The sequence below is a fragment of the Juglans microcarpa x Juglans regia genome, chromosome 6D (genome assembly GCF_004785595.1).
Source record: "Juglans microcarpa x Juglans regia isolate MS1-56 chromosome 6D, Jm3101_v1.0, whole genome shotgun sequence".
NCBI classification, from domain to species: domain Eukaryota; kingdom Viridiplantae; phylum Streptophyta; class Magnoliopsida; order Fagales; family Juglandaceae; genus Juglans; species Juglans microcarpa x Juglans regia.
The window spans coordinates 28,214,684-28,280,075 of record NC_054604.1 but is presented as its reverse complement, the minus strand read 5'-3'; the positions used below and the strand labels follow the sequence as shown (position 1 = coordinate 28,280,075).

At 33.0% G+C, this 65,392-nt stretch overlaps 2 protein-coding genes across 3 annotated transcripts; one reads left to right on the top strand and one right to left on the bottom strand.

Moving 5' to 3' along the window:
* The first annotated feature begins 5,140 nt into the window (after positions 1 to 5,140).
* LOC121235733 (mediator of RNA polymerase II transcription subunit 10b-like) lies at positions 5,141 to 8,912 on the top strand. Its single transcript, XM_041132114.1, has 6 exons — positions 5,141 to 5,276; positions 7,143 to 7,415; positions 7,504 to 7,584; positions 7,724 to 7,826; positions 7,950 to 8,039; positions 8,643 to 8,912. The coding sequence occupies exons 2-6, from the start codon at positions 7,189 to 7,191 to the stop codon at positions 8,712 to 8,714; spliced, it is 573 nt and encodes a 190-aa protein (XP_040988048.1). The 5' UTR covers positions 5,141 to 5,276; positions 7,143 to 7,188; the 3' UTR covers positions 8,715 to 8,912.
* Positions 8,913 to 9,812: 900 nt separating this feature from the next.
* LOC121235732 (homeobox-leucine zipper protein ATHB-7-like) lies at positions 9,813 to 10,824 on the bottom strand. Of its 2 annotated transcripts, none has more exons than XM_041132113.1 (2): positions 10,290 to 10,824; positions 9,813 to 10,186 (listed from the first exon to the last, which is right to left on the bottom strand). In XM_041132113.1, exons 1-2 carry the CDS (start codon positions 10,569 to 10,571, stop codon positions 9,890 to 9,892), a joined length of 579 nt encoding a protein of 192 aa, XP_040988047.1. In that variant the 5' UTR covers positions 10,572 to 10,824; the 3' UTR covers positions 9,813 to 9,889. The 2 variants fall into 2 exon arrangements, with proteins under 2 accessions (XP_040988047.1, XP_040988046.1); XM_041132112.1 differs by having other exon boundaries at positions 9,813 to 10,192; positions 10,290 to 10,803.
* Between the last annotated feature and the right edge of the window lie 54,568 nt (positions 10,825 to 65,392).

Below are 65,392 nucleotides of genomic sequence, written 5' to 3'. Positions count from 1 at the left end.
CCAACCCGCGTGTGCATGAAATCATGTTAACGTGCTACTCTATCTCCACTCCCATTAATCTCATTTTCTTCATATATAATTCAATATATTAAATTGTTGATGATGACGAAACGACTACTTGCAGCTAATGGCATACACACACATATTGGCCTGATTAATGCAAATCACTCAATTCATGTTGGACCACTAGATCAAATTTAAGGCTACGTTTGGATAGTAAGAATATTTGAGAAATATTGAGAATATTTGTGAATAGTAGTAAAAAAGTAATGTAAAAGTAATAATAAAATATTAAAAAGTAGGTGAAAAGTAATGAATAGTAGAAAAGTAGGTAAAAAATAATAATAAAGTAAAGAATAGTAGTGAGAGTACCTCAAGTACTCTCACTTGCCAAACACACCCTAACTCAAAAGAAGAATAAAAAAAAAAAAAATTCATGGAAGTGATAATTAACCAGGTTGATTTTTTTTACTGTTACCGAATCAAGTTTATTACCACTTTGAGTTAAGGATAAGCTGCTTTGTTCATGTGAATTAGCTAGGTCTTTAATTAATCTTTGACAATGCATAATGGCCGCATATAGTGGACTCTAAAATAAACATAAATATTCTTATTTGTCTACCAATGCTATATTTTCAGAGGATATGATCGTCTGCTTAAGAGCACTGCCAATGAATTCTTTATCTTATATTTTAAAATACATTAACAAAATTCATTTTTTCTATTTTACATATTGATTTTTACAATATATCATACATCAGCTTATCTATTTTTTCTTCATATCATTTAAATATTATACTTTTTAATATTTTTTTATTCATTTCAAATATTTTCTCTAACTATCAATGATATCATTAAATCTTTTGATATATGCAATATCTGATCTCTATATACAATGTCATATAATTATATTCTATTTTAAATTAATCTAAATTTATAAACTAAACCAAAATATAAATTAATTCAAAAAATAAAAAGAAGAGATTATATAATGAAAAGAAGAGATTAATTCAACTTCGGATTTTGTCTTTGGCATCTAGCAAAAAAAAAAGTGTGTGAATGAGAGAGAGGATTTGAAATAAAAATAAATGACTTTTGAAGAAATGGGAAAAATCAAACAACAGGAGAGAGAAACTAATTTAGAGCACTCCCAATGGCTTTTGTATTATACAAAACATATAAATAATTTGAAGAATTGTTTTAAAAAGAAGCTCCATCCGATTATGTAAAATGAATTGTAAAATACAATTAGCTACAGTACCCCGCTACATTTAGTGGGTACTGTTCATCCTGTAAAATTTTTTTTATTGTTGATATTTCATTTACTCCCTCATTTTTATTTACTTTGATTTTTATCATGTAAGCAAATTGTTTTTATTGTTCATCGTTTAAAACACATATATTTCATTTTCTTCTAAAAAGTATCTTGGAATTATTTTTAAACCAATTTTTCATATTTGATTTTATTTTTAATTTTTATTGGCTTATATATTTTTGTTTTACGTGTATAGGACTGAATTATTTTACATTGTATATAAAAATAAATTACAAATATAAAAAAATATATGGATATTGTAAATTTATTGGTAGAAATGAAATATTTAAAAAGAATATTTAAATGATATAGAAGAAAAATAGATAAGCTGATAGATGACATATTGTAAAAATCAGTATGTGAAATAGAAAAAGTGAGTTTTAGTGATGTATTTTAAAGGATAAGATAAAGAATTCATTGTGAGTGCTCTTAAAATGTTTACAATGATAAATAGTTCCCTCCACATCTAGCATGTTACTGTTGTAGAATGTAAAATGAAAGATGGAATACAAGATCCATTAGAAGACACTTTTAAAAGAATTTCTTTATATTTTAAAGAAAAATGTATTATAGGGCATTCATTGTTGTTCTTCATTTTATTTTTATTTTTATTTTTTTTATTATCTACAATCATACGTGTTAATACGATACATTTTAAGTGACTGTCTACTTAAATGCATGGTAGCTATATAAAATTCCTTAAAATATTATATACTAATAAATATAACTTGAAATTATAAAAAAATCATGTAAGACATGAGAGAGAATAAGAATATTGTTCTTAATTAATTACCAGCTTGGTAAAAGTTTTTATTCCACGCAACAACAAAGGTACTACTACTGTATATCATTAATTACTAGATAGGCCTTAAGATCAGTGGTGGCGCCACGCAAATTCATTTCATGCTTATAGTTTATTATCTTAATATATATATATATATATATATATATATATATATATATATCTTTCAAAATCGGTAATCATTATTGGCTCAATGTTGAATGGCTGCAAAAAGTTTCCTTATTAGTGGTGAAAACAGGCATCGATCTAGAAAAATGGCCGGCGACTGGTCAACAACTAGATCTTTTTAGTCGACCATGCTTACAAGGTCTTCCTCTACTACTAGTTATAACTATTATTTATGTTTAATGGTACTCTTGCTTTTAAAAATGACCTCAAATTTTTTTTATCAGAGCTCTATATTCCCATAGTCTTCCACCAATATTCACTCACTAAATTGTTCGCATATATGCCAATTATATATATATATATATATATATATATATATATCTTTGCTTTTGGGGATCATTAAATAACACTAGTACTCATGTTGCCGAACTTTGACCATCTTGATGACGATTCTGATACGGGGTTGAAACTTGAAATGCATCAGATCTTAACAGTACTAATCGGGAAAGTAGCTGTTTTTTATAGTTGTACTGCTATATCTACGTAGAATAATGATATCTGTACAGTATATTTTATAATATATTTTATAATACATGTTATAAAATAAAAATATTTTTATAAAATGATATTAATTTTATAAAATATTTTACAAAAATACTTCTTATTTTAAAATATTGTTATATAAAATATTATGTATTTATCATTTTTCATCCCGATATATATTCTTTTCTATCGAGAATCTGTTAGAAAAGAAGATGCTTTTTTTCACATCTTGGGATTGTTCAGCTAGGACTTCAATTTTTCTTTAGAAAATGGCCAATCCATCTTCTATATATTCTCCAATAATATAACAAATTAAATATATATTAATTTATATATCTAACATCTCAAGTTGCATATATATGGACCAAATTAATGTTTGACATTGTACCTCATGGTGTATTAATATTGTCAAATATTCTTCGAAAATATATATTCATGCTTCATGATTTTCATCATGTTGACAATTAATGGTGAAAAAAGAGAGATCAGCTTGGTCATGAAAAAGGAAAGTCAAAATTCTAGACCGGCCAGTCAAGCTGGAGGGATTAATTAGAACAGCTAGCTAGCTCAACGTACTACTGTAAGAATCAGGGTTTTATTTCCTTTTATATTTTATTTTCCTTTGGATTCCAGTAATTAGACTAAAGGAAAGAAGTTCGTATAAGGAGAACAAAGACCAGAAATGGAGACGCGCGTACGATTTGAATTGATTGAGAAATCTCAATTCAAAAGGCAAATTAATTAAAGCAGATCATGATCATCAAAGAATATGCAGAATCAATTTTTTTTGAGGGGTTAGCAATTTTTCCTGCCGTAATACGCGTTTATGCAAAATAAAAAGAGATAAAATCTTAAAAATATAACTTAATATATGTTTTATATTTCTGACAATGTTTCATACAATAATATTCATTCTGAAATGAAATGAAATATTTAGAACATCATGTTTGCTTCATAAAAACTATAAAATGATATTTTAGGAAGTCCATTTTTTATTGTAATATGTAAGCTAGTTTATCAAGTTTCTTGTAAAACATATATATTTTTCTTGTCACATTAAGCATATAATGACATTATAATTGAGATCTTAAATAAATTTTTTCTTGCTTAATGAAGTTTAGAGTATAAAATCTCTCAATAATTTTTCATATAGATCATCATTCTTAAATGATTTTTCTTGTATTTTCACTTTAGATTTCATATTAAGAAGCATAATATTGTATAATAAAAAATTTTGTGATCCATATTAATAAGTTTATTGTTTCTCCCAAACTTAGCTTTAATTTAATTTTAGTGGGGCCTCATCCTTCAAAATAGATAATATATTGAAAAATTTTATTCATAATCAATTTTCTCATTATCCTCTCATTATTTCATGATATATTATTAAATAATAGATTCACAAGTAAAATATAATAAATAATCTTCAATCATTCAATAATATATGATCATGAAATGATGAGAAGATGATGAGTAACATTACTCAAAAGATATTAGCCTGAGTTGCTACTATTACTAAACATATAAAAAGATATAAAAATATTATAATAGTCCATACAGTTTGTTTAAAGGATAGATTGGTCATTGAATTGTAATATTTTTGCTATGTTTGATTTTTTCTTTTATTGGCATCCTTGTTGGGACGTGTCGACTACTCACAAGGGTAGGGTGCAAAAGTCCTCAAACAATAAGGTAATTGAAGAAAAAATTCTTTCAATTTGGTAGCCCCGAGGCCACTATGCACTCTTGAGGTTTTCAAACCTAGCAACTTGGGTAATTCAATGATTGATTCAATTGCTCACTTTGACAACCTCCATTGGTAAACTGTTCCAAACCTAAAATGGTTTAAGCATTAGAAGTAGTTACCTTAGTCCTTTTACCTCCACATTTTCCACAACTAATCTCAAATTGAATGAAAGATGTTTGGCCACATCTTATAAAAGATAGTTTATAAATTGACGTGAATTGATATGACATGTGATAATGCATATCACTTTTTGTTATAAAGTAGATTTTACGTATTATATAAAATTACGTCACGCCAATTTATAAATTTTTTATAAGATTTCTTTATAAATTTAGTACTTCTCAAACAAAATATGACATTAATGGCTTAGCCACGACCAAAGTTGGCTAGAGTGCCTGCCGGCTGCCACCACCCTTTGCTTACTCCTTTAGATAATGCATGGTTTCTTAACTTTTATCAGTCACTTTGATTAACTTTTCCCATCTGAGTGATAACAATTTTCTTTGGGCTCTAGTCAGTGTCCAATTCCGTGGACCAAATACCAAACCAAAACTGTGGGCCTCTGAGGTTCTGTAGATTTAACATTGTTTTGGGCCTGATACTATAAATATAAGGCCCACAAATAAATAATTGCAGTAATAATTTGTGAAACCAGTCCCCAATTCCTTTTGATCGTGTAGGTTGTATCTCTCTCTCGAAAACTCCGTCTCTGCCGTTCACAAGAAGACTCCGGCGAGCAAGTTTGGGCCCGATTCGAATATGTAAGTTCAATTTGATTCTCTGTTGGGGATTGCTGGCATTCAAGGTTTATAGCACATGGTGTTAGATTTTTTCCTTTTTTTTTTTTTGTTCAGAGCTATTTCTAATCTGGGTCTTGCTGAATTTTATTTATTTGTGATCAATGCGAGGAATTTTCATTATGTATGATTTATTAAGTTCCCGAGATTCTGGGATTTTATGCTTTATTACTGCTTTATGATTATATGGGTTTCTTCAACCCGTTTCTTGGATTTACTTCAAAGTGCAATTTAGTTCTGGAGGTTGATATTGTGGTGTAAATGTTGCGGTTGATGAGTTAAGACTGCTGGCTATATCTCAAACGAAATTTCTTTATCATACGGATGATACTACATTTTTAGAGTGGTTGAATTTGTTGTGCAGTGATAAAAGATCTATCTGGTTGCATGTCTAATGAACTTCCATGTTTTTAATGTAAGAAACCGATGGCTGGCTGTGGAAATATTATTCATATACTTTCTCCTTTTACTTGAGGATATTCTACAAATCTATTGAAAAGCCTAGAGTCAGTTTTGGTCTTCTTGTTGTTGTTGTTGTCTAGAATTGAAGTGATGCTTGATGATGGCGAATTAAAATATTATTCAGTACTTTCTCCTTTCAATTACTTATTTTCTACAACTACTACTAAGGTGGCGTTCTTCAATTGGGTGGTTGCTGGAAAGTATTGACCACGGATAACCTTAGAAAACGTGGTTTGTATATAGCTGATTGGTGTGTCATGTACAAGAAGGATGGTGAATCTGTAAATCATCTCTTTCTACATTGTGAGGTGACAAAGTCTTTGTGGAATGAGGTTTTTGGTCGGACATGTTTATATTGGGTGATGCCTAAGGAAGTTGTGGATCTTCTTGCATGTTGGCATGGTTTTGAGGAAAGGAAATGTGTAGCTGCCAAATGGAGAATGATTCCTTTGTGTTTAATGCGGTGTCTTTGGTTGAAAAGGAATGGGAGGTGTTTTGAAGACAGAGCATTCTTTTGAAGATCTTTGGAATTTTTTCTTTTCTACTTTGTGTTTGTGGGCTAAGATCCTTTGCAAGGAATGATGATAATGTACTGAATCTGTTTTAGTTTCCCTGCTTTCTAGAGTGTAGTAGGTATTTCCTTTGTATGCTTCTTGTGTACTTGGGTTTTGCCTATTCTTGGTAATAAAATTTCTTGTTAATTATATATATAAAAAAATTCTACAAATATATGGAAAAGTCGAGAGTCAGTTAGATTCTTGTTGTTTTCTAGAGTTAAAAGTGATGCTTGATAATGCCCAATTGGCCCACAATTTTCAGTGTTGATGCCAACAGATTTTGCTTTGAGGACCGACGGTATTTTAGAAGAAAAGTACACTTCACACTCTCAAACTATAAGAATTATGTAATTTTTGCCCAAACTACTAAAAAATAACACATTGTATCCTTCAACAATCAAAAACTACACATTGCACTCTCTTTTAATTCTGGTTGTTAATAAAGATAAAAAATAGGCGAAATGCCACAATCTTAATGCTCGGGTCTTAATTGCAAAGTGTAGCTATTCCTGATTTCAAAATAACTCTGCATTGCCAAGAACTTGAGGCTACTAAGTTTCTTAAATTTCTTCTGCTTCTCTTGGTAGATTGAAAAGAGGACTAGATAAGAGAAATCCATTTGAACATAATTTAAAGCAGCTTGGTATTCCGTTTTCCACATTTTTTGAATTACCCATAATTGTTTTGGTTGTATTATCTTTATGGTGAAGTTGATAATTTTGACATCCGAGGGAAAATAAACATTTTATGATAAATCTTCTGTTATTTAATTCATATTCATATTTTAAGTTCTTTATCTTTTATGTGACAGATACATATTCTAGAGATTTGGGGAGGTCTTTGAAGTAAAACGCATCATGGATTCATCACAGGGTGCTGCAACAGCAGTGACTGGTGGTGGTGGTGGCAATGGGCTGATCTCTCAGGCCAATGATACAGCAGCAGTAAATGCCTTGGACGATCCAAAGCAAAACTTGAACCAGGTCATCAACTCTATCCAGAAAACTTTGGGCCTCCTTCACCAGCTCTACCTTACTGTCTCTTCCTTCAATGCTGCCTCTCAGCTTCCTCTTCTCCAACGCCTGTACCACTCTGCAGTCCTTTCTGTGATCCGTTCTTTTAGTTGTTACTTGGTTTATCAAGAAATTGATTGCTGCGGGTTTATTCTGCAGCAATTCTCTTGTTATGGAGCTCGACAACATGGTTAAAATAACTGAGAAGTGCAACATCCAGGTTCCTATGGAAGTTCTTAAGTGAGTCTATTCCCATGATTGCCTCTTCTCCATCTGAAATTGTTCTTTATGATGGAATTTAGGCTTTTCCTTATTTTCTGATCCCCGATACTGTACTTCTGCTGTTACTTATCGAAAGACATTATACTTCTGCTGTTAGTTTGATAGATGATGGAAAGAATCCAGACGAATTCACAAGGGATGTCATAAACAGCTGTATTTCCAAAAATCAGATCACGAAAGGCAAAACTGATGCGTTTAAGGTCGCCTTGATATCCTCTGATATGACAGATTTGCATAGTTACTTATTTCCATTTCAATGTTTCAAGTAAGGTTGAGGTTGAGGTGTTGGTTTTTGTGCCTGTGTGTGGTTTTATTTTTTTCAGGGTTTACGCAGACATCTTTTGGAAGAACTTGAACAAGCATTTCCTGATAAAGTTGAATCATACAGAGAAATACGTGCTGCCTCTGCTGCTGTAAGTTATATTGCATTGGCCCACTAATTTCTCAGAATGCTTGTCTCTACGGATTTTCCTCGATTGGACATACCCGTTCTTCAATTGTTTTTTTCTTCCAATCCTCCTCCCCCTAATTTTCTTTCCGCCATGCTTGTAGATCAGGCCACTCTATTTGGGAAGGGTACCTCTTTAGTTATCAATCTTTTGTTGGTATTATCTTCTGTTGTCACATTGAATGTGAAGCACTGGCACACCTTCCTTAAAAAATAATGGACTGGCTTCTTATTTCCTTCACTCATGAGGGGTGGTTAGTTATTGGTGGTAATGACTTCAAGGAGTTCATGAATGAAATAAGACACTAAGGCAACTCAACAAATTATCGAAAAAGAAAAATGAAATGATAGGAGCATCTATGTGCATAATCTCGGATGGAGATTGGTAACCGAATGCTTGGCATGAGAAATTTTAACACCCTATTTTTGACTTAATTATTTATTCACGTTATTAGTCGGTGGTTAAAAGGCATATTCCTTAAGGTATATTCTGAAACTGTTTTTATTTATCTTGTAGTGTTGTGTATTCTTACCATCTAATGCTAAGAGTTCTTTACATTTCATGCAGGAATTGAAGAAGCTTGCACAAGCACAAAGCATGTTACCAAATGGAGATATGAAGGTCAAATCCGAGCTTTAGGTGCCCATGTCAGTATTATCTTTTGTTATTATTAGTGTCCATCTCATGGCAAGTCTTTGATCTTGTGATTGTTGAAAAAAGCCAAATGGATGCATGGATACTGCAACAGTTTTTTTTTTTTTTTTTTTTTTTAACTTTCTTGTCAGTACTTGCTGATCTTAAATTTGGGAATGCGATAACTTCAATTTTTTTTACTCACATAACATGTACTTGGGTTTTATAGATTTATTTGTTTGGTTTGGAAATCAACACTTCTCTACCCACGTAACTTGAACACATATGCACGCTTGCGTCATGTTATCTTATGATTCTTTTCTGGTGAAAAGATGCAATCGAAGAGTTGAGACTGAAGTAAAACCAAACTCATTGGATAAATTATACTTTTGGAAATAGCTTGATCAGTGGAACAAAAATGGAAAAAGGGTTACAGGATATGCATGCAATACATGATATCTGAGCTTTTTAGTCGGTGTTTGGTGATTTTGTTAGGAGAAAAAAAAAAATCAATGGCGAAAAACATGGCCATAAGTAGTAAATTTTTGGTGCATTGTGAGGGAATCCTAATTTGGTGGATAGATGTATGATCTTCCCTGAATCCATGCAAATGGCTACATCTATTTGAAATAAAACCATCTAGAGTTTAGAGGAGAGATCTGACTTTGTTATAGCCCTACTAAATATTATGAAGTTCTTGAAGGCTTTGAACTTCTTCGTTGTCGATTAGATGAGTCCTCCCATAGATTATTATATGATTTGGGAGTTCATACCTATGCATTCACAACACGTGCATGGAAGCACACCTGCCGATGGAAGTTTCTTCCTACTGCTACAATTCCTTTCATCTTACCTTTCAATCATGGGTTGACTTTCTCTTCTTGTTTTCAAAACCTTTCCTATTCGCTTTGGACTTTATTTTCCTCAGAGATTCTACCTGGACGGAAGGTAGAGAAGCTACACTTATAGGACTGAAAACTTCAAACTTCTAAGATCCTGGATTTAGTCATTCTTACCATTATCAAATTTTAGTGCTGGACACTTTTTGTCTGGAGTGTTAAATTCTTATATTTGAATAGACGTGTTTCATTTTGATGCAATGGCTGACCAAAGGATTCCATTACACTCTAGGAATATACTTTCATACATATGTTTGGAAATTGAAGTGGTAGGGCAATTCATTAAGACCATAACTCCCACCACTGTGAATTCCCACCTGACTCATCCGGTAAACAACTGCACTCTAAACTGTGCCGATCTCCTGGTGATGCTTGGGAACCATCTATGGGTTGTGCGATGTTCTGAATGCCAGTTTCTTCCACAGTGCACTCAGCATGTCTGCAGTTAACATCGCCCAGAAGCATGTTGGTTTTCTGGTCGGCAGTTTCTGATAGAATTCTGGGAGTTTCTTTTGATTCAAACATAGGATCTCTTCCTATCTCGTTCCCATGCCCCTTACCCAGCTGTTTTTTCAGTTTCTGCAACTTTTGTAAACCTCAAAACAAACTTAATCAGCGACTTCTTTAGTTAACTAGTTATTTTCTGAAGACTCGTTTAGTCAACTAGGGATATAAATGATACCTGGAGTAGGAGTTCCCGGTTCTCTCTTTGTAGTGACTCGAAGTTGGAAGCTAGACTATCATAACTGGCTTTTAATATGCAGCAGTTTCGCTCGACCTGCTTAGTCTTCAATCTAGCCCTCCGGTTCTGGAACCATATACCAACCTGGCGAGGTCGCAGTCCAAGCTCGTTAGCTAGCTGGTGTTTTATCTGAGCCTCTGGTCTTGACTCTGCCTCGAACATAACTTCCAGCGACTTGATTTGTTGTTCATTAAATCTTCTCATGTTCTTGTTCGTCCTCATGCTTGTCAGTGTGTTTCCAGATTCAAGTTTTGTTGCTGTTTCGGAAAGATTTCAGACTTTGGAAGAGAGAGAGAGAGAGAGAGAGAGAGAGGTGAAGAAGTGTCAGTGTGGGCCTGATGCTGGTCTTTGCTAGGAGAATTATCTCCAAGCACTCGAGTAATATCCTAGTGAGGTAGAAAGTGATGTAGCAATGATCAGTGCGTATTTTATGACTCTTTATCAATGATTTTATTGTTCGGGCGATGTGGTACACCTTAAATTATCTTATAAATCTATTAAAATATGATTAAATTTAGGATGAAGAACATCATATCTCTTCAGAGCAAGGACACCTTGCTTCACATGCCTCCTAGTAATTATTATACTCAAACTGGAAAATTAACCTGAAATGCTATTTTTTTACGTGGGAATATTACAACAAGAGCTCTCACTTGGGGTCTTAATTCTGAAGATATCAGACAGACAGACAGACATACAAATCTAAACTGGACGCAACGCAACGGCAAATACATTATACATTGCATTTGACAGGCATCATCAGCAAGTGTCAGTGCATAAAATAAACCATCCTTGTCCTCTTCGGCTCCTGCAACGTTTCATTGCCTCCCACGTTGCTCTAAAGTAACTTTCGAAAATCAGGACAAAGTCATCCACAGGCTGCTGTCCCTACCTAACCAATGTCATTGCACCACCAGGCTCTTATGTCCGCCCATGGGTCCACCGGCCCACGTGGTTTTATCTCCAAATTGTAACAAATGTTTAACTTTCTCTGTCATAACGTGGCACGTTAGCTTCAAAAGATGCTCTCTTGAGAGAAAGTATTACAGTTATAATTTTTTTTTTTTATAAAAATAAATTTATATATTAACGTGATTTTATGTAATTTATTAGACTAATTTTATAATAAAAATAATATTATAATTTAACGTATTATATCTAACTATTTTAATTTATAAAATATTTTTATAATTAAACATTTATCTTTCACAGAATATTACTTTGCTTTGGATCCTTTTCTGATAAGAAATATAGTCTGCTCAACAAAAACTTAAAGAAGATTGGTTTAATATTTACAATAAACCAATTTTTTGGATTATAAATTAATGCAAGTTTAATCAAGTGTCTATACATTTTTTATTATTTTTATTATAAGATGCTTGATTCGTAACAATTTATTTTTTCTACTTATATTATGACAAATCACTAGCAACAACAGTTAAGAGATGATGACCCGTACTGATTTCTTCTAACCTGTATATCACGAAAGGTACTGATGATATGAACACCTTCCGGCCTTCCAAACTACAGCCCACTTCCAATTACACTTTGGGCCTTAGGAACAGCCCTACTAAGGATCTCTATAATAGCTATGGCAGATCATAGGCAGCATCCTTTGGGCCTTAATTATAAGCCCATAGGCTCTGGTCCAAACTTATACCCGAGTGCATGTGTTAGCGTAATTTGTTGGTACTCTGGTTTATATATATATATATATATATATATTTTAATTCTATATTGGGCTAAGCTTAATTAATATATATATATATATATATATATATATATATATATATATTGCTGGATTCCAAATAGGTTCAAATTTCTGGTACAAACAAATTTAAAGCTGACCGGTTGTTAGCTTTAATTAAAATAATGGTAATTTAAGCTTTTTAAAATATTCGTCACATTGGCAGTAAAAACAGTTTCCAACACCTGCCCGCTCACGGTGTTCCATTATATTTTAAATTTGGAAACGAAGTTCAATGTGTCGTGGTATGTATATATGTTTTGAGTTTTTGTATTATTTTCCCAACATCAAGAAAAACACCCACCAAAGCTTTTGGTTCTATTTTCTACGATGTCTAGTTTGCAAAGAATCTTCTTAATTTTCTCAATCAAGGCCTACTTTTGTTTTGTTTTGTTTTTTTTGGTTTTTTGGGTTTGGTGGCCAACATGCTGTACACAAAAGGTCCGTTGCCTGTTTCACTTTTCAACAACTCTTGCACATACATTTCTTAATGGTTATTTGCATGAGAAATTTGGGCGGGATTTATTGATGACGATTTGCACTCTTTTCAAGGAAGTAGACTTGGGCATTTTAGTTTCACATTTCGCTGTGACAAACAAAGATTCACAAGTTACCTTATCGTGGTTTGATCCAAATATGGCCAAAGGTCAATGAAGGTCATATACATGGGACCCATGAATTGATTGGCCGATCAACGGTGTAAATGGGGGCTGTGACAGAAATTAGACAAAGTTAATTTATAGGTATTTTGAAAAAGGTGATATAAATGAGTGTTCAAGAATTCATAAATTTAGCGGAAAGCGGAGACAATGCCGTTAAATTTATGGTGGGAATTGGGCAAGAACAAAAATCTAGGTAAAGTTTGGTGTATGAATATATGGGGTTAGGAACTTAGGTCAATCACCATGAAATTAGGGCGCTTTGTTAAAGAGAAATCAAATCATAAATGCTTTCATATTTTTCATAACTTTTGGGTCAAAGAGGTGACTTGAGGTCAATGGGGGCACATATATATGCGTGCGGGTACTTTAAACCTCGATCGTGGCTTGCATATATGCCTAGCTAGTTAGTTCCATTGCTTTACTGGTTAATTATATATATTATTTATAGGTCTGGTTACATGAAAGTTCAAACATTCATGAAGATCAACAGTCTTCGACTCTATAAGTTTGGCAGCTTCTAATCACATGGAGGTCATGATATCATGTTTCATCAGTTATGTATGTTGGTACTTCTCACATGTAATCACTAGTACTTATAATCAGAAATCAATACTAAGGTCGATGATGCTATTAGTAGTATTAGGATATTCTGTGCTCGATCAAGCACTGCCCAATTTTAAAAGAACTAGCTAGCTCTGCATTCACACAAGATCACTAATTAGATCTAAGTTTGAGCACGCCACGATCGATTTAGTGATGATAATATTCTTAATTGGTTGGAGCAGAGAGTTTTTTCACCCGTCTTTTACTCCAAGTAATAAAAAAGTGATCAGTTTGATATTATGTATATATACCAATATGTTTTTTTTTTTTATGCACTAGAAAAAATAATTATTTATGACGAGAATTGACTCATTTCGATAAGAAACACTTGTTTTCATTATAAATAACTGGTTATATATAAGCATTTTTCTTGTATGCTCATTGCTAATATTACCACAAAAACTAGGTTAATTTTTGTTATGCTTTTCTCTTTTATGGTAAAAAGTTTCATGGACAAAAAGGAATATGGCCGTTTAACCAAATTACTCATATATATATATATATATATATATATATATGCCAGAAAGTGTGCTAGAATATATGTTTCCATATTAATTAATAGAAGATCAACTTTTATTTCTTGGAGTAAAGTAGAAGGAAGATAGAATAGGCCTAGGCCGTCAACTCGTTCATTGTTTTTGATAAAAGCTTTTCTTAACAAAGTAGTAAGGTTTAAGCAAATTAATTACTGATCTAAACAATATCGTATATATCATCAAAATATTCCCCAGCCCGTAAGCAAGCTATAAAATTTAAAGCTTTCATTCCAAGTTCCAACACCTTATTGACATGTCATATTTATAAGTTTGAACCTGCATTGAACATGCAAGTGCGCGGCCGGTAAGTAGTGCAATGTCTTTATATAAATATATAATATATATATATCTTTTAATTTTCATATATGTAACGTTTAATTTTCAGCTTTTGTTAGGAATATGGCATACATGATATGGGTAATAGATTCAGTACTGCCTTAATTAGAGTACTCTAGTGCTCGAAGATTGGTTCGAATTATATATATTAATTAATATGATCTCCTAGCAAGCAAGAGAGCATGCATCCTACATATATATATATATATATATAATTTCATTCCTGCAGAGTACAGTCTCTTTTTCTGTAAATAACGTTATAGCAGTGTAAACAAGTCATTAGAGCTTGTGTTAGCTACTTAGTTATGGTGTTCGTGAAGTTCTTTGAATCAAAATGATGCGAGACTGAGAGCACGTTACGAGCAGTAGACCTGAGAGCATCTGAACATAGATCAGTACGCAGAGAGTCGCTGACTCCTCTACTGATCTTTTATGTCTGTCATGTGTCTGTCGTTATCTCGAATCCCCCGCGACCGTAGTAAAAGAAGTGAATTGCACTGAACGAGGAGGGGTTCCTTTTTTCACGTAAATTATTTCTAGTGTTGCCCAAGTTTACAGTACCCATAAAAACGTAAAAAGTCTGTACCATCCTTTTATCCTTCGCTTTTATAATACAGAGAAAAGAAGTAAACCGAGAGAGAGAGAGAGAGAGAGAGGGAACCATATTTCCAATACTATTCGGTGAATTAGCTCAACTAATTTCTTTGACTGATCTTTTTACTCGTTTCTTGTCTCATCAACATCATCATACGGCACAAATTAGTGCCTTTAAATTTTAGGGTTATGTCAATATGTCGTGATCATCATCATGGCCATAGCACATATATGGGAAAACAAAAATCCTAGTGATGGCCGGGTTAAGGGTTTTTGAATTCATGTTAGTTAGTAATTGAGAGACATATGGGTTAGTTAAGAGGCAGATACTGCTTATTGTGCTCAATATATATTATAGCTGATTGTGTGATTAGGTCATGATGATCTCGCGGTAGACGTGGGATTTGAAATCGTGTGAAGAAAAAGTACGCGTGAGAGAAAGAGCAATAGAGAGAGAAAGAGGAGCTGAATTCTATATATACTGCATGGTAGAGACGACGAGATTGGTGAGTGATAGAAGCGAGAGAGAGAGAGAGAGAGACGTCGTAGTCATTTCTGGAACCCAAGACCCAGCTGGTAGGGTCGGGGGGGTCTGCTACTTTTATTACTTTCTTTGTCCTCTTCACCTACTATCTCTCCTTCCCCTGGCCTTTATCTCTATCTCTTCCCTCTCAGTTCTCACTCCCATTTCATTCCACCGTGATCACACATACCCCATGCCTCTCTCTCTCTCTCTCTCTCTCTCTCTCTATCTCTCTCTCTCTAGTGCTTGCCTGAGAGGCTCTAGCTAGGGATAGCTGGGTATGTGAAATAGAGGAGAAGGAAGGTGAAAGATGAAGAAGAAGCTTTTTGTTTTGAGGGGAATGTTGTCTGGCTCGAGGCCACCAACTAGATCTATGATGTTATTTCAATTTACCAAATTTTCAAAGTTAGATCTTTGAGATACTCTGTTGAGAGCGATCATATCATTGATCATGAGTTAATGACGTCGGACCAGGCTTCATTCCCCCCAATTTTTGCTTCCATTCAGTTAGATCAAAATCTCCTTTGATTTGTTGTTATTGTTTTGCCTTGATCTACTGGTGAGCATTCTTGCCCTTTTAAGTACTTTTCTCCCATATATTTGTGTGTTCTTATCAGCTTTTTGGACTTCTTTTTATACACCTTGGGTTTTTTGTAATTAGAGGAATTATGGTTGTTGGGCATGAGCAGATTGGTGCAATGATGGTGAATCTTGACTGCTTTTATCACCCTTTTCTGACTGAAGAGGGAAAGGATCATCATTACTTTTTATTTTTATCTCAAAATTTCATGGATCGGGCAGGGTTGTGTTTTTCTCTGCCAGTCTTTTAACTCTAAGGTTCATCATTGGGCTGGATTTTCTCATGATGGCTTCAAAGGAATCTTCTCTGTCCGTTTCTGCTCTTTCCCAGATTTACTTCGTAATTGGCTTCTTCTTCAACTTCCATTCCTAGCCTCAACACCAAAACAGCACTTTTACTTAGGGTTTTCCTTGTGGATTCGTTGTGCTCATTCTCAGAAATAGTACTTCATATTAAATATACTTGTTTCATGTAATACTGGATATTGTACTATACATCATTGTTTCTCGGATACCATTCTGTGCTATCTGGTTTCATCTCTGTCATATATGTTGCAAGCTGAGATGGTCGTTGGACTGTTGGAGCTGTGTTATCCGTCTTTTTTGGGGATGTCTGATTCACTACATAGTTAGTTTCTTGTTAATGATTGGACTTCCGAGTCTGGGCAGCAGATGTGTTATCCGTCTTTTTTGGAGGTATGTTTAGGTTACCGTCTGATCTTGTGGGTAAGGTTCTAGCATGGAGATCATCAGGTTTCCATTATGCAGTAGGAACTCTCTTTGATTTGTGTTTTTTTGCTGTAATCATTTGACCTCAATTATGATTGCAAGATCTGATCCAAAGATGTTACTACCTTAATTTTGCAATGCGTATGTACACAGGAGTACTACCACCATTACTTCAAGAAAGGTGAAAGAATATTAATGCCTCGAGGCTGACAGAAGTTCGACGACTAGGCTGTATTTGAGAAGCAACCCACTTAAAAGAGAAACAGCACCCTAGCTACTGCTGATTACTATATCTATTCCTTTTTCTGAGCTCACCCAATCTATTATTTGCAGCATTTATATAATCTTACGGTTTTTTTTTTTTTTTCAGTGCTAGCAATGTGGAGAAGGATTGTGATCATGTATGCGAGTATTGACACGGTAAAGAAAAACATGATGTGATAGATTAGATCTCTGATTTTACTTAGACCTTGTGGTGTTGTCAGCAACCTACGTTTTAGATATGTGAACTAATAAATATCTTTCAATTTTTTGAAGAGTAATGATATAGAAAAGTCACTGTAATAGTATACACTTACTGTATGATTATTTTTAATTCTTTATTTTTTTATTTTAGATTTGGGAGATGTGTGGTTTATATGATGCTACATCATGTGTATAAAATAGTTATTCTTAATAGTAACTTCTATCTATATTTATTTTTTTTTAAATAACAAAACCCTACATTCTGCAATATGTGTGGGGAGCAGGATAATCAACATTGAAAATATGTGCTAGTTTTCTGTGAAACCAACGTGATCGGATAGCTTTTTATGTTCTTCTACCTACTGGCTACGACACAAATTAGTTAAGGTTCCTGGATTCCCTGTGATCTGTAAACCCTTTTGAGTTAGAATTACGTATCGCTCTAACAAATCCGTTAGTAGTATACGATGGAGTTAATTTTTTTAAGTTGGAATTAAGTATGTTTCAGGCCTAAGAATATTTATAGTTTTTATAAAGAATTCGAGCAGTGAGGATTGGACAGGAAAAGGTGGTATGTAATGTCAGACTCATAGGGAACATGACATCTTTAATTGACTTCTCTTCTGAACAACATCTTGACAAAATTGAGGTTCTCAATAGAAAGAGTTAGGGCGAGGGGTTACATGATCACCAAGTATTTTTTGTTCAGTTCATGCGTCCATGGAAAACTTGACTCTATACAGACAGAAATATATATAAATCTATATCTATATATATATATATTTATATATAGAAATAAAGGAACAGAATAGGTGATTGGAAAGACGAATCAGATCAGAACCGTCATGGAAGCGGACGTACAATCGTGATCGATCGGTCTCTAGCTAAGTGCATTGTGGCTTTGTGTGTTGAGTGTTGTGCCTCGATCATTCTGTCATCAATTTCAGAAGCTAGCTGAGGCATGCATGCCCGCCTTTAATGGTGGCCACTGAGGGATAAAACACTACTCATGAATGCCTTTAATGGTCTGACTGATCTTTCCCTCTCCCTGATTCATTTACCATAATGCAGTTGAGTCAACATCAGCAGTTACGACATGGATTCCCTTTACCCAGGACTGTATTTAATACGCACCACATATATATGATATATGTATATGGCATATATATATGTGCCATTAAAACCCAACATTTCTGTTTAGTGTTACAAAACATTACAGTTCAATTACTAGTTGGGAATCTTGTGCAAAAGTTGTCAGCTTAGTCTGACAGCTGATCCCAACAAGCTCAAATGACCCTACTTTCCCGAACTCATATCAAAGGCGTCTTAACAAATGGAAAATTTAATCTTGCACCACTAAATTAACACTTTTCAAATTGTATTCTCAACTATCAAAAGTATTAAATTTCTCAACAAATTAATAAGAAAAATTATTTTTATTAGTCACTATTTACTACCACACACCACACAAAAACACCACAATATCCTATGAAAACAAAATGTTATAGATGTGGGGTGTGAAAGTGAATAGTGACTGATGCATATATTTCCTCAATTAATAATCATCTGGTTGTTACTAGGTTTACAATAAGACCTTACGCATGAAAATAAATTTATAAATTAATACTATTAATTTAATGTAATACGTCAAGTTTAATTTATAATAAAAAAAAATGCATTACAATCTAGTGCCCCATATCACGTTATTTTGTCAACTTATTTTTTAATAAAATCTGATCTTAATCGGCCAACACTTCTCATATAATAAAAATAAGAATGAATAAAATATAAAGAATAATATTACATACAGTTGTAGAGTGTGTAAATATCGTGCAATCGTTTTGAAAAAGAATGATGTCTATTATTAAAAAATTAATTTTTTATATAAATATCATATTTATTCACTATTTTTTAAAATAATTATACGATAATACTCATGATTACCACTATCCTTACTCAAATACAAAAATATATGACAGTTGGGCAACACAGGCACCCCGTGGTGGCCACTAAGCTGGGATGGCCCACGACGCCCAATCCGTGACAACACCGATCAGATGACACAATGGAGTGACTCACGCGCGCCACAGGTGACCCACGTGAGCCAGATGGCAAGCTATTTTTTGTTTTCATTTCGTATTTATTTTTATTTTTATTTTAACTTCAAGATTATTACGTAATATTCTTAATATTTGTAATGAGAGATATTTACAAATATTCACTAGAAATATATATAAGATTAATTCATATCTAAAAGTGCATGAATTAATGGATGTGATTGGGTGGGTGCAAACTGAGGAAATGATTTTTTAATTCGGATGGAAATTTTCGGAAAAAAAAGGAAAGTATTTCTGTACGTTGTAGTGTGTAAATTAGTACGTCTGAGCCATGAGGTGCATTTCGAAAAGGAAAAAACGTTTTGGCCACTTGGGGTGCAAAAGTCATTTCTCTGGCCCTAAAAATGAATAAATGCAAAGATAATTATAGATAATTATAAGTTAAGAGTCAAAATATCACTCTCTCTCTCTCTCTCTCTCTCTCTCTCTATATATATATATATATATTAACCAAGTTGTACGTTCATGATCATCTAGCTGAATGCATTCGATCTGAATATGTTTCTTCATATTATATACTTGATTTTCTCACCTTGAGGTACCGTCCATTTGTGCGCAGGCAAGCCCTGAGGATGAAATCATGTGTACTGTCATAAAGGGATGGAAAGGGGAGTGGGCCGGGGAGATAGAGGGAAGAAGATCGATCGTATACTTCCCCGCAACTTTTCTTGAATTATTGAATACCTACTTTCAGATCAAGTCATGGACGACAAAGCTTTTATTATGGACCGAAAGTGTCTCCAAAGTTAGACAAGGAATCAGCTACTCTATCCTTTTCATGCAGCTCAATACTAATCCCTCTCTCTCTCTCTCTCTCTCTCTCTCTCTATATATATATATATATCTATATCTATATATACATACTAGGTCATAATGTCTAGTTCGGTGAAATAATTATTTTTAAAAAATAGTATATATTTTAACAAAAAGTTAATTTCAATCAATAAATTAAGACATACGTAAAAAAATGTGAAATCTAGCAAATATTTATGAATAATGATAGTTAAATAGACTATAATAATTACATGCTTACATAGATTAGAAGATAAAAATATTAGTTTAAAATATAACATAGTCTAACACATATTAATAACATCGATAGTTTTAGCAAAGTTGCTTGCAATAAGTTTAATACAAGCCCAACAAAAATATTAGTTCAAAATATAACATAGTCCAACACATATTTATAACATTGATAGTTTTAGCAACAAACCCAACAAAAATACACTACAATAAAATTACTTATTTGCGGTCAGTTAATTCCAGTAAAATGACTATTTACAATTAAAATGAGTCTATTTTAGTCATAAATAATCTTTTTGTTGCAAACAAATGGTCACAAATATTCATTTTTCTTGTAGTGACATCAGTTCAAAATATGAATCATTTGATGTTTTTACTATGATCTATCATTTAATGTCATCTTGTACTGCATTAATAGAGATGACATTAAAATTCTTGTGCTGTTGTTGGTTGGGTCGATTGGGGTCTACTAAAAGTTCAATCATCCACTCTTTCTGTGAAACTTGTGCTACAAGATTTTCTATATATGGTAAATGTTTCTGTAAAGGAAATTTATAATAGCCTTGCATGATTAATAAAAATTTAAAGAACAATATATGCTGAAAATTGATGTCTTGTAAATTAACACAAATCTTTGAATGCAATGTTCTTAATTAAATTGCTATGCATGTTATAAATAAAAATAAAATTGGCATAACAGACAAGTATATAAAAATCAATTTAAATGATTTTTGTTATAATTTGCTTTCAATATATTTTTTTACTATAAACCTCAATGGACTTGTAAATAATATAGTAAATATGTCAAAAATTCTTAAACAGACTTTTTTACTCACAACAATAAAAGTAATTGAAAATAAAAAGACATACATCGTCAGTATGATTCATAAGTTCAACTGTCGAACAACCGAATGCTTCCTCTACAACTTCACCAAACATAACAGCAGATAGTCTTTTTATACCATCGTCGAGTTGAACATATACTCGACAACTATAAAATTGATGGAAATATTATTTTAAGTTAAAATCAATAAAAGCTATACATTAAATCTATCACATAAATTATCAAACAGAACAAGAAATTTGAAAGATACATATCGTAGTTGGAAAATGTTTTGGTGTTTGCAATCGTAACAAAGGAAGCTATCATTGTAATCATACCCAGTTCATTTATTACAGCCAATACATGACATGTAAAAAAAAAATCTGGCACAAGTCATGAACCACAATTATCTTCGCCTTTATCCAAAATTTTACTTTCTACATTGCATTAGAAACAATTTTTTAGACGAATTTATTGTATAAATATTTGAATTTGTTATGAAGAATAAGATTTTACTGCCATGGGTTGTAAACTTTTGATCAACTCAACAATATCACAATTCTTGATTATTTCCTGAATACCAACAGAAGACAGAGATGTAGACGAGTATGTCAAGCATCTTGCAGTAATACTCTCAAGTAATAAATCATTAATCATCGCCCTTAAAATTCATAAAAACAAATGCAACATAAGAAATAAAAATATGAAGATTTCAATATTCAAGCGGCATGAAACAAATAATGACTTATTTGTAACGATTACCACTCTTGCAATGAAGTTGCCTCAAGAAGAACATGATTGATCATAAATTTACTTTTTGGACGTGATGAAAAAGACAATCATTCATTGGAAATAGAGATCATGATTAATGCAAGCATATACAATATAAAAGAAAATATAAGATTGTTAATTATTAAATATACCATTATAAGAACCAACTCTTATCCTTGTTCCAAGTATAACTAGCTTTGTCCCAATTATTATTTTTTTCCATTCATCTTGCACAAATTGACCCCATATAGTTAAACATATGGGGTTTAAGCAAAAAAATTGAAATAAAAAAAGAATTAACAAAATATGCAAGAAATAAAGACTGAAACATAATTCTAAAAGAGTGAACTATCCAAAAAATATTTTTAAATTGAAATAAAAAAAAGAATTAACAAAATATGCAAGAAATAAAGACTGAAACATAATTCTAAAAGAATGAACTATCCAAAAAATATTTTTACCTTTGATCAATTATATATATTTCCTGAATAGTTGTTGGTCCATGCGCTGAAGTTATCTCTCTAAATGGTTTGATATGGATTGCAACAACTAAAACATCTGACAAATAAGATTTAAATGTTTAATATATTGACAATTAAATATTCTAAAATAAATAATGAATTACTTATTTCTATAATTGAGTCTTTGTAAGCATCTAATTCATTGAACGGAATGGGTTGGTACTTTGGTTGCTCCAATTGTTCTTCATCCCTTGGAATTTGCTCAATTATAATTTTAGAATTTAATATCCATTGATATTCATGTGTTTCAATTTTATACTTTGGATCCAGTGGCCTCACATATGCATTACTGATGTAATATGATTAGAAAATATGTAAACTATCATCTCGTGAGTCAATATCTTTATTAAACATTGTCGCTTGCACTCGATTTTTCTGTATATTATAAGAAATTGAAATGAATAATTTACAAAAAAAAAATATTGTAATGAATAATTGAGTATAATAATTTTGTTTATTTTAAATTTTTTTTGGGTTTTAAAAAAAATAATATTTTAAAGATATTTACAAATCAGTAGTAAAAAAATTGAAAAAACAAAACAAAACTTAATAGATAGGATGCAAAAATAACAAAATTATTTACCAATTTTTAGTACAAAAAAAAATATAGAAATAAATACTATACCTCTAGATCAATCAATGTTAGTCTTTGATACTTTACTGGTGAGCGTTGGCCAGTTCGTTTGGGTGACTTGTCTGCCACGATCATTTTGATTTTCTAATTCCTTGGAGTGATATATTTTATTGATGTATAAATCATCCGCATCTTTAAAACTATTCACATACAAAGATATTAAATGTGTAAGTATAGTAAATCCAATACTAAATTTAAAAAAAAAAAATTGAAAAAAGAATTAAAGAACACAAAAATAAACATACAGAAAAAATAATTCTATTAAATGCATAGTTTTGTTTAAGTAGTTAAACTCAAATTATACAATTAAATTATTACCCATATAACATTAATCTGAGCATGTTAATTTTAATAGTTTCGTATACACAATATTTTTTGTGCAATTCTTTTCTGATCATTCAGTCAACACTGGCCGTATTAAAACCCTTATTGTAGATGCAGTCTTAGCCCTTGATAAAGCCACATATAGTTGACCGTGTGAGAAAACAGATTGAGGTAAATATATCCCAACAAAATCCAATATTTGCCCATGTGACTTATTTATAGTCATTGCAAAGCTTAATCTGATAGGGAACTGGGTTTGTTAAAATGAGAAACCACTATTTTTATCAAGATTTGGCCATAATGAGATCCTTAGAATAAAGACTCTTTTTCCGTTATGGTGCCCAACTGCGATTTCTGCATCAATAACCTTTCGATCAAAAGCCCAACAAATTAGACGTGTTCCGTTGCATAGTCCTTTTGAATGATTAATGTTTCTAAGCAACATAATGGAATAATTTATCTTCAGTAACAATTCATGAGGAGGACGTCCATTTGGGGTTAGAGTATTTAAAAAATCCTCCATAATTGATTGTTCAGATACATCTATTGCTTCATCAAAGCTATAATATCACCCAAGTTCATCAGAAAACCTATGAATTAGTAATGCATTTATTTCATCAACATAACTGTTCTTTGGTGTTAATATGACCTGATTCATTATAACTGAAATATTTATTGAATATTCATGAATATCATGGAAAACAACATCTATTAAATGAACCCTTAGGCAATTTATTTTTCATATAAATATTTTATACTTTTAAAGTATTAACGCATTGTTTATGAGAGAATAAAATATTTCTTACACTGTATTATCTCCACAAAAATAAAACATATCGAAATAAAAAAAAACAAAATGTATCCAAGAAGAATCATTGTGATGTATTATTTTTATAATAAGAATATGTTTTGGTTTTTTTCAAAGAATACAATCAATATTTCAAATTATATGATTTTTTTTTCATTTGAGTCAAAAAAAAGTTGTAAGAGGATGAGAATTTTTTTTTTTTTTTTGAAAATCTGAAAATTTGTTGTATTATCTACATAACAATAAAACATATTGAAACAATAAAAAAAAAACCAAAAATATCCAAGAAATTCTTCTTGTTTTAAAAAAAGAATAAGATGAATGAAAAATATTTTAATAAAATAAAATAAAGATATTATTTTATTAAAATGTGTTTTGGTATATCCTTTTCTTTAAAAAATAAAGAATCTAGAATATATACTTTTTTTTATGACCATATGTTTTGTTTTTTTCTTTAGAGAATACAATCAATATTTCAAATTATAAGATTTTTTTTTCATTTTTGTAAAAAAGAAGCTGTCAAAAAATCATAAAAAAAAATGTTGTTGCATATTTCTCTTTAAAAATATATCTTTGTTATTGTTACATTCATTGTAAATACCAAATATTTATTCTATATCCAATATTTCAACAAAAATTAAACAAAATTGCAAAAAAAAAAACTCTATTTCTTTATTTTTTAATTACATTAAAATATTATTTAAGTTAGGTTAGATGTTGACATTCATAGTGGCATGTTCTTAGTTTTATTTTTATAATTTTTTTTATACAAAATTTGATTAAAGATACTAATTTTAATTTTTTCCGGTTACTTTTTGTCAGGTGAATCGTTTTTATTAATTTGTCGGACTTCTTTTGTCAATGTTTCCAACGGTCAATTGCTTCCGGGTATGCTCTATATTTTGTTTTTCCTTTTGGAAATATCAAATATTAATTGAAATATAAGTATTTAATGTTTATATGTTCAATATTTGATTTTGTACTTATTTGTTATATTATTCTATGAGTTTTGCTATATACAAGCAAGTTTGCGTATCAATCTGCGTACTAATGTTGTTACCTTCATATTTTAAATTCAAATTAGCAATATTTTCAATAAAATCTACTTTTTGACCAATCATATTGAATGGGTGCGCGTATTAGTGCGCAGAATCGCTTGCAATTAGATTTTTCCTTATTCTATTGTATTTCATAAATGCGCTTGCCAAACTATTCAATTCTGCTGCCACTACTTTAAGTATCTACGAAGAATTATTTATGTGTTTTTTATTCTATTTATTGTCTTTGTATGTTTTATTTATTCATTTAAAGATGTGTTCTGTTTTTACATATATTATTTCAATGTTCTGCCCATTAATTTTAGTTATTATTCTTATTTGTAATTGTTATTCTTTCGCGCTTGTAATGAATAGTGTTTATCTGTTTAATTCTCTGATTTCACATCTATTTGTTATATTGTTCTGTTTTGTAATTACAGCTTTTATCTTTATAATTTATAATTTTTTCTAAAATTGTCTTTCTTATAATTTTTGTTTTTTATATCAATTTTAATTTTCAGTATATATTCTTACATGTTATCTTTTAGTTGTAATAGTACATGCTTTTAGATATTGATTCAAAATTTATTATGTTGATAATTCCTTTGTATAGATTTGATTTTTTCAACTCGACGTTGTTGACCTCCTTCTTTTGTTGATAAACAAAAATGAATAGTGGTAAGATGACCTAACATATAGAGAGAATTCTCTTAAAAATATGTTTGGTCAATCTTTTTATCTGATAACTTCTTTCAAAAATCCCACAAGGTCGTGGAAAACAATTAGCGAAAAAACTTCCAAATAGTCTCTTACCAAAAGAAGAAAAAAAAAACAATTGCGTCAGAAGAGAAGAGAACGATATCATCGACAAAAAAATCAACAAGTAGTGCCATTCAAGTTGGGCAATTTTCTATATATAAAACAAATATTATGGATGCACCTATTCTCGAAAGTGATGAAAATGCCTATCTTTTGCAACAAAAAAAATGAAATGTCTTTCGTGATGGTATCGATGCAATTGAGAACTTTTTAGAGGATGTTTAATATTCTCAAGACATGAATGTCTCTTCGGCTGATCAAGAAATGAATGTATCTACACTCGATACAACCGATTACTTGCCTCCAAAGTTAACAAATATATATCGAAACTCCAAACAGATATGATCAAATTATAATTGAAAATGTTTATTGTGTACTTTCATTTTTTTTCCATATTTTTATATGAAACTTTTTATTTATTATTTTATATTTAAAGTGTAAATATTGTTCAGTAACCTACTTATACTTTTCAAGGTCAATTTAACTGTAAAAGTAGGACATCAAGGTCTTGTCAAGGTAAAAAAAAGTCATAATACTAAATTAATTTTTTTATCTTCCTTTTATTATTTTGTTATTTTTTGGGACATAATTTTTTCAAAATTTAAAAAATTGCTTTATATTTTTTCATTTGTGCCTTAGGTAAACGTCCTTATCAAATTGTTCGATTTAGATAGATATTAAAAAATGTGTCAAATGAAACAAACTGTTTGACATTGGTGTCATCTTGCAAATATTGTCAACCAAAAAGATTTTATCGTGAAACAAATAGCTTTTGATGTGCTGATGAATTACTTTAGTTACAAATAATATTCATGATCAACTCTGTCATTTATTTTGTTGGAACACAGCTGAAATGACCAAATTTGTAACTTATGTTCTCACATACAATAACAAATTTACATTTACATCATTTGGAGTTAAATTTGATAGACATATTTGCAGAAGAAATAGAGAAATCTTTACATTTCAAGCTCAAGGACAAATCTATCATTTTCTTAATGATTTGACTCCTTTGGATGAACACCCTTTTTATTTATAGCTATATTTTTATGATACTGAATATGAATTCCAGAATCAAATTTCTGATTTAGAAATATTAGATGCATCAATTATCACTCAATTTATGGCGATTCTTTCTGTTAATCTGTGTTTTATTTTTTTTTCGAAGACTTGGTGATATGCCCAACTTGGAACATTATGAAATCTATATCAAATCAGATTCTGGTTTTAACCAACGTGTTTTTAATGCTCCTGAAGCATCACAAGTGGCAGTAATTTGGATTGAAAATGACGATTCAGAGCAATTGAGTGGAATAAGTATTTTGATTTACAATCATTTAGGTGGTAGTCATTGAGTTCAATACTATTTTGGATGTTATGATCCATTTAGATATCCATTGTTGTTTCCTTATGGTGACACGGGTTGGCATAATGACATGCAAAAAATAAAAAATGGTACACAACTCGTGCCAAATGAAACATCAACATTGCTTGAACCACAACAATCAACATCAGCTGATGATTTACTTTCAAGAGAAACACAAGGTTTAAATATTTTTTATACTTTGATAATTTAATAATGTTTTTATTTCTAAATTTAGAGTCATATTATGTTCTCAAATTTAATTTTTGTAGTACTCCGAAAAAAAAAGAGTCAATTGTTTCATGTTGTAAATATTCTTGTTACAAGCTACATATTAGAAAAAATAACAGATCCATTATATTATGCTATGGCCATTTGTTGTAACAATGCGTTGTTGAAATGTATGTTAAGATTGAAACTTCGAGATTATATTACTTCTGTACTAAACAACAGTAAATTCGATTTGAAGTATATTAAAAGATTGTTGATAGTTTTTCACTTGGAGAAAGAGATAGTTCAAATATTAATAAACGCATTATATTACATTATTATTTTATTAGAAGACCAAGAAATATGCAGACAAGATATATGGAAGCAATAGTTTTAGTTCAACGTTATGGAAAGTCGGATATTTTTTTAACGATAACATGCAATGAGTTTGAAAGAAATTCTAAATGAATTAGGTCCACAACAAAAGGTATAAAATCATCCTAATTTGATTGCTAGAATCTTCAGAGCAAAGGTAGAAGAATTTAAATATTAACTATTCAAGCGACAAATTTTTGGCAAAATTGCAACATATGCTGATATGATTGAGCACAAAAAAAAAGGACTTCCATATGCTCATTTCTTGATTATATTACAAATAGATTGAGAGATTTATGCTCCAAAATTTTTTGAGGAAATTGTATCGGTAGAAATACCTGATAAAAATTATAATCTACATCTCTATAAAGTTGTTGTCAAGCATATGATGTATGTCACCTGTGAAATATTAAATCCAATGAATATCTGTATGAAAACAAATGCTGCTTGCAAAAGTCATTATTTGAAAAACATCACACCTAATACAACTGTTGTAAATTATTGTTTTCCACAATATATGCATTGTGACAATGGAATTATTGCCAAAGTTAGAGGACAACATTTGGGTAATTATTGGGTTGTTCCGTATAATCCATATTTGGTTGCAACATTTGATTCTCATATCAATATTAAAATCTGTTCTACAACTAAATCAGTGAAATATCTTTACAAATATATCTACAAAGATCATGACTATGTTACTTTTAATGCAATTTTTGAACAAAGCAATCAACCTATTGATAAAATTCAATTATTCCAATCAAGCTGATGGATTGTTCTACCTAAAGCTATGTGGAGGATTTTTTCCTTTATTGTAAATAAAATGCATCTAGCAGTATATAACTTACATTTACATCTTGAAGATCAACATTTGGTAACTTTTGTTGCAAATCAAAGCTTGAATAATATTGCCAACTCTATTTTTATGCAAAATCAATGTTAACAGAATTTTTTGCAATAAATCGTGTAAATGAAAGCTCTCGAATGTTGTTGTATAAAGAATTTCCTAAATTTTTTGTTTGGAGCAACCAACATAAAACTTGGATCCCTCGAAAGAAACAAACAGTTATTGGCAGAATTGTTGTAGCCAATCCATTTGAAGGTGAAATATATTATCTGCGGATATCATTAAACCATATAGGATAAAGCTTCTATGCCAAAAAAATAATCCATAGAAGCAATGGACGTAATGCTCCTGGACATCAATGATTTTGAATTATTATTTGGTGGCAAGGTTATCATTTTTTGTAGAGATTTTCGACAAATTTTACCTATGATTCGTAAAAGTATAAGACAAGAACAAATTGATGCAAGCTTGCTCTCCTCTTACATATGGCTTGCTCTGACCAAACTTTTCTTAACTCAAAACATACGAGTAAGATTAGATTCAAAAATTTCAAATTACTTGCTTCAATTAAGCAATGAAATATCCCTAATCAAAATTGAAGAAGGGACAAGAATTCCTGATGATATTCTTATCCGTTATGCAAGTGATGCTGGTTTTTCGCAAAAACTGATAGATATTGTTTTTCATAACATTCATGATTACTCGAAAAATTTGTCTGAAATATTGAATCGTGCTATATTGACTCCAAGAAATACCTCTGTTGATTAAATAAATGCTACACTTATACAGATATTTTCAGGTGAGCTAAAACAATATTATAGTTTTGATGCAGCAATTGATGCATCTGAACAGAGCATTATGGAAGACTTCTTGAATTCTTTGACACCAAATGAGGTCCATCTCATGAATTACTACAAAAAAGATTGTCCAATCATGTTGCTTAGAAACATTAATCATTTAGAAGACTTATGTAATGGAATTGGTTTGATATGTCGCAACTTTGAACGTAATGTCATTGATGCAGAAATCACAACTGGTCATCTTAGTGGTAAAAGAGTTTTTATACTAAAAATCACATTCTTGCCAAATGCTAATAAAAACAATGGTTTCCCATTCAAGAAAACTCAATTTTCTATTAGATTAAGTTTTGCAATGACAATCAACAAAGTACAGGGCTAAACATTAGATTTTGTAGAGATATATCTGCCAAAACCTGTATTCTCTCATTGACAATTATATGTAGCATTATCAAAAGCTAAGATAGCCTCTTCAGTAAAAATTCTGATAAGGCCAACATCAGCCGATAGATCTCAACAAAATTACACAAAAATATTGTGTATAAAGAATTATTAAGTTTGACATTTTCATCTTAATATTATACAAGTACAGTGAGTTGATAATTTAGATTCATTTTATTATCATTTTATAAAACTTTAAGTTTAAATGCTAATACATTTTTTTCCTTCTTTACATATACAGTGTTTAAGATGCGAAAGTTTTATACATCCATCAAATATATCATACTAAGCATACGAAATTGGAGAATTAAAATGCTTGTAGTAGAAAAATCTCTGAAACGTATAGCACAACATTCGCCATTAAAATATCAACACTTAATCTTAATTGATGCTGGTATATAATACTTGTAATTTTGTAAATTTACAAAATATTATAACTATATATTTAATGATATAAAATGTTTTCTTAATAATAGTAAATATATATTAATTTCTGCTGGAAATATATTATTTTAATATTTTGCAGGGCAATCGACTACAAGCAACCATGTTTGACAAATATATTAATTCACGTGATGACACTTTGTATGTATTCCAGTCATACTACATCAGTAATGCTTACGTGAAGCTACTAGATCCTAAATATAAAACTGAAACTCATCATTAACAATGGATCTTAAATTCAAGGACAATAATTGAAGAAATTGTAGATGATGAAGAAGTATTGTAGCAACCAGTTTATGATATCGTTTCATTTAATGAACTTCATAATTATAAAGATTCAATTGCAGAGATAGGTAAATATTTATTCAAAATTTTTAGATCCTTCATAACTATATTTATTAACAAACAAAAAACTATAAACATGATTTATTAGATTTATTGGCTATTGCATTATACATTAAGTCAACTAGAGAAGTGAAGACAACAAATGGTTCCAATGTCTAGCAAGAAATATATATGATTGATCAAAGGTAAACATATTCTTTAAATTATGTATTTATTTTATTACATTTTCAATAATAATTTTTTTCTAATTTCATCTATTGACATCAAATTATTGTTTACTTTTGCTTCAATTTTGTAGCTTAAATCCTGTATGTTTGACTATGTGGGGTTGGTTTGTTGATGCCGAATGTCAACAAATTTCAAAAGTTATTGGAGCTAAACCAATCATTTTCGTCAGACGATTAAAAGTCACTTCTAATAATGGTATTATTAAAAAATTTAGAATTCTATATTTTTGTTTTGTATAATATGCTCATACCATATCTAACATATCCTTTTAATTTAGAACTCTCTTTGTCATCTTAACCAATAAGTATGTTTACGATGAATCCTACAATTCCTTGCACAACATCGTTGCAAGAATAGTGATACATATTTTTTTTTTTTCGTTTAATTTTAAAACAAACTTTTATTAATTTTTGTTTTCAACATATAATTGTTACATTTTCAAAAATTATTTTTTTTTAATTTCCTTTAATTTTTTGCAAGGCAATAATTTCTTACTTGAAAGATGTGATTATAAAATCCTTGGATCCAACACACACATCTGCCACTGCTCATGTTGTCCAGAAATTAATGAACATTTCTGATGTTGCAGAACTACTCAAGGTTTCACAACCTACAATAGTAAAATTATATTCTTAACAATATTTTTTTAATTATGGATTATTACAACACAATCATTTTAATACATGTTAGAAATATTATATAGAAACCAAAATTTTGGGTGAAAGGCCAAATAAATGTGCTTGATCTCCAGCAAATCTTCTTTTATATGTTTTGCGTCTAATGTAACAAAGCTATGATTACAATGTAAGATTTTCATGTTACCATTGTAAATATATGAGCATTACACAACCATGGTATGCATTTTTTTTTTCTAAACCTTATGTTTACATCACTCACTTAAAAAATTTAACATATCTTTTCTATACATTCTAACAGATAACTATATTTTTATTGATAATAGTTGTCTAGTATATGTTGAAGTTGATGATGGTACATGACAACTAGCTACAGTAGTATTTGGTGAAATTGCAGAAAAAACGTTAGATTATTCAATATTCATTTTTATAGTAAATTTTTTACTTTTTTTACAGGAGCATCTGCCATTCTTGGAAAAATGGCCAAAGAAATCTCAAAAAAAATAGATAATCGAACTTCGTGCAGATATAGACCAGACGAACCAACAACGTCATAAGAATTTTAATATCTTATCAATTAATTCTGTAAAAGAAAAAGAAATATGTTAGTTACTATAGTTGTAATATGAACTTTAGTTCTTTTAACACTTAAAATCAAACTACATTTTGTAAACTTATATCAAACTTTTTTTACATATATATTACTATGGTTGTTGCATATATTATTTGTTTTCTTTGACATTTTTCTTCTTTGCAATTAGATTATAACTTTTTTTTACTATATAATTCATAGATTTCTAAGAAAATATAATTTTTTATAATACAATTCTGTTATTTTTATTTTTATCTATATATATTTCATATTTATATAATTAGTATATATATTTTGTCTCCACTACGTTTCATTTCTACTAGTAAAACGTATACGTCCCTATTACCGCATGCAGTTTGTAATAAATAAGGTTGAGATTCTGGATCATGATAGCTTTTGTGTACACGTACTTGCGTGCTGCTTTGATCTGTGTGTACTCATATGCCGTACGTTTACTGTTTCCACTTTCCCGTGAATGAACCTTAAATCCGGAGTCTGTCGGTTATTAAAGAGAGATGATCAACTGCAATATTAATTTCTGTAAACTCATTTGGAATAGGTGGTCCATATATAGCTGCATGATTCTTTATATATTATCCCAAAAGATTAAAAATATTCAAGATTGATTCATGTTTTATAGGATAATAAACGAGCATTAACTGCACAGTACTCTATGTTTTAAATGTTTTATACATAATTTCTACAAAAACAAATTTACCAACTTATATGAACTTTGATGATCAGTTAATTAAGCTTAATAACCACATCGATTTGGTACAAATTATCACTCTCAATCTGTCAGAAATTTTGTAATAGTTTGCATCTTAAACTATTAAAATTTGAAATACGACACTTTCTAACTATTTAAAACTTACACCATGGACTCAATATTCAATTCTAGAAAATTAAGATAGATGAAAAATACGTAGTCTTGATACTATGATTTTAATGGATAGTACTGTACAATGTTAATTTTTAATAAGTTGAGAATGTATAAGTATATATGTTTTGGTGGTTTGGGATAGAAATTACTGCAAAATTACCTTTAATAATTAATGAAGATGCAAATTAAGTGTATTAATTTATCCCAGCTTTATTTTGGTGCGTTTTAAACTTTTAATTGTTATACAATATTGTACCAAATTATCGTGCACAAGCTAGGCATCTTGATCTACTCTTTTTTTTTTTTTTTAAGAAAATAAAGGGTACCCTAAGTTTATTGATTGCCTCACTTGTGGCGGAGGATAATAACACCGATAAGAATAATAACAAAGAAAAAAAGATGCAAAATAATAAATACCTTACTACGAAGTTCGCAAATAAGGAATTCTAATTCTGTTCATGCAAAGAAGACCCCTCAACTTACTGGGCAAAGGATCTTTGTCTTCAATCCAATTCATGTTTACACCTTCAGCTCCCTACTTAGCTAAAAAATCAGCTATAACATTTCCTTCACGAAACACATGACTCATTCTATAAAACATGCTTCTCAGGCAAGTCTGAAGCTCGTTTCAAAAATCTTCAAGATACTAAATATTACATTTTCTCCTAGTAAGCCATCTAACAAGAATTTAAGAGTCTGTCTCAATGTAAACTTGATGAAACCCAAGTTGACAGCACCTTCTAACTTCTTCTAGCAGACTACTGCATCAACTTACTCGTTGATGCAGTATTCGTACACATATCAATCAACGAGTAGATCCAAGCCAAAACTTAGAGCACAATCTCATGCAAAAAGCCAACATTTTGTGGCATGCATGGTTTCATGAGTTCTGGTGTAACGCCCAAATCTAAAACCATAAACGAACCGAGTTCCGCCTATATTTTTTAAACTTTATCTCTGTTTACAAATATATATTAAATACACAACCTCCAGAGTATTCACAATTATACTATAATAATTCTCAAATATCTATTCACAAGTTCGGCTAAAGCTATTAAATTTTAAATAATTACAATACAGATACTCTGACAAAAGCTATAAATATAACTAAGATATGACCATAAAGAAAGTTCTTTGTACAACCAAAACTATCTTCTAGTAACAAAACCATCCAGCCCCAAAGCTTTCAAGTTCAAGTGACTAAACCAAGACCATTATGAAATCTTTGGCTCAAAAGCTATTACTTTAAAGAAAGGAACTTTCCACAACTCTGAAAATATGTGAAATGAAGTGGTGATCTATTACATGTTCAGTAAGTAGCAATTTAATGGAGTGTGGGAGTTGGCAATTTTCTTGACTATAAAAAAGTGAAAAAATTCTCAATAAAATAATATGAGCAATACAATTTTATTTCAATCAACATGTTTAGCCATATATCATATTCAAGACCACATGATAATAGGAAAATATCAATATACCACAAAGATATCATGCCATGAAGACATCATGCCGCGAGGGCATCTATATACCACAAAGATATCATGTCGCGAAGACATCACACCACTTGGGAAGTCAAATTTATAGTACCAACCTTAAATGCTCTTCATATTCCTCCTGACTTTTAGAATAGACCAAAATATCATCAATAAATACAATTACAAATTGATCTAAATACTCTCGAAAAACTCTATTCATTAAATCCATGAACATAACTGGGACATTGGTCAATCCAAATGGCATAACTAAAAATTCGTAGTGCTCATATCTAGTCCTAAAAGCCATCTTTGGCACATTTTCCTTTTTTACCATCAACTGATGATATCCAGAATGAAGGTCAATATTAGAAAATACTTGAGCTCCTTATAGTTGATCAAATAAGTCATCAATGCGGGGAAGGAGGTATCTATTCCTTATAATATCCTTATTTAACTCATGGTAGGGTATGCATAATCACAAACTCCGATCATTTTTCTTCACGAATAATACTGGAGCTCCCCAAGGTGATCTACTTAGACGAATAAAGCCCTTTGTCTAATAACTCTTGCAATTGTTCCTTTAATTCTTTTAACACCATTGGTGCCATTCTATAAGGTGTCTTAGAAATAGGGTTGGTACTAGGGATAAGATCAATAGAAAAGTATATCTCTTGATCTGGGGGTAATCCAAGTAAATCCTTAGGAAATACTTCTGGGAAGTCTCTAACTATAGGTATATCCACAAGTTTCTGCTCTTTCCTTTTGGACGTCTACTATGCTAGCCAAGAACCCATAACATCCATTCCTAAGTAATAGGTTGGCTTTTAAAAATGATATTATTTGTAATGGAGACTTGGGGGAAAATCTTTTAAATCTAAACTCTTCAAGAGGTTTAAACACTACTTTTTCAAAACAATGAATATTAGCATGATACGTAGCCAACCATTCAATTCCTAAAATAACATCAAAATCATGCATATCTAAGACTATCAAGTCTGCTAACAATTAGACTCGAATCGAACTCGACTTGTGAAAAAAAAAACTTGTTCATAAAAGCAAATACCTGCTTAATTAGTAAATAATACATACCCAATAAAACTCGACTCGACTCAGCTAAGTCTCGTTAAGGCCTGCTTGTTTATGCCCAAGTCGACTTGATAGCTCGATTCGATTAAAACTCATTCATATATTGATAAATATATACATACACTTAGGTATATATATACATATATATACACATATTAGCTAATAATATAAGCATTGATTTCTTATAATTAAATATATAATATGTAGTCTAATTACTTATATCTATATATTGAATATACTTCATAACTATATTTTATAATTTGTAGACTAATTTGTCGATAATATTTAATAATTTCATATACTAATGTGTGAGAACTATATATGAAATAGATATATGTCATCATATTATGTGTATGTATTGATAATATATGTAGGCATATAATATATTATTATTTCGGATAAATATCATCTAGATAGATACTAATTATTTATAACTTTTTAAAATCTTATAATTCAATACAGATTTTACTTGTTAGTTGTACAAATTCAATATTAGATTTTTAATTTTTTTTTATCTAATTTATTGATTATTAAATCTTATTAAAAAAAATTCAAGCCGAAATCGAGCTCGTTTGTGAGAAGAGCTCAAGTTGGAAGTTTAGGTTACTGAGTTGAGCTCGAATAAAGAATAAATAAAAATCTCGAGCTTAGGTTCGAGCTTGGGCTCGAGTGTTTTGATTTGAGCAGAGCTCGACAAGCCAAAAAAGGCTCGGCTCGACTTAATTACAGCTCTAGGTATGACTCTAGCTTTTGGAAGTCCATTAGACCACTAATTTCAAAGGTCCTATGAGACACAGGTTGGCTTCTTCGAGAGGGTAATGCTTCATTTTGGTTTAATAACTGGTCTCATATAAGCATCCTTGTTGAGAAAGTGACCCATGTGCAACAACAGTTGAAAGTGAAGGAGGTTTGGGAGGGCAATGGCTGTAACTCAATCTTGCTCAAGGAATTGGTGGGTGAGGAGATAAGTAGCAGCATTATGGCCAAGAAACTATGGTTGAGGGAAGGGAGGGACAAACCGGTTTGGCTTACTTCCATATCAGGTGTCTTAACCACCAAATTTGTTTGGTATTCAATTTGTGGCCATGGTCAAAGTGTTAGTTGGGCTAAATGGGTTTGGCACAAAGCCATTCCGAGTAAAGCTTCAATCTTCATGTGGAGATGCTTATGGAATAGCTTGCCAGTTGATGCTAATATCCAGAAATTCAACATCCCTCTTGCCTTTAAATGTAACTGTTGCAGGTGTCCCACCATTGTGTCTTTGGACCACATCTTATGGTCTAGTGAGATTGCCTTCAAAGTTTGGGGAAATTTTGTAGGCGTACTGGGTATTAATTTCGAACATACTAGAAGTTGGGCATGTCTGGTTGGGAAATGGTTCCGTAAGGCCTAAGCAGTCTCTCAATTAGGTATTGTTGTAGGCCTAATGCCTTTTACAATCTCTTGGTGCTTGTGGCTTAGAAGATGCAAAGCTCGTATGGAGGATAAGGTCGAGGCTGTAGGTAATGTTTGTTTCCGTATCAAAAGTGCGGTTGTTGAATGTATGATAAAGCTTAGTTCTATGAAGAAGATTAGTGAGTCTGATACAAAAATTTTGAATTAGCTTGGATTAGCCACTATCAACGAAAGCCCCACGATTTCAATTGCTGAGGTGGCTAAAGCTGAGTGCTAGTTTTGTAAAATTGAATTTCGATGGATGTTGTTTAGGGAATCTAGGTCAATGTGGTGATGGTGGAGTTACCAAAAATGATATGGGCGAATTGATCGTTGGATCTTCTAACTATTATGGATATGGAACTAATATGATGGCAGAAGTCAAAGCATGCTTGGATGGTGTGAAGTTGTGCTTGAAATTGCAACTTCCAATAGTGATGGTTAAATCCGACTCTAGGACCATTGTAGATTGGTGGCATGGAAAGGGTGATGTTTACTGGGCAGTGTATTGGCTAAACCCCACCTCTTACTGACGTGAATCTTGATCAAGTCAAGGGAAGGTCCACCTCGAAGAAATTTCAAGATAAGGGTATGCCGAAAGCTTTTTCCTGCTATTTCTTTCTTTGAGAATAGGAATGCAGGTTCGCCTCTAAATAGAGTCGGCGCTCGCATCGAAAAAGATACTAGGCGCTGGCGTTGAGGGCTTCAGGAGATCTGCAAAACTCTTCTGAACAGCTTCATCATGAGAAGGCCCTTCCAACGTGACAGGGTCAGGAGTGAAGCCATGATTCCCCAGATCTCATCCTATAGTTGAGCAAGAAAAGTAAAAGCAGCGTGGGCATCTTGCGTTTTCATAGCATATACTCTCCCATGAACTTGTTTCCCCATATTATTATTACTTTTCAGAACTGATTGTGGTTGTTTATTATTGGGACATTCACGAGCAAAATGACCTACTTGTTTATAAGTGTAACATAAATAATCCTAGTAATGCATGGTTGTCCTTTATGATATTATTCACATCGTAAACAATGTCTTCCACTCATTTGTTGGGAAGTATGTCCCTTTTGATCACTCCTATTAAAAATTCTCTTTTTAAAGCCTTGCCCTTGGTCCTTTCCTGGTTGGGCGCTAGGCTGCAAGTATCTCTTTTTGTATATATTGGAAGCATCTCTCAATCTAAAACCTTCCTCCATAGCCATGGTTCTCCTAATTGTTTCAATATATGTGTTGACACCTAAAGCCAATATGAGGTGACGTATTCTATGACTCAAACCCTTCTGAAATTCTTGAACTCTTTTCCTTTCATTCGGAATCAAGAGAGGGGCAATACGGGAGAGTTCAGTAAACTTAGCAGCATATTGCTCTATGGTCATGAGCTCTTGAACTAAGTTTGCAAACTCACTTTCCTTTCGATCCTTTACCATTGTAGGATAGTAGTTATCATTGAAAATTTCTTTGAATTTAGCCCAAGTAATGGTGGCACCTTTGCCAAGTTCTTCTTTTAATAGCATTTATGTACTATCCCACCACCTCTTAGCAGCGTTCTCTAAGGTGAAAGTAACATATCGAACATTCTGTGTGTCAAAGCAATTCAATACTCTTAACAATTTCTCCATTCTAAATGACAATTTTTTCACTACCATAGGATTTGGCTCCCCAGAGAAGGTAAGGGTTGTGTCCTTTAAACTCTCTAAAAGAGAAACCCTCTCTTAGATTTTCATGTCTCCTAGTACTCTGGGCAATTCTAGAATATATTCTATCAGCCACTTTATCAATGTCATTTGTCTCAGTCGGAACAGACACTTCCTCCTCTAAATTATATTTCGGGGCCAAAATTTCAACAACAGACTTCTTCTTTTGTCTTGACAACATATTTAACCTATTTTATCACCAAAATAAGTTATATAAATAATAGCACAATAATAGGTCCAGCAAACAATACTATATCAAAATTTATCAAAAATCAATATAAACTTCAAATCAACTTTAGATTACAATCAACAAAACTACCACTGTCAATTACCATCTAAACTAATATATAATGAAGATCAAGTCTTAATTCTACAATTTCTTTAACCTATGCTCTAACCGCAATCACCATCCTTTCTTAAGTGTCTACAAAATCATAGACCTAAGCTCTAATACCACATTTGTAACTCCCCAAACGCAAAACCATAAACGGATAGAGTTCCGCCTATATTTTTAAAACTTCATCCCTGTTTAGAAATATATATTAAATAAACAACCTCCAGACTATTCACAACTATAATACAATAATTCTCAAGGATCCATTCACAAGTTCGACTAGAGCCATTAAATTCTAAATAATTACAATATAAATATTCAGACAAAAACTATAAAAATAATTAAGATATGACCATAAAGAAAGCTCTCTATACAACCAAAAGTATTTTCAAGTAACGAAACCATCTTCAAGTAACAAAACCACCAAACCCCAAAACTTCAAAGCTCAAGTAATTAAACCAAGTCCACTATGGAATCTTTGGCTCAAAAGCTATCACTTCAAAAGAAGGAACTTTCTACAACTCTGAAAAATATGTGAAATGAAGTGGTGAGCTGTCACATGCTCAGCAAGTAGCAATTTAATGGAGTGTGAGAGTTGGCAATTTTCTTGACTATAAAAAAGTGAATAAATTTCCAATAGAATAATGTGAGCAATACAATTTTATCTCAACCAGCTCATTCAGCCATATATCATATTCAAGACCACATGATAATAGAGAAATTACCAATATACCACAAAGAGATCATGCCACGAAGACATCACGCTGCGAGGGACATTAAACATGTCACAAAGGCATTCATACCATGGGCTCAAGAATAAAAAGCATGCTCACATTTAACTTTCAAATTTAACAAACCGCATAAAATTTTTCAAACATTCCAACCATTACAAAATTTGCACAAATCTCAGAAGTAAAGCCGAAACAGCATAAGAATGTACACAAATCCAAAGTTTACAAAATTTAGAAATATTATACCTAAGTGCACAATTCCAAACAAAACCAACAGTTCTTTTATTAAAAACCCATTAAAGAGCCAATTACTTTAGTTTTTGATCAAAATAGTCACACGATATTCCTTCGCTAACGGTCACTCAAAACCTAATTCAAGACCACTATAATCAGTTAACTTCTACATTAAAAATGATCTCACTTAACTCTAAAATTCCATATAATCCTTAATAGCATGAGCTTTGACTTGTCTTAAAAGATTATCCTCCAAAATTAATAAATCTCAAATTTCTAGATGACAAACATGCTACTGGACAACACCTATACTGACCTCTATTTCCTTATTATTTCAACGTAAATAAGGTCTACACTCAACCATATAACAATGACATCAACATGGATTAATTCTAGCTAATATCTACCACTAACACTTGAATATTAATTTCATCTTCAACACACCCTAACAGCATAAACAATTAAGTATATTTTCAACAATTCACAACACCAAAGCTTAAAAAATTTCATATTCAATAATCATTAAATATATTACTTATGAGGTAGGAGAATTTCCATAATATTGTGATAAAACAGCGAGGGGCAGTAGCTGTGGGTGGAGGTCACGCACAGAATATATATATATATATACACACATGCGGTGGGGGATTGAGAGAGAGGTACAGGGTAGTGAGAGAGAGAGAGTATATATATATATATACTTATATATATACGGTGGGGGGGATTGAGAGAGAGAGGAGATGGGGGTTGAGAGAAATAATTGGAGAAAGAGAGTGGTGTTAGAGAGTGAGTTTGAGGGGGGTAGAAAGAGGGAGACGAGATGAGAGGGGGGTGTGCGAGAGGGAGAAATAATCAGAAGGAACTTAGGAGAAGGGAAAATAAGGTGAGAGAAAAAAAGAAAAGGGAAAGGGGAGGGTTGGACCTTTTAGGGGTGGGCTGGGACCCTAGGCTTAGGTTATTACATTTGGGATATCTGAAATTTCAAAGCAGGGGTGTCCATTGTTGATCACAGTCCAACTAGGCCATCTTCATCAATTTTGATTTACAAAATTACAATGGACGTGGACGATCCGTACGCATGTAAGCCTGATGAACATTTTGTGCACTTAATTAGCTAGAGATTGATCGAGTTTCAAAAATTCAAACGTCATGCATCCATGCATACTAGATTAAAATTTTGGTGTGTGATTGTTCATTTTTCAAATAAGTATATTTTTCTTTGCTTTAGATTAAAATTTAAAACACCTATATATTCATCATCCTTTATGTGTTAATTTGATACAGTTTTAGAATTTTCACCACTAACCATCAAAGGAGAAAATTTTTGTGCCTCAGTACTAAAATTTCCATACAGCTAGGGTGGCATATCATGTTGACTCTAGCTCCTGGTTGTTTTGTTGTATGTTTCGTTTATTGCTTTGTTGTCGACTGCTTTGTGGCCTGTAATTATTAGACCCAAAATAATATCAATCATAATATTGATTGTATTTCTCAATCAGCTCTTCTACGTAAAACCGGCTAGGTGGAGTCGCCGTGCAATCAGCGAGTAATAACAAATAGATTTGAAAAAAAACAAAAAAGAAGAAGAACCAAACTGATTCTTCTTCTCTATACGCAAACCCATTCTAGTTCTCGTCTCTCTCTTGATTCACAAACGCAGCTAGATCAGGCCAGTTCCTCTCCCTTGCAGTTTGCAAACCCAGATCAGGCTAGTTTCTCTCTTTCTCTCTCTATTTGCAAGCTCTAAAATATACGTAATCTGCAATTTTTCCCAAGCACAGAAGATTCGGTACTTCGATCTCCCAAATACTGAAGCAGACCTTGGCACATTGTTACTTTTTTTTGGCTATGTTTTGGTTGGTTGTTGATCTTTTGACGATTCAAGGAAATGAATAGATCTTTTTCGATGGGATTAGATTTATGAGGTTTTCTTTTCCATTTATGTATTACTTTCTCTCCTTGCTTGGAGGATTTATTTTCTTACGTTTTAGATGAAGTGTGTGTGTGTGATATTTATTTTCTTATGAGGCATCTTTCATTTTTTTTTTGTATTTCATTTAGCATTGCAAATGATATTTGTTGTAATTTGTATAAACAGTACCACAACAGAGCATATTTGTTTCTTATTATAAGGGCTAGTCACTTGTGTCACCACTTTATTAATATCATTTGAATGTTGTTTGCCATCATTGCTTTATTATGCATTTCATTTCTGATGCTGATGATGGTTGAATCTTAGAGGTATATAAGTTCAGAAAATCTCAGTTTTCCAGCGAGTGACTTGGTATCCCTTATACTCTCCTGCAAAAATAAAAAAGGTGAAAGTAATTTGGTCTTCCATGGTGTATTGTACAACTTGCATAGCTGGTGTTTTTAGTTAAAGGCTTATGCATAATGTTTTTCAATAAAGAGAAAAGAAAGTAGGAAGAATGCCAAAAAAAAAGTTGTACCTAAGATCCCACCCAATTTTGCTGGTGTGTTATGAAGTTATTAATATTGTTTAGGAAGAAGATTAGTTGAAACACATTGTCAGCTGTTGCATATTCCTTTACATACAAGGTCAATTTTCATTTCTATGTGACAAGTGGCGCTCGAAGAAATGTCTTTAACTCCAATTTTTCAAGTTCTCATGTTGTCTGGCCTATCAACATTCAGATATTATTTGTTTTCAATTCCCATTATTACTTTCTTCTCAATGCCTACTGTGGCAAGGAGTCCTATTAATGAATAAAATCATTTTTTTGATAAGTAAATTAACAACATCATTTATGTTGAATCGTATTATTTATGTTGTATACATTAGCAGGAAATTTAGAGGCCCAGATGCCTGATTTAGTAGGACTATGATTGGGCAAATTAACATCTAGATTTTAGTGCAAGCCTTGGTCAACTCTCTTGTCATTTATATTCTTTAAATAAACCAACATATGAGCAAGTCAATATGATAAGCTGTTCATTATGAGCATATCTCTTGAACTGTTATTCACTTTGAGAGAACACCAAAGACCCTACAATTGCAGAGATCCATGTACTTTAACTTTAGTTGATGAATTTCCCAACAAAAAACAAAGCCATTATTGGGAATCTAGCCTTTTAGATAATTCTTTTGCTCGACAAGCAATAGTGGTGCTGTTTTTTAGACAAACTAAAAAAAGAGGGAGAAATTGTTACATTTCAAAAATTGTTGCAATTGTTGAAATGGTATAAATGCTTGGAACAACTCACACAAATGGCGTTTTTTCACTCTTGCAAATGATGTAACTGCAGATTGAGTTCCTGGCTTTGCACTATTATAACTCGGAGTTCCCATCATTGGAATAGCATTAAAGGAAATTTTGATTATTGGCGAGTTATTTTATGAATTTCTTTCTTAGTTGAAGTTAGTCTATATGTAGCTGTTGTACTATTTGCTATACTGTTCATAGATCTAGCTCTTATTGGGATTGTCTAGATTGGGAAAGGGAAAGAACACACATCTACCCTAACTCCTCCTACCTCAAATTCATCAACCTAAGTATTGCAATATTGTTTCAAATTGATGTGTATTTTTAGTTCAACAACCTTGGGTTCATTATCATTCTTTTTTGGTCTTAGGACATACCAAGACCACTTCATTCAAACTTCACAAACTATAAGCACGGTTACTATGGACCAGTTGTTAAGGATCCTGGTCTTGTCCCTAACACTAAGAACCACAAGCTTGCCTTGGTGAGGATGATGACCAAGTGACTTTGCCAACTTGCTTGGCCTTCCACAAAGGGTTGATGTTTGGGTGATGGAATGATGAAGAAGATGATGAACTTGAGTAGGCTAAGTGTTTAGGCAGGGCAAATCAATGTGGGTGGCTAGGGACTCCTTGAGTGTGGTGCCAAGATGATGGGCTACGATTGGATGAATGAGGTGAGGTTAGGGTTTTGGATGATCTAAGTGATGATTATGAGTGTTTGATGCCATGTGGACTACTTGAAGAGTGCCCTTGATGGTTGGGCCACTTGAATGGTAATTAGGGTTGGTATAGTGAAGTATAGCTAGGGTTTTGTGAGGTGGCTAGGGTTGATTTCGAGATTGGGAAGAGTTGGCTTAGGGTTGGAGTTTAGGATGATGCTAGGGTTTGAGAATGAGGTGGAGGAGTGAGGCTAGGGTTTGGTGGCTAGGGTTGCCGTGGCTAAGGATGAGGGATTAGGGTTTTGGATGTTAGATGGCTAGGGTTGCCGAAATGGAAATGGTGAGATTAGGGTTGATGTAGTCTTTGGAAGATTGGCTAGATTTGATTGGTTTAGAAATGGATATGGAAGGATTCTAAGATGGAATGAATTTCTTTAGGTAAGTGGATAGATTTAGTTTTGGCTAGGATTAGGGTTGGATGATTTGGAATGGATATGGAATGTTTGCAAGATGGAGGGAATCTTTGAGGGAAGAGGAGAATTCGAATTTGGACTAGGATGGTAAGTCAATAGTTGACTAGAAAGCTTTTAAGAAGAGTGATTTAAGGGATTGAATGTGATTGTCAATTCTTTAAATTAAGGGATTTGAAATGGGATTTGAATTTGAATGTGAGGAAGACAAGACTCCTAAAAGGAATGAGTTACCTTATAGGGCTTGAGGTGGGCGGCTAGAGTTTTGTGGAGGAAGAATTTATAGGCAAGCCACTTATGGTAAGTGAGACTCATGGCTAAGGCAAAATGCAATGAGGAAATATTATGGTGGCCGAATATAGATGGAAGCCAAGTATGGGAAGTGGACTTCGGCTAGGGCAAGTTGAATGATGGGAAGAATTTACGAAAAGTGGCAAACATTTTAGTGGTCGAGAATGAGGGCAAGGAAGGATCAAATGAGCAACGAAAGAATGAACGCCAAGAACAAAATGATGAACACTCAAGAACAAGTAAAATACTTAAGAACTTGAATAAACAAAAGGTAACAAATCAACTGACGATTCACAGATTGCACAATAGTTGAAATAAACCTCATGAATTGATAACTTGATAAAAAAAACGATAAAAATAACTTGGATTCATGACTTGCATCAAGTTGCAAGAACAAGATAAATGAATCAAACATATTCATGAATTGCAAGGTGTGATCCTCTATTTGGGATTCACGAATTGCACCCAAAAAGCCCAAGTGTCTAGCACCGATTGTTGATCTCCTAAACAAAATAATCCTCCTCTAGGGAATTTGCCAAACGATGTAGATGCAAAGACTAATGGTCCTATTTATAACGATTACAATTTGGAAACTCCCAATAGGTCTATTGGAAAATAAATAATAAAATAAAATAAACAATAAGCAATAACATAGTTAGTATGGGCCAAGTTGACCAATGACATGCATAAGTCCATGGGTGGGCTAGACTGGCCCATGGCATGGGCCATGGGCATGGCTGACATTGTTGTGGGGTTGTCCAGCCTTGACTCGACATGGCTGGTGGATGGCCATGGGTCACAAAACATGGGGTCCTACCACCAGCGCCACATGCGTGGTTACCACCTTTTGTGCCTTATCTAGATGCCAACCTATATCCAAGCTATAGCCAGGTCAGGCGAATTAATTAAGGGATTTGTTGTACTTTAATCTTGTTTTGATGTGGTTATTATTTTTTTAATGTCTGTTGTTGTTGCAAATCGTAGCAAAACTAGCCATTACATGGTGGACCTAACCCTCCGATAGATCCGCTATAGATCCGATAGAAGTTCAATCGCTACCTAGTTCCTCTTTTCTGCCCTTATTGCCTCATCCAGATGCCAACCCATACCATGGAGCAGCCAGGTGATGTGTTCAAATTGACAATATATAATATGACGTTGAATGTCTCCCAGCCACGTTCGACAGGAAAGATAGAATGTAAGGAAAAGATAAATGCCTTAAAATTGGTGCGATGTTGTGGTTAACAACAGTTTAGAATACCCACAATCACGACCTAAGTCAACAGAAATCCCGATTCTTTCGATGCAATAGAGAAGTGAGTAACTTGGTAAAAATTATCACAATTATATTGACAAGGCATGATACTTACGACTTGGAAAATGTGGTGTTGGAGCGTTCTGTGAGTATTTTTGTAGGATGCAGTATAAGAATGACGACTTTTTTACACTTATGGATTTAGATGATGAAAGCAGGTTGTGGAATGTTTTTTGGGCGGATGCACAAAGTAAGGCAGCTTACAAATATTTTACTGATGTTGTAACATTTGACACCACATACTTGACAAATAGATATGGGATGCTCTTTGCACCGTTTGTGGATGTAAACTACCATGGCCAGCCAATTCGATTGGGAGCAACTTTGATTTCTAGTGAGAATAAATAAACCTTTACATGCTTATTTCAGACTAGTTGTAATGTATTGATGGTAAAGCTCCAGAGACTATTATTACAGATTAAGGTAGAGCAATGAAAAATGTAATTGCTATTGTCTTCCTAGATATCCGACATAAATTTTGCTTGTGGCACATACTGAAAAAAGTGTCTGAGAAGCTTAGTTCCCATGGTGTATACAAAATCGGGTTGAAAACTCAATTAATGAAGTGTGTGTATGACACATGTAGGAGATATCCAAATTATAGACATGCATAAATTTATTTGGCCCACTAATCTTTGGCACATCTGAGCCTCTTCTTATTCGAGTATATTAAGTATAACAATCAACCACATCTAGATGTAGTTTTTTTTTTATTGACTTTTATTGTATTTGCATTTATTTGATTGACTTTATAATTTTTTGTGCATAAATTATAGCCTCGACGGGGGAGGGACACCTCAACTTTGGAAGCAAGTGGAACAGTACAATCGAGACAACCAATGATTGACACTCAAGAAAGTGCACATAGTTATAACTGTTTATTAGTTACTATCTTTGCACCGTTTATAACTGTTGGACATCCCCTTTATTGTGCTCATAGATGCAACTTGGGATGGATGACACACAACCGAAGTGCTTATTGTAGAAGTGAGTATAATGTAGAAGATGTTATTAGATGGGTAATTCTCATAGCAAATTGAAAATTATGTCAGATGGGTAATTAAGTATAATGCAGTCTATGTTTCTGTTAATAACGTTTTCAAAAATAATTTATTCCAGATGTTGGGAGTATGCTAGAGCTTTTGCAGTTAAATTTTGGGAGTTCATGAAGCTTGTTATTGTTGTATTAGTTTGTGTTCAAGATTGATAAGTACAAGACCTTGTTGTTGTGTTTCCTAGGGTGTTAGTTTGAAAAATGAACTAGTGTATTTTGCATGTCAGTTGTGTATTATGGTTGGTAGCAACCTTGGTGTAGAACACATATTGTACATTTATTTGCTGCTTCATGTATTCTTGGGGTTCAGTACCTTATGGTAGTTTCTGGATTCTTGGTCATAGATTCTTTTGGTTCAAGAACTCTTATGTTAGTGGAGTTTCTTGTAATGGCATTAGTGAAGTTTGCTTTTGTAATATTCATTTATATATAAAAATATATATATATTTGGGGGATGCTTTTTTTTTTTGGTAATTTTGAGTTATTTCAGCTACTTCGTGTGTATATATAGTTGTAAAACCTTCGTGTATTCTTGGGGTTGTTTCCAAGATTCTTTGTTTCGTGCCTGTTGATATTACGATCTAATTGTGGAGAGAAAATAAAAAAGGAATGAAAAAAGTGAGAGTATGGAAGGGGAGGAACTTCTTGTTGTCAAACTTGCTCAATTATATTACCCACTCACCACCATCATCATTTAATTAAATTTACTTGCTCAGTTATACTACTCACTCACAAATTGAATACACATCAATATATAAACATACCCAAGTATGAAAATGGGCAGCATAAATGCATATAAACAACTCAAATAATCACATCAACTTCTCTTGTACTTCGCCAAATATATTTGTCATCAACAATGGACCTGAAGTTGTTCAAATTAAAGTATATATATTAAGATATTGAACACAAACATATGAGATCGAGTTTTATCAAATAAAGCTTACATAACATAACAGTTACATATAGTTAATCTAGCCCGTCCAACTATAAACCATCACATGGTTGGTAAGTTTTTATTTTTATTTTCTTTTTATTTTTTACGAAAGCGAGAAAATTTTCGGTTCACAATAATCTTATCAAATAACATGAAGCGAGTATGGTAGATCCTTAGTTCACCCGAAGTAGTGTACGTGAGTGCTGTACTTCTGCTTGTTGCATCCAAAGCTCGAGTTGTGTATTGTGGAGCACCAACTCTCTCTTCTCAATATAATCACTTCTCCTGTGAAGCATCACCTCCCTCTTCTCAATCTCAACCTCATGTGGAGCTCTTCTTCCTTCCTCAACAATTTATTTTCTATTTTAAGAGGTTTTTGCTCTCTTTGATCATTACTGTCTACCCATTTGACATAGTTACATTATAGTAATCCTTGTTAATATTACACATAAAATAAATCATGTATGATGTCAACACTTTTATTTCATGTGGGTTAAGCTATGGAGTCAATTCAACTCTGTACTTTGATCACCCGAAGAAGGTTCGTTTAGGATTTTTTGGTGTACTGGATTTTCTGAGTGTGGCTTTAAGGCCACATATGCATACCAGGACTTGACTCAAGGCGCGATGAACTAATGATGATAAAGAAACTAACAATGACATTCCAATTGTCACAAATAGTATATAAAACCTGTTGTACAAAATCAAGCTTAGGTGCTCTTACCTGCAACTCGAAATGAAGGAAGCAGGTTGAGCTATTTAAGTCAAATTCAATCACTGATAGTAAAAACAACGTTAAGGATGGGATTTCTAGTATGTTTTTGTACAAACGCATCATGTAGAACAATTAAGGGCATACTCTGAAAGCAATTGAATCAAAATGTTCTTTTATTGTAATAAACATGATATAGAATGGGTACACTTTCGTAAAGGAAATATGTCCTAAATGAAGAGCCACATCATGTGATTTTTGCTAAAAACGAAGGGGGCATCGTTGCAACATATGATTGCAACAAAAAATAGAGATGGAACTCTGCAAGTTCTTTCAAACCAAAAATAAATATCATATAAACATAATGGGCCTGCCAGCAACAATAAACATACATCCAGTTCTCTGAACAACATACTGAAATTCAGTCACCTTTGGTTAAATTTCCATCCTGATCCTTGCAATTTCTCCAGTATAATCATTAATCAAACCACTAGTTAGACCAACTCTAATAGTCGGATACATTGAATGATGAAATAATTAGATAAACACTACCAACTCAAGGATTTCTTTGAGTGTTTCAGTTTCTCATTTTTAGAGTTTTCTATTTCTTCCCACAACATTTCATGAATTGCATAGTTAACCTACTACTTCTGTAAAACTAGTTGCTTCAGCAGAAAGGTCTAAAAGAAAAAATGATTTATAGATTTACATATCATTTTTACTGGAGTTTGTGGACGTAAATAAGCAACCCTTTAGATATTCCTTGAAAAAGCCTTAGGAAAAAAGTAGCTCCATTTCAGACAACTAAAAACACAGTTAGCATTTTATTAGACCACTAGAAACACAGTTAGCAAGTTTCTACTACATAGTAGTTGGGAAAATTCTATTAGAATCATTTACAAGACCTGCCTTTCCTCAAATAGTCGGTGTTTTAGTACACTTGATATTCTAAAATAGGCATAGACTAAAATAAATCATAGAGGGAAGTTTATCCGATCAAAACTCAAAATTCTAGCCTTAAATTCCTTAATAAACATAGACATGTCAAAGCAAATCATGACATGATGGCAATTTCTCATATTGACATTAGGAGCAACAAGAGAGATTGAGATATACCTTGCAAACCTTTAGTAGAGGCTACAAGAATGATGATCTGAAAAACCTAACTTATTTATTGAATGAGGTTCTATCCCATTCTACCATCATGAAAACCTACAACACCGTCAATGGTATTAGAAACAAATACCACACCAAATCAAATAATAATTCTCTGAAAAGTTAATAAATACTTTATATGCTTTGTCTGGAAATATAGTTACAACAAAATTACCCTCTTTGCTTTGTGTGCAATGATGGTTGATTACAGAACTAAATAGCAGACAAGGTAACCTACTAATTTAAGCAATATTGCTAAGAGATACATATCGATCGACAAAATCATATATTAAACAAAAAAAGAATGAAGACCCTTGCCTCACGGGTTGTCCTGCCCTTTAGCCAAGTGAGACACTTCATGCATTGATCGCCATCTAGAAAAAAGAACTAAGGTTTGGGGTAAGGAAATCGAAATGGAGGTAACGAATTCAAAATTGCTCGGGTCTTAAGGTTAGGGGTTCGTTTGGTGAAGGAGAATGGGTTAGGGTTAACAAATATGAAGAGACTGTAACTAAGGAGGTCAATGGGCTTAGGGCAAAAAGAAGATGAAAGAGAAGGGACGTCGAAGGAGAATGGAGGTAACGACGATTGCAAAGGGGACGCACGGTTTTGTCATCGAGGAGAAGGAAGTCGAAGGAGGATGAAGGTGAAGGAGGTTGAAGGAGAAGGAGGTCAAATATCCTGACGTGTTTGTTATCAAAATGGTGTCTTTTGAGTTTAAATGAAACACACCGCTTCATTTAAATGAAGCATGATCGTTTCATTTGCCTCGTTTGTTTTCGCAGATGAGATTAAATGAGTTAAGATAAAAGTTAAAAATAAATAAAATATTATTAAAATATATTTTTTAGAGGGACACTCCTAGTTGGTCAGGTGGCAAATTTTCTTTTCCACTCACGGATAAGACATTGCCACATATAGGTTGCACTAAAGTAAACAATAAATCACATACAAATAATCACAATATTTTATTTTCTCCATCACTTTTCCTCTCTCTCTCCCCCCCACCCAGCACCCATTGATCTCCCCCCCCCCCCCGCCCCCCTCATTCCCACCATCGTCCTACTCAAATTTCTACTGAGGAACTCATAAAATTCATCATTTCCAAAGAGGCCGCCACTTGAACCCACAACCATGCACATCTCTTGTACTTCTTGCGCTTTCATAGTTAAGACTTGATGATGTTAGTCATTTGCTTTGCCCAACGTGTGCGAGTTCTCATTTCTTCATTATTTTACCTTTTTTTTTTTTTTATTTTTTTATTTTCCTATTATTGCTGCCTCCATCTTCTCTCCTTCTTTTGGCTAATCTATGCATTTTCCATTGCAATCCTTTTCATCTTCATCTCAAGTAATGGCTAACATCCTTTCCATCTTCATCTCATAAAGAGATTATTTTTTAAAAATTGAAAAACCAATTCAAATTTAAAGAGGGAAAAAGGAAAAGAACCCACTTATGCCATTCCCAAGTAAAGTTCTCTCTCTCTCTTTTTTTTTTTTTTTTTTTTTTTAAGTATTCCCAATGAAATTTTTCACATTGGTTTGTGGTTGATTCAGGTTATTCAGACGGTAGGAAATTTTAAATTAAAAATTTCATCGAAATTGTGGCGTGCTAGACTTCTCTTGAAATCCAAACAATTTTACCAGACCTGTTGGCACGACAACCACATGGACGTGTTACATAGTAGAGAGAAGCTAACCTGGACGAATGGCTGTGATAGTCCTGAATCAATCGGAGAGCTAAGGTTTTCAAGAAACTAGTGATAAACGTGTCTCTCTCTCACATTCGAAGTAGTTACTTTAATGGAGAATATGATGGAGAGAGAGGGGAGGTTGCAGGCGTAGGGTGGAGAGAGAGAGAGTGGGGAAAGAGATTGAAAAATAAAATGAAATCATATACATGTGGGGTTTAAATTTTAGGTTGTGCACATCCTATGTGGCGGATTTCTATTGGTTCGTGTCAAAATTAAATTTACAACCGACTGGTTTGGAACTTTTTCTTATTTTTTAATATTATTTTTATTTTAGAATTTGAAAAGGCTGAATTTTTTCTTTTATTTTGTGTAAAAATTTGAAAAAATTGTAATGATTAGATGAGATAAGAATGGTTATAAAAACAAACGAGATCTAAATATTGAATTGTTTAACTGACGTGGTGTGATTGCATAGGGAAGATTATGTCTAGCATTTTTGTTTCACAATAGGAAAATGCTAAGGAGTCCGTTTTGGATCCCGTTTATGCTTCCCGTCTGAGGTGTAATGGTCTTTACTTTATCTTTTATTATTATTATTGTTTTCTTCTCACCCGTGGCCCCTCCCCACCCCCTTCCCACCCCACTCCCTTTTTTTTATTTTATTTTTGTCTTCTTTCTTATTTCTCTCACATGCCCCTCCCCGACCCTTCCCATCTTCTTTTCTTTCTTTCCTCCCCTCACCCGTACAACAACAATGTAGCATGTACAGGTGAGGGGAGGGATCAGGGAGAGGCAGGTGAGAGAAATAAGAAAGAAGACAAAAAAAAAAAAAAAAGGAGGAGAGGGGCCACAGGTGAGAAGAAAATAATAAAAAAATAAAAAGATAAAGTAAATGTCATTTGGCCTTTACACGTCAGACAGAAGCATAAATGGGAGACCAAAATGGGCTCTCTAGCATTTTCCAAACCTTTAATATGCAAAAACAAAATTGTTGTGGCATTTTGTGGAACTCTTGGTGCTCAGAAAATCATCTCGTTAGTTTACAACAAAACTCAACAATGAGTCTCAGACACAAACAAATTCCAAAACAACCACAAACAAAAATCCAAACAAATTTCAAAACAAATTCCAAAAACGAAGTGACCTAAAAAATTGTAGATTTACCTGATATTTCATTGGCAGGAGAGATGGAGATCGAAATGGGTGAGGGGAGGAGAGGGGCAGCACGTATGGGTGAGGGGAGGAAAGAAAGAAAAGAAAGAAAATAAGAGAGGAGGGGTCAGAGAGAGGCATGAGAGAAATAAGAAAGAAGACAAAAATAAAGACAAAAGATGGGAGGGGAGGGGCCACGGGTGAGAAGAAAACAATAATAATAATAATAATAATAATAATAATAAAAGATAAAGTAAATTCATTTGCACCTCAGACGGGAAGTATAAACAGGACCCTAAAACGGGCCCCCTAGCATTTTCCAAATCCATAATATGCAAAGACAAAATTGTTGTGGCATTTTGTAGAGTATTTGTTGCTCAGAAAATCACCTTATTAGTCTACAACAAAACTCAATAATGAGTCTCAGCCACAAACAAAATCCAAACAAATTTCAGAACAAATTCTAGAAACAAAGTGACCCAAAAAAAATTGTAGATTTACCTGACGTTTCATTGACAGGGAAGATGGAGACCGAAATGGGTGAGGGGAGGAGAGGGGCAACACATACGGGTGAGGGGAGGAAAGAAAGAAAAGAAGAGGGGAGGGGTCGGGGAGGGGCAGTTGAGAAAAACAAGAAAGAAGACAAAAAAAAAAAAACAAAAAAGGGGAGGGGCCACATATGAGAGAAAACAATTAAAAAGAAGAAGAAGAAGATAAAGTAAAGGCCATTACACCTAAAAGGGAAGTATAAATGGGAGCCAAAAACAAGCTCTCTAGCATTTTCCATAATCTAAAAAGCTTATTAGTATGATCTTGTATGAAAAAAAAAAAAAAAAAAAAAAAGTTGATGACTATTCCCCACAATTACCAGTTCTCCAAGTTGCAGGCCCAGGCCTGTAATCTATATATACGAAGAGATATTGAAATAGCTAGGTGAAGGAGTTTTGACCCACAACCGAAGCGGTGCAAGTTGTACGTTACAGCCCATTATTATACTCATAATTTGGATGAACAATTAATGGGCTAGGCCTTGATTCCCAAAACTACCATTTTCTGCAATCAGTCTCTAAGCTTACAGCTAGCGTTTTCTTCTTATGTTTTTTCTCGGACTGAGTGACTTTCTATAATTTTCTGAGCCAAAACGTACGTACAATTATTGGTCGGTGAATTTGGTAGTTCCCACAGTGCAAGAGAATTATTGGTCGGTGAATTTGGGAGTTGCTACGGCGAAAACAAGCTGGGTGTCGTATGTTAAGGTAAATGACAATCGTGTAAAACGAAAACCTACTTTCAAGAGCAACGTTGTCTTGGCCGGTGAAACACTTGACGACCAATTTGGTGTTAATATCTTTTTGACAATTCAATGTTTAGACTGAGCAAAATCCACGTTGACAAAGAAAACAACAAAGAAAACTGAAACACTACCAACTCAACCTAAAGTTTAAAATGATGTTTAAAAGAGAAACTTGAAACCAATCATGTTCAGGCTTAAACCTCGGACTTGGTTTCATGATTTGTCATGATCAAAACCACGGGCATCACGACTTTAGATCTACTTGGGCGGGGGACCTACCGTACGATCGAGAAGCCCGGAGGTGGAAAATAATTTCATCGCTGTAATACCTCAAATTTATTATAACAATGTCACAAATAGCATTTTACATAAAATTTCGTGTCAATTGCGAATGACCTATTTATTTTCTACACAAAACTTTAACAAATCTAGGAGATTTCTCATTGGATTTCTCATAACCTATTTTTTCTTATAATTTGAGAAAGAATTTAGAGAATACTCTCAAAACTGCCCTCCATCCAAATTCCTATTTTAGGGAAAAAGATTTAGGGACCCATATTTAGAGAACCATTATTCCTCTCCTAAATCACTTTTATTAATATTTTATTCATTTCAATTAAATTAATTCTTCTTACAATCATCTACATTTTCTCTCATACTCATATTTGTTATAGTTTTAAATAATAGTTTTAAAAATAATTTAAATAACTATGAAAATATAAAAAATAATAATTTTAAAAATAATTAAAATTTGATTTAAAATATTCACTAAAGTAATAGTTTAAAACATAAGAAAAAATATTGAGTAGTTAAATTTGTAAATGAAAGTGAGAGAAAAAAGTAATAAAAAACAATAGAGAAATATTATTTTAATGAGAAAATATATTTGCAACCATGAATTGTACAACCGCCACATAATCGCTTTGAAAAAAGTGAATAAAATATGGGATCTAAATGAAAAAAATTAATTTTTTAATACTGGATCATACTATTTTTCAAAATAATTACGCGACGTTTATGCACTTTATAGTTATATGTAGAATTACTCTATTTTAATATAATAGGGAATGGATAAGGAATGAGATGTAGAAAGTTTTTAAAAGATGATTAAAATTTATGAAAAACTTTTAAAAAATATACTTTTTAACTAAATTATAGAAAATTTTATAGAAAACCCAATGGAAATGCTCGTACCGCAAAAATAAGTGAAATAACAAACATACTCTTATAATCTTTTCGTATAATTGAGAGAGTTTAAAAAAATAGTTTTATGAGTATTAAAAAAAAGTGGAAATCCTAAAAATAGTGAAGACCATTTGAGTCCGTGACGTCACATATTTTCGTAATTATAAATCGAAACCAGACAATAAATATATATAATAAATAAATAAACTATTTCCTTATTCCATAAAAATATTATTAAATGGACAAAGTATTAAAAAAAAAAAAAACTCAAAAGAGTTTTTATTGATAAAAAAAGAAAGAAAATGAAGTAACTTTTAACTTCATAAATATAAACTAAAGGAATATGAGACTAGGTAAAATTATATTTTTCCGTCTAAGCCTAGCCCGTTTGCTCGTCCTGTCCTGATTGTCTTTCTCACTTGAGTGGTTAAAAACAAGAAATAAAACTCAAATGAGTTGAAAACATCATACCATAAATATATCAAACATAAGGTTTCCTAAAAATTTTACATGCATGATTGAAATGAAATTTTGATCCTTTCATACTCATGGATACCTTATAAAACTTAACTTCTTTTGTCTTATCTTAATTGGCCAACATATAGTATCCCCATGTGAAAGCTTATACATTTGTTCAACCACCAATGGCCATAAGGGAAACCACTAAACACATCATAACATATGTGGTAGATCTCACCTAAGTTTGTGATTTGCACATCTACCCATAATCTGCATTGGTACCATGCGTCTCTATGGACATCTTATATCTTATTACTTTAGGCTTATTTTATACTTATTAGGATGTAACCGGTCCATTTTTATATATTTTTTAGAACTGAATCGATATATATTGATTTCGAAAATTTAAAAATGGATACCGGACAGATTTATTATCGAAATCAAAACTTCTAGTTTTTCCGGTTTCGGTTTGGTCGAGTTTGATTTTTCCTGTTTAACGAATCATTTATGTTAGTAATAATATGATGTTTACATATACTAAACTATTAGACTATTTATATTATAGTATAAGTACATTATTTTATAATAATTAACTCATACTAGTATGTATGGTATTGAATTTAACTATAGTCTATATAAGTTTTAGAGCTTTTATATGAGTATATATGATTAAATATGTAAAAATGTATTTACAAAAGAATATATATATTATTATTTATTATGCTAAAAATGTATTTATCATTGATATATATATATATATATATATATATATACACACACACACACCAAAAGTAAGTTTATATTAATAACTTATTATTAATTTTTAAGTTTAAGATTAAAGTTTTATTTTATATTAATTTTATATTATAAGATGAGAATTTCTATGCTATACTAAAAATTAAAAGATTAATTTTATGTTATATCACATGTTATTTTAATTTTATATTATAAGAATAATAGATTTGAATGATAAGATTAGAATTTCACATTATATTAATTAGCAATTTAGCATATAATATGTATAATATAATATAATATAAAAGATTATACATATACATTGAGCTTTCGTTAGATTTGACGCTATTCGTAAACGGAAGTGGGGATTGGTAAATTTTAAAAGTTCGAGAGTCCATTTTGATGTAATTATTAGTTTCGGAAGTACATTGTGAATTAAGTAAAAGTTCAAGGAGGTAAAATGTAATTAACCCAATATTTTAAGTTAATTCTATGATCATTTTATCGGATTTGGGAATCTGATATAATTATTTTTAGATTAAAGAAATTTAAATGGAACTTTCTTAAAATAAAATATATATTAATAAAATCGAAGTAATACTAATATTAACAATAATAAATGAAATACCTAAAATAGCACAACAAAAACTTTTGTGATTTATCTTAAGATCCATATGTTACACCATTTGCCTTTATACTCAAAGGAACCGTAGATGAAATTTCTATCATCATTTGTTTTCAATCATTCACATCTCATTTCATCCTATCTAATTATTAAACTTTTCTAAATTCTTACACAGAATAAAATAAATAATTCAACTTTTTTAAATCTGAAAATAAAAATAATATTAAAAAAATATACTTTAATAATATTTTATTTAAATTTTAACTTTTATTTTAATTCATCTTATCTCATCAACAAAACATACGAGATAAATCTAAATCTTAAAATTGAAATCCCAAGAATCGAAACTCTAAGATATAAATAGCCCCTATTCGCCGATGAACTGTAATTATCGACTAGTACAAAAGGATAGTCGAAGTCTACTTTGGTCCGTGCCAATCCATCCACAAAGAACTCAAGGGTTGGTGTGTGTGTATATATATTCAGTTCCTCTTTGGAACGGCAACTCCTATTTTGTGAGTTGATCAGCACCCAATAGAGAACTGATAGATAAGAAGTCTTCATAGAAAATTGCGGCACCTCATCACAGGATAGCAAAAATAAAGCTCCTGTTGCACCTGTGTATCTATTTTCCTCCTGTGAAAGAGACCAATTTCATTTGACGGACCAAACTAATTTGCACCCACCCCACCGTCGTATGACCAGACTGGCGCACCCCTTTCAAACCGTCGCAATTTATATCAATGTCTCTCATCTGCAATTTATATCTGCAATTTACATTGACCATCAGTCTTCACATCTACAATTTACATGGTATGCAAATAACAATGTCTCATTTTTTTTCCAACCCCAAACCTGCATCTCTCATTTGTTTCCATACCCAACTAAGTGATTTGTTATGGGTTTCCAATCCCAACTGAGTGATTTGTTTTCAAGGGTTTCTGTTAGAGCATGTGTATCTGCCTTAGAGGATAACTCCTCACAAGCCAAGTCCAGTGTACTCGCAGTGCATCCTCAACAGAATGGCACTGCCATTTCCTCTGCTGCTCGTTCTAAACAACATGCGATAACAGACTCTGCTCTTATGGAATAATACAAAAACTTCTAGAATAAAATCCCTTGTGTATATTTCTGCTATCTGTTGTGTATATTTCTACCATAAATAGTAGTGTTACTGTACTGAGGAGAGTTGAGGAAATAGAGAACACTTTTATTCAAAGATATTTTCATTGAGACATTATTACAAACACCTGTGCTACATTCATTGTTTCATTGGTTCGAACATGGGATCAGAGAGCCTGAATAGGGCCAACGCCCATTTTTCTTTCTCCGATCATCATGGCACCACCCAAATCCTCTTCTCGGAATCCCTCTATCACCAACTCCGCTGCCCAGCTCATAACCATTAAACTTTCTACCGAAAATTACTTACTCTAGCATGCCCAAATCACCACCTTCCTCTGCAGCAACCCACTGCTTGGCTATGTCGACGGATCCACTCCCATGCCTCCCTCCATCATTGACAATGTTCCTAATCCGAACTACATCTCTTGGCGTACTCAAGATCAACTCATCATGTCGGCTATTTATTCCTCCCTCACCGAGACAGTCCTCTCTCAAATTCTCAATTGTTCCACCTCCCAGCAAATCTAGAAAACTCTTCACGAACTATACTTAGCTCAATCCACCGCCCATCTCATGAACATGAAATTTCAACTTGCAACTCTCAAAAAAGGGTCCGATTCAATCTCCACTTATTTTTACAAAGCCAAAGCACTCTCTGCTCCTCTCAATGCCACAGGTCATCCTCTCTGAGTCTGAGTTCATCATTTATTTTTTGACTGGTTTCGGTTCTGATTTCGAGTCCGTAGTGTCTTCCATCACTACGCGTCCCAATCCTCTCTCCATTTCTCAAGTCTATAGTTTTCTTGTAAACCATGAATCACGTCTTGCTCATTAAACACTTTCTCTTCTTTCCCAGAATTCCTTCACTACCAACTCCACCACTGTGTGTGGCTCGTTTAGCCCTGCAAACCAAAGCCGTGGACGTGGCTTTCAGCGTGGACGGGGTGGTCGAAATTTTTCCCCATCTCCCTCGAATATTTTTTCTTCTTCTCAGAACAATCGACCTACATGTCAACTCTGTAATCGCTTTGGTCACACCGTTTTTTCCTGTTATCATCGGTTTGATCATGCATATCAGTCTCCATCGCCTCATTCTCTCTCAGCTAATTTTACCAATTTCTCAAATACGTCCGCACCATCTTCAACCTGGTTTCCAAACACTGCTGCCTCCACTCACTTCACCTCTGATTTTTCCAAACTTAATCTCAAGTCCTCATCTATCATGGGCTAGATCAAGTAACAATTGGAGATGGATCATCCCTTGCTATACAAAATTCTGGTTCTGGCTTGCTTCCAACACCTTCTGGCAATTTCCTTCTCTGTCAATTACTTCATGTTCCTTTAATTTCTCGAAATTTATTATCTGTTCGACAATTTTGTTTGGATAATTCTGTTTTCTTTGAATTTAATTCTTCTAGTTTTTTTGTGAAGGATTTACGTTCCCAGGAAGTACTTCTTCAGGGCCCCATTAAGAATGTCTTGTACGTCCTTCCAACTGATGATGCGGATGTCACTCTTCCCTCACGGCATGCGTTCATTGGCAAACGGGCCTCATCAAACATATGGTATGCTCGTCTTGGTCACCCATCTCCTCGGATCACCTCCTTTACCATACGACATCACAATCTTCCAATCACTTCCACATCCACTTCGTCCCCTTGCTCGGCATGTCTTCAAGCCAAGTCTCACGCTCTTCCTCATCCGTTCTCCCCTTCTCAATCACAATTTCCTTTTCAGTTGTTATTTTTAGATGTCTGGGGACCTGCGCCTGTGCTATCCTCCCATGGTTTTAGATTTTATTTTTCTATTGTAGATGACTTTACAAAGTATGTTTGGCTCTTTCCTTTATATGCAAAATCTGATGTTTCTCAAATTTTTCTAAATTTTGTCACATTTTTTCGCAATACCTTTTCAAAAAATATTATAGTTGTTCAATTAGATTTGGGGGGGGGGGGGGGGGGTGAGTTCCACCCCTTTCATGCTATTTTGCAAAAACTCTGCATTTCCCATAGAATTTCTTGTCCATATTCTCATGCACAAAATGGTAGCATTGAACGGCGTCATCGCCATATTGTTGAAACTGGGCTCTCTCTTCTAGCCCAGTCTTCGGCTCCTCTCAAATATTGGGTTGATGCTTTTAAAACTGCAGTTTTTCACATAAATAGAATGTCCACACCCACTTTTCATCATTTCTCTCAATTTCAGTCTCTTTTTAATTCTTCACCTGATTATAAATTTTTACGTGTTTTTGGCTCGGCCTATTGGCCCAACCTTCGTCCTTTTAATCATCACAAATTAAACATGAGATCTAAGCTTTGTGTCTTATTAGGATACACTCCTGATCACAAAGGGTACAATTATTTACATATTCCATCTGGTAGAATCTACATTTCTTGGGATGTAAGCTTTGATGAAACTCATTTCCCATTCTCTTCTGCTCAACACAATTCTGCCTAGGCCTCATCTTCAGCCCAGCCCGCTCTCTCTAGTTGTTTTTTTCCCACATTATTCAATCGGGCTCCTTCCTCACCTCCTAATCTCGTCCAGCCCAACCCGCCTCACACTATCCCTAATAATGAGTCAACCCATGAGCCCACCAACTCCAACCCTAATTCTTTTCTCTACACTCCTTCCGAAAATACCCCCCAGACCCCTATTGTGCCGCTTCCTTCAACATCCTCTCCTGCGCAGCTTTCTTCGACACCTTCTCCAAACCAGACCTCCTCTCTCCCAGCTAACACTCATTCGGCCTCCACCAATAATCATCCCATGACCACTCAGTCCAAAGCTCACATAACCCGTCCTCTTCATAGACAAGATGGCACTATCTTATGGCCACCACCGAAACACACTGCCACTCTCTCTACTTTTTCCTCCGTCCCCGACGAACCCACTTCCTACACGGAAGCTTCAAAATTCCCTGCCTGGCGTGCTGCCATGGCCAGTGAATTTGAAGCTCTCATCCGAAACCAAACATGGTCTCTCGTCCCTCCTCATCCTTCTCAAAATCTTCTTGGCTCAAAATGGATTTCTAAGACCAAACGACTTACAAATGGAACCATTGAGCGGTGCAAGGCTCGTCTTGTTGCCAAAGGGTTCCATCAACAAGCCGGACTTGACTATTTGGATACATTTAGTCCGGCAGTCAAGCCTGTTACTATACGACTTTTGATCTCTATTGCAGTGTCTCGGAACTGGCCCCTTCATCAAGTGGATATACAGAATGCATTCTTGCACAGGGACTTAGAAGAAGATGTCTTCATGTAGCAACCTACTGGGTTTGTTCATTCTGATTTTCCTCATTTTGTTTGCAAATTAAAAAAAATCTATTTATGGCTTGAAACAAGCCCCTAGGGCTTGGTTTGCGAAGCTTAGTTCGAAATTAATCTCACTCGGTTTTCATGCTTCCATTTCTGACTCATCTCTTTTTATATTCACATCTGCTAATGCCTCTGTATATGTTCTCATTTATGTTGATGACATAGTTGTTACCGCCTCTGATTCTTCTATCATTACTGATTTTATCTCATCTCTGTCTGCATCTTTTCCTGTCAAAGACCTAGGTTCACTTCATTTCTTTTTAGGAATCCATGTCTGTCGCACGGCTAAAGGACTCTTTTTATCTCAGTCTCGTTACATCTCTGATCTATTAAAAAAGACTAATATGCATGAGTCTAAAACTGTGTCAACACCAATGTCAACATCTGCAAAAATTTCAACCCTTGATGGATCCTCCTTTGAGGATCCTCAGCTTTATCGAAGTGTTGTTAGTAGCCTCCAATATCTTTCTTTCACTCGTCCAGATATCTCATTTGCAGTCAATAAAGTCTGTCAATATATGTCCTGTCCTCGCCAATCTTACTGGCAAGCTGTCAAATGCATATTGCGTTATCTCAAACTCACCATCTCTCTTGGCCTATTTTTTTCTTCTGCTTCTTCCCTTAAACTAATAGCATTTTCAGATGCTAATTGGGCTAGTTGCCCGGATGATCGGAAATCGATCGGTGGTTTTTGTGTCTATTTTGAGACTCACCTAGTGTCTTGGGATTCCAAGAAACAACCGACTATTGCTAGATCCTCTACTGAAGCAGAATATAAATCAGTGGCAAATACTGCTTGTGAACTTCTATGGATACAAGCCTTATTAAAAGAATTGGAAATTTTTATTTCTGAAGCACCCCACTTGTTATGTGATAATATTGGTGCAACTTATCTTTCGGCAAATCCAGTTTACACTCACGGACTAAACATGTAGATCTTAATTATCACTTTATACGTGATCGTGTTACCAACAAAACTCTTAATGTTTCCTTTGTCTCAAGTAAAGAACAAATTGCAGACATTTTCACTAAGCCACTCTCCTCGGCGCGATTTGCACTCCTACGTTCAAGCCTCACCATCTTATCGGTACCGCTTGAATCGCGGGGGGATGTTAGAGCATGTGTATCTGCCTTAGAGGATAACTCCTCACAAGCCAAGTCCAGTGTACTCGCAGTGCATCCTCAACAGAATGGCACTGCCATTTCCTCTGCTGCTCATTCTAAACAACATGCGATAACAGACTCTGCCCTTATGGAATAATACGGAAACTTCTAGAATAAAATCCCTTGTATATATTTCGCTATCTGTTGTGTATATTTCTGCTATTAATACTAGTGTTACTGTACTGAGGAGAGTTGAGGAAACATAGAACACTTTTATTCAAAGATATTTTCATTGAGACATTATTACAAACACCTGTGCTACATTCATTGTTTCACTGGTTCGAACAGTTTCCATACCCAAACTTGCATCTCTAATTTGATCTTTTTTTTCTTCGTTCTTGATCATGTTTGTGGTCATGAAGTGGTAAAAGAAATAGTGTGGTTCTTGTTTATTGTGCTGGGAATGCCAACTACGACCTAATAAAATGTTTTTGTGATCGATTTTGATGCTTTACCATATTTTCCATGCGAAGAAGTTGTATGATCAGGCCTACTCGTACAAGTAAATGGCCAGCTTGTGCAATGACCTCTGAAATTTTAGAACGGGCATGGAAAAACAGCTCTGTGGATCAGACATATTGAAGAAGCTAGTTCTGACCATCGTATGAGCCAACAAACTATATGAGTACAGAATATCAAAATTGGGTAGGAGTGTTCACTCAGGTACCCGGGTTAGCCCGGTTTTGACCTAGACTGGAACTCGGCTGAATCTAAGTTTTTTGAAAGTCGAAAATCTGTGTTCCGGGTTGTACCCAGTTTTTTTTTCTTTTTTTTTTAGAAAAAGTTTATATGTTATTAATTTTTTTTCAAGGAAAAAATTAATGTAATGTTGAAAAACAGTTTTATTTTTATCTAAAAGCTTATATTTTAGTACAATTTTTTCAAGAAAAAATGTAGAAAACTAAAAATATATCAAAATAGGAAACTAAATTTATGTAAAAAATAGAGCTATAAGCCTATAAACAACTAATTAACTTTTTAACTAAATGCTCGTAAGAAAAAAATAAATCAATATTCATAATGTAAAATGCATGCGACATGCTTGCACGATGCAATCCACTATATATTATATTGTTTGAACTAATTTGTTAAGAACATTACAAAAAAAGTACAATTGTTGAGTGAAGGAGAAAATCTATTTCCATGATATAGTCGAACTGGTTCCAAGAAAAATTCTTCTACTCCTCCCTCCAAGCATCTTTTGCCAATTATACATATTAGTATTATTGCCTTTCAGAAATCAAATTCCCAAGGAATAAATAAAATAAAATAAAATATTTACCTGTTGATCCTTGAAAGCACATTCTCGGATGACAAAATCACCACTGGTATGTTTCTCAAGGATGAAGACTCCTGCAAAATCAGAAAAAGTCCCATAAACTTGGGTTGATGATTAGATTGCTTGAGAAAGAACAGGCTTAGCTTCTCCACACACACTTAAACCCATAAAGTCACACGTCTTAATTCTAACTGAGACAAGTTGTGACGATCTGTCCAATAATGCAGTTGTGACATCACCAAAAATATGCCATGTAGTTTTCAGCCGTCCGATACAACCAGAAAATAATTATTTAGGTGCTGAAACAAATTTGATTGCATTTACTTGATTGAGACTTGTCAAAATCTAGTAAAAGTTGGTGCAACTCGTCTATCCCATTTATTCAAGAATCCAATGCACTCACAGGTAGTAGTTATATATGAAATCAACCTAAACAACTGAGAACAGAGCATGTATCCAAACTAATTATGTTCATTCACCATCATCACAACCAAGGATATTCACAAATGACTAAGGTAAGATGGTAAAAATTGAACAACAAAATAGGAATTTCTACATACCATCACATCAAATATCAACAAAATAAGAAAGAATGCACAAATCTCTTACCTTATGAGAATCTGCACATATTCTCTCATAACAGGTTCAAAACTTTTTAGCATGAATGGGAAGGGAGGCTCACACCAGTCTCGCTTGAAAATGAACTAAGATAATCATCTAAAAAAGTATTAAAAATAGAGTTAGATATATAATAAACTGAGTTAGATAGATATTAAAGAAATATTTCAAGTTTCAAACTTTCATTCAAGGTCTATCGACTCTACGTATACTTTCAACTCCTAGATGTCGACAAGTTTGGTTCTTAACCAATTTTGGGTGCAAATGAGTTAGACAGTCTCAGGAGACAATGAACTCCTAAAAGGATCTAAGATGTGTCCTCCAGTACTGAATGCGGACTTCGAGGCAACAGTAAGAATGGAGGTGGCTAACACATCACATGCTAATTCAGCAAGGACATGATAATTGGTGGCATTAACCCTTTACCGATCCAAAATATCAAAATCGGGTGATTTTTGTGCACATCCCTCGAACAAATATCTATCTAGTTCTGATTTAAATTCCATAAACCCCTGCTCCTGTGAAACACGTGGCAACATTTCACGAAAATGGTTCAGGAAATTCTCCATCCAATCCTATAATTATAGATTCACTCTACCGACTTCTCACACAGATATAGACATTCTCACGCAGAAATATTGAGTTCCCACACAAGGATTCAGAGTCATGTATTGAAATAGTTAACACATTCAAACAATTGGAAATTAGTTCGTAAATATAGGCATATACGTAATATTTCTCTAACTTGATATCGAATTTAGTTGAGCTAGTAGTAG

Coding starts and splice junctions, on each gene's coding strand:
- LOC121235733 (XM_041132114.1), top strand. CDS start 7,189: ATGGATTCATCACAGGGTGCTGCAACAGCAGTGACTGGTGGTGGTGGT. Junction 7,416..7,503: donor CTTCCTCTTCTCCAACGCCT/GTACCACTCTGC, acceptor TTTATTCTGCAG/CAATTCTCTTGTTATGGAGC. Junction 7,585..7,723: donor GTTCCTATGGAAGTTCTTAA/GTGAGTCTATTC, acceptor TTCTGCTGTTAG/TTTGATAGATGATGGAAAGA.
- LOC121235732 (XM_041132112.1), bottom strand. CDS start 10,571: ATGAGGACGAACAAGAACATGAGAAGATTTAATGAACAACAAATCAAG. Junction 10,193..10,289: donor ACCGGGAACTCCTACTCCAG/GTATCATTTATA, acceptor GGTTTACAAAAG/TTGCAGAAACTGAAAAAACA.